At 43.9% G+C, this 72089-nt stretch overlaps 2 pseudogenes; one reads left to right on the forward strand and one right to left on the reverse strand.

Annotated features, from left to right (window-relative positions):
- Positions 1–33209: 33209 nt before the first annotated feature.
- On the forward strand, positions 33210–33610 carry LOC126933433 (60S ribosomal protein L22-like; annotated as a pseudogene).
- Positions 33611–37511: 3901 nt separating this feature from the next.
- On the reverse strand, positions 37512–40944 carry LOC126934384 (serine/arginine-rich splicing factor 3-like; annotated as a pseudogene).
- Positions 40945–72089: the final 31145 nt, after the last annotated feature.

Below are 72089 nucleotides of genomic sequence, written 5' to 3' on the forward strand. Positions count from 1 at the left end.
GTCAAGGCTACAATGAGAGCCGAGGTGGCACTGCAGGACAACAGCACGGGCAACCGAGCCAGACTCTTTCTCAAAAAAAGAAAAAAGAGAGAGAGAGAGATTTATTATGGGAATGGACTCCCATGATTATAGAGGCCAAGAAGTCCCACAGCCTACTGCCTGCAAGCTGGAGAACCAGGAACACCCGTGGTATAACACACAAGCCTGAAGACCAGATAGTCAAGTGGGGAGCCACTGGTGCAGTCTCAGAGCCCAAAGGCTTGAGAACCAGGAAGGACAGAAGACAAAAGTTGCAACTCAAAAAGAGAGAGACTGTATTGCTTTATTTGGGCCCCCAGTGGATCGGATGGCACTCACCCACACTGGTGAGCATGGCTCAGGCTACCCATTCAGTGCCCATCTCTTCCAGAAACACCCTCACAGCCACACAGCTACCTCACTGTTGTTGTAACTTGCAATCTCCTAATGACATATGCTATTGTGCTGCTTTTGGTAATACTTATTTGCCATCTTTATATATTCTTTGGTGAGGTGTCTGTTCAGATCATCACCCACTTTTATTAGATTGTTTGTTTCCTTCTGGTTGAGTTTTACTTTCTTGGTATACTTTGAATAATCGTCCTTTTTTAGATAGATGTTTTCCAAATATTTTATCCCAGTATGTGCCTTGCCTTTTCATTCTCCTAATGGGGTCTTTTATGGAGTAGACATTTTCGTTTTAATAAGGTCTACATTATCAAGTTTTCCTTTCATGGACTGGCTTTTGGTGTTGTGTATAAAACCTCATCACCAAATACAAGGTCAGGTAGATTTTCTTCTCTGTTCTATCCTAGAATTTTTACAGTTTTCTACTTTAAATTCTAAGTCTATGAATAATTTTGTATGTATTTTTGTGGGAGTTGTAAAGTTCATTTGTACATTCATTTGATCCCACAAGGTCATCTGGCTGTTTCATCACCATTTGTGGAAAAGACTCTTTTGCTCTTGTACAGAATCAGTTGGCTATATTTATGTTGGTCTACTTGTTCCGTTTGTCTGTGTGACCATTTCTTCCCCAATGTTACTCTCTCTTCATAAATTTATAAATCTTGGAATCTGGATGTGTAAATTCTTCAACTTTGTTCCTCCTCGGTCTTATATTGCCTATTTTAGGTTTAGAAACATTTTATTGGTGTCTTTGCCGGGATTTTGACTGGAATTACACTGGATCTATAGATCAAGTTTGGAGGAATTATGATTTAGCTTTTATCTAATTATTTTTCCAACTGTGTTTCAAAGTTTTCTGAATGAACATTTGTACGTATTTTGTTAGGTTTATATATGGGCTTCAGTTTTGGGGGTAGTATTGTAAATGATTTTTCTTTCATTTCAAATCAAATTCCAATTGTTCTTTACCGACGTGTAGGAAATCAATTAACTTGTACCATTGCCCTTTTTTACTTTGATTCTTATATCCATCCGTTCTAATCAAGACACAGAATAGCAGGCTCCATTTCAGTATGAATTTCCAAAATTACCGCTTGGCATAATCTGTACACTGAATTTCAGTGACGCATTGGCGCAGCCGCGAAGCGATGCATGCAACTCACTCCAAAATAGTGGGCTCAGGTGGTCCTGCACTGTGTGCTGACCACCGGCAGGGTGCGCCCGATCCCGCTATTTTCCACCCGCGCGCCGTGCATGCGTGCGCGGTGTGCAGCCGGTGCACGGCGTGCGCGGGAAGAACCGAGCTCCCTTCCCAGGAGTTCGGTCGCACGGAGCGCGGAGGGGAGCGACCCGGACCGAGGAGGGAGCTTTGCCGCGGCTTTCCCGACAGTTCCTTTTTTTTTTTTCCTTTGAGACGGAGTCTCACTCTGTCTTCCCAGCTGGAGTGCAGTGGCGCGATCTCGGCTCACTGCAACCTTTGCCTCCCCAGTTCAAGCAATTATCGTGCCTTAGCCTCCCGAGTAGTTGGGATTACAGGCCCGCGCCACCACGCCTGGCTAATGTTTTTTGCATTTTTTGGTGGAGATGGAGTTTCACCATGTTGGCCAGGCTGGTCTCGAACCTGACCTCAAGTGATCCTCCCTCCTCGGCCTCCGAAAGTGCTGGGATTACAGACATGAACCACCGCGCCCGGCCCTCGGACCGCTCTTAAAAACTGCCCACGGAAGCGGTCACTTTTCTGGGATTTTCCCACGTGGTTCTTTACTTTTTCAGAGAACATTTTTAAAACACTTACTTTTTAGCAGTTTCGCCTCCTCGAGGCTTTGCCGCTCCTGGTCATTGCCTATCGCGGTGTATTTGCGGATTCTGGCTTGTTTCTGGGAGAGTCCCCGATGCTGAGACGCTGGGGCCGGCGGGGTGGGCGCCCCGGTTGCCAAGGTTTTGCTGGTCTGTTTTCCCACAGGGCCAAAGCCCTGCACACGCGTGGAAAACAGCTGCGCGGAATCCACTACATTACGTTTAAATATATTATTTATAACAAAATCAGATCTCACTACAGTCTTCTTTTCCTGGCTATAATGGAAGTAACTGCATCAACAATACTTCTCATTCCTTTGTTAAGAAAGTCACCGTTTAATTGGCAGCAGATTTATAGGTGTGCATAGGTAATGCATGTTTTTCGTCATCGGAGTCGTGGATTAGAGGAAATGTTAGCTGTATCAAGTATTCATATTAAACCACAAGATGAATTCAGGAGAATCCCTTTTTTGTTTGTTTGTTTGTTTGTTTTTCTTGGTCTTGACCATTTGCAATACGGAATTAGCTGAAAGTCAGTTAACCTTTAGCTGTGAACCCATACGGTCTTGGGGTCATATGGCAGCTCTTTATGCAAATTGCAGTTTGTGTTTTCCTTATTTCAGGGTCCATTTTAGTAATTTACATTTTCCTATGAAATCACCCATTTCCTCTGGGTTTCCAGTTTGTTCAGTTAAAAGACTTGATTTATCCTCTATTTGTCGTTTTATACAGAATACTTTGTTATTATTATTATTATTATTATTAGAGTCAGGGGTCTCACTATGTTACCCAGGCTGGTCTCAAACTCCTGGGCTCAAGCAATCCGCCAGCCTCAGGCTTCAAAAGTGCTGAGATTACAGGTGTGAGCCACAATACCCAGCCCAGGATTCTTAATTTTATCTACTTTTTTATTCTTTTTTTTTCCATCAGTAAAACTATATTCTTAAAACATATTTCTTAGAGTATTTTGTTTTCAAGTGACATAATTGCTATGTTTGACAATTTCTTATGACTCAGTAATGTATTATGTGTGCATATATGTGTGTGTGTGTATGTGTGTGTGTGTGTGTGTGTGTATGTGTGTGTGTGTGTGTGTATATATATATATATATATATAGTTATATAGTTACTGGAACATTACCAGTACTGTAGCAATTACAATGCAATACAATACCAGTAACTGGTAAGATATGTTTATTAATTTATTAAGTATGCATAGCTAATAGAACACAGCTTGTGATATGATACATTTGGTCATGATTGGCTACTTCTGTTATACAGATTGAAAGGTCGGAAGAGTATTTTACTTCTGGTGTTCTTAATTATATCTCAGGTTTAACGTGACTTCCTAAGAGCATTAAAAATTCCTTTTGAACTTTATTATACAAATAAGGCACAGATTCCTTTTTATCGTTAGCTACATGACTAGCTATATGGATATCATAACGTCAGCTAAAATTGGGAACATTCCAGTGTTTGGGCTTCCAATAATTCCTTCCAATAATAGCTCTATGAGGTAATTTTCTATTTTACAAAACATAACAACACCTAAAATCACTCTTACAGTATCCTGTAATTTTTGTTTCTCTGATTTCATCACTTTCTGCAAAGCATCTAGAAAATTATGAGATTGAATATTCTTTTAACACTTCTTAAAAAAATAAACAATCACTTGTTTTAGAAAACATCACAGCGAAACATCAAATCATCATCATAAATTGTTAATATTCTTCCAATCCTTGAATATTGTTTTTCTAGTGGCAAGTATTTGTATCACTGCTAAAAGATGTTCATGAAACAGAACTAAGAGAAGTTTCTTTGGAATAAGAGAGCCACTCACAAGGAAAGAGCTCACCATTGAAGCATCATTTTATAAAGCTACTGTTTTGGAAATGTTGACTGTGAATTGAAATAGATTCTCTAAAGTCTGCATCTTTCCCTGGTGAAAGGTAATCAGCTGTTTACAGAGTGAACCCTTGGCCAGGCATAGTGGCTCATGCCTGTAATCCCAGCACTTTGGGAGGCCAGGGCAGGAGACTCACATGAGCCCACGAGTTGAAGACAAGCCTGGGCAACATACAGAGACCCATCTCTACGAAAATTTGATGGTGCACACCTATAGTCCTAGCTACTCCAGAGACTGATGGAGAGGATAGCTTGAGCCGGGGAGGTCAAGGCTACAGTGAGCTATGATCACACAACTGCACTCCAGCCTGGGTGACAGAATGAGACCTTGTCTCAAAAAAAAAAAAAAAAAAAGAGAGAGAGAGAATGAGCTCAGGACATAGCAACACAACAATGAAAGTAATAATAATGTAACAAATAATTATATGCATTATCATAAAATATGTTAAAGTGACGTTATTTGGAATTATGTTAGTCTGTATCATTTACTTTTCATTATAATAAATGTTTTTAATGTTCCTATTAAAAAACGGTAGGGACCAGGTGCAGTGGCTCACTCCTGTAATCCCAGCACTTCAAGAGGCCAAGGTGGGAGGATTGGCTTGAACCCAGAAGTTCAAGACCAGCCTGGACAACACAATGAGACCCTGTCTCTACAAAAAATTTAAAAATTAGCCAGGTGTGGTGGCATGCACCTGTAGTCCCAGTTACTTGGGAGGCTGAGGTGGGAGGCTGAGGCTGTGACCACACCACTGTACTCCAGCCTGGGCAACAGAGTGAGACCCTGTCTCAAAAAAAAAAATAAGTAAATAATAAAAATTAAAAACAGCCAAGCGTGGTGGTACGCTTGAGCCCAGCAGTTTCAGGCTGCAGTGAGCTATGACGGTGCCACTGCACTCCAGTCTGGGCAACAGAGGGAAACCCTGTTTCAAAAAAAAAGTACAGCCAGTTATCACTGTCAATTACTAGTGATTAATAGTACAACTAATTAAACAAATAGGTGTTTGAAAAAATAATGTTTTTTAACAGTTTTTGTTGTTGAATAGTTTCAGATTTACATAAAATTTGGGAAGATATCACAAAGACTTTTCACATTGTCCAGACCCATCCGTATATTTCCTCTCTTGCTAACATCTTACATCAGTATATACATTTATCACAATGAATGAACCAATATTAAGTCATTATTACAAACTAAAGTTCATACTTTATTCAGATTTTCTTAGTTTTCCTAATATAGTTTGGCTGTGTCCCCACCCAAATCTCATCTTGAATTGCAATCCCCACAATCCTCAGGTGTGTGGTGGGAGGGACTGAGTGGGCGGTAATGTAATCATGGGGGCGGTTTCCCCCATGCTGTTCTCCTGATAGCGAGTGAGTTCTTGGGAGAGCTGATGATTTTCTAAGCGTCTGGTATTTCCCCTGCTGGTACTCATTCTGTTTCCTGCCGTCCTGTGAAAAAGTGCCTTCTGCCGTGATTGTAACTTTCCTGAGGCCTCCCCAGCCATGGAGAACTGTGAGTCAATTAAAGCTCTTTGCTTCGTAAATTAAACTTCTTTGCTTCATACAGTCTGGGGCAGTTCTTCATAGCAGCGTGAGAAAGGACTGATATATTTCCCTTGTCTGTTTGAGTTCCATCAAGGATACCACTTAGTAATGATGTCTCCTTTGGCTTCTCTTGGCTGTGGCAGTTCATCAGACTTTCTTTGTTTTTGATAACCTTGAATGATATTGAGGAGTGCCGGTCAGGTGTATTGGAGAATGTCCTCCAGTTTAAATGATGTTTTTCTCATTGTTAGATTGGGGCTATTGGTTCTGAGAAAGATGATCTGAGGTAAAGTGCCATTCTTCTTACATCATAGCAAGGGCACATGCTCCCAAGACCCTGTTCACATTAATGCTGATCACCTGGCTGAGGTTATGTTTATCAGCTTTCTTCACTGGGAAGCTACTTTTCCCCTGTCTATACTGCATGTGGCCTTTGGAAGGAAATCACTATGCAAAGCCTTCACTTAAGAAGTGGGTAATTTGTGCTGCCTCCTTGTTGATTGGTTATCTGCATTAATCATTAGGAGTTCTTCTGCATAAGAGATTTCTATTCATTCATTTATTCATTTAATCATTTATATATGCCATCATGGACACCTGGATAGTTATTTTGAGCTTTCAATTATAATTTAATACTACATTATTTATTTTGATGCTCAAATTGTTCCTGCTTTGGTCACTGGGAGGGCTTTCCAAAAGCTCCTTCTTTGTTTGACATTAGATTTTTGTGGGTTTGTTTAGTTTTGTTTTTTGAGCACTTTCTTATTTTCAATCTTACTATCCAATCTTGTATTTTTGCTGCCCCAGTCCCATTGTTATCAATTTCTCCAAGAAGCTCTGGTTTCTTTTATTGGAAGATCGTATTAAAAACTTATATCTAGAATTCTTCCTAGATCCGTAAGAGAAGTGAGGTCACAGGACAAGCCTCAGCCCCCCAGAGTAGAGAGACCAACAGTTAGACACAAAGAACCACAACTGGCTGGGCACGGGGGCTCACACCTGTAATCTCAGCACTTTGGGAGGCTGAGGCAGGTGGATCACAGGTCAGGAGTTCAAGACCAGCCTGACCAACATGGTGAAGCCCTGTCTCTACTAAAAATACAAAAAAATAGTGGGGGGTGGTGGTGTGCACCTGTAATCCCAGCTACTCAGGAGGCTGAGGCAGGAGAATCACTTGAACCCGGGAGGAGGAGGTTGTAGTGAGCCGAGATTGCGCCACTGCACTCCAGCCTGGGCAACAGGGCAAGACTCTGTCTCAAAAAAAAAAAAAAAAAAAAAAAAAGAACCACAACTACAGCAGAACCAGAGTGCCAGGTGGGAGGGGAGCCTGCAAAGCTGGTGGCTCTGGGCTCAGTGAGGATGATTCTGATAGCTGCAGGGGAAGCCAGTCATGGGGGCACATTTGTAAGCCTTACCTCCTGGAGCTCCACCAGATTCTCACAGTGAATCCTGGAGAGAAATCTCAGAGGGCTTCAGGCAGGTGGAGGAGAACAGGCACCATTTTGAAATATGCCAGAGCATTCTCCTCTGAATAAGATTTGTCCTTGGGAGAAACTTTTATTCCAGCTTTATTGAGGTATAATTGAGAAATGAAAATTGTATATATTTAAGGTATGCAAGGTGATGATTTGATATACATATACATTGAGAAATGATTGCTACAATCAAGCTAATTAGCACATCCCCTGCATCACGTGTGCACGTGGGGTTAGAACATTCGCTATCTACTCTCTTAGCAAACTCAAGTATCCAACACAGCATTATTAACTAGAGTCACCATGTGTGCATTAGATCCCCAGAACTTGTTTGTTTTATACCTGGAAGTTTGTGTTCTTCGGCCAGCACCTCCCCATTTCCCCACCTCCCACACCCCCAGCACCTGGCAACCACCAATCTACTGTCTGCTTCTATGAGTTTGACTTTTTCAGATTCCACATATATATGAGATCACACAGTATTTGTCTTTCTGTCTGACTTATTTCACTTAGTATAATGTCCTCAAGGCTTACCCATGTTGTTGCTGCCAATGGCAAAATTTCCTGCTTTTAAATGCTGAATAACATTCTGCCTTATATTCTATATATACCTCACATTTGCTTTATCCACTCACCTGTTGACAGACACTTGGTCGTTTCCATATCTTGGTTCTTGTGAATAATGCTGCACTAAACATGTAATGCAGATATTCCTTCACGATACTGATTTCATTTCCTTTGGGTATCTTCCAAGAAGTGGGATTGCTGGATCATATGGTAGTTCTATTTTTACTTGTTTGAGAAACATTACATTCCCAAGAGCAGTGTACAAGGGTTCACTTTTCTCCACCATCGTTATCTCCTGTCCTTTTGATAATAGCCATCCTAACAAGGGAAGCCTTGCTTCTCAGTGCTGTCGGCTCACAGTACAAGGAAATGTGTGTATTCTCACGTGGACACAGACTCATGGAACGTGTGTCTAAATTAAGGTAAGCATGAGTCACACTGATGTCTTCAGCACTAACCCATTAGCGTGTGGCTCATTCTAGCTTCTCTTCTCATCTGTAACTTCTCACTCCAGCAGTGAGAAACCAGGCTCACGCCCATCTGCCAGGTATTTAATTCATTGTGCAATTCCACACTAGAGGTAGAGTGGCATCAGAACTGTTAACTGTTACCCTTGTGGGAAGGAACTTTCTAAAAGAGACAGCACCATTTAAGTCCAGTCCCTTTGCCTTTAGCTTTCTGGATCTCCGTCATTTCCAAAGCCACTTCGATCCGCACCTTTCCCCCACCATCGGTGGTATGTTTGTTTCATACATTTGTGACACGGTTAGGTTCTTTGTCACATTCTGCATTCCATCCTGACATCCTCTAACCTCCTCAGTGACTATGTTAATTTGCATACCTTACCACATATTCTTTGGGTTGTAACCTTCTATGGGTTTTAATTAATGCATAACAGCAGGTGTCCACCGTTAAAGCATCATAAAAAATGTTCCTCTTCAAGCTCCCTGCTCCTAAAACCCCTGGCAACCACAGATCTGTTTACCCTCTTTGCAGTTTTGCCTTTTCCAGAATGTCATGTAAATGGGATCATACAGCACATAGCCTCATCAGACCGACCCATTTACTTAGCAATATAGATAGAGTTGAGTTCATCCATATCTTTGCATGGGTTGATAACTGTTTTTTTTTTTTTTCTATTGCTTCATTGCATGGATATAGCCTGGTTTGCTTATCCATTCACCTATTGAAGTGCATCCTGATTTATTCCAGCCTTTGACCATTGTGAAGAGAGCTGCTGTACGTATTTATGTGCTGCTTTTTGTGTGCACATAAGCTTTTTTAAAAGTTGGCTGAATAAGCAGGAGTGTGATTTGCTGGATCATAGAATGAGATTATATTTAACTTTGGGGGGAAAGCGTCAGACTGTCTTCCATAGTGTCTGTAGCATTACACATTCCCACCAGTAATGAATGAGAGTTTAATTTCTTCCACATCCTGTATGACTATTGGTATTGTCTTTTTTTTTCTTTTTTAATTTTAAGATTTTAGCCTTTCTAATCGGTGTTTAGGACTGTCTCATATTGCTTTAATTTTTCTTCCCCTAATGAAAAATGATGTTGTATGTTTCCTATTTATTTCCTATGCTTACCTTGCTTACCTGTATATCTTCTTTGGTGAGGTGTTTAGATCTTTACCCATTTTTAATTGGGTTGTTTGTTTTCCTGTTGTTAATTTTTACAAAGTACTTTAGATACAAGTCCCTTTTTAGTTACGTCTTTTTCAAAGGTTTTCTCCCAGTCTGTGTCCTGTCTTTTCATTCTCTTAACAAGGTCTTCCACACTTCTGAAAATTTTAACTTTAATAAATTTCATTTTATCGGCCAGGCACGGTGGCTCACGCCTCTAATCTCAGCACTTTGGGAGGCCGAGGTGGGTGGATCACTTGAGGTAAGAGTTCGAGACCAGCCTGACCAACATGGTGAATCCTCGTCTCGGCTAAAAATACAAATATCAGCCAGGCATGGTTATGGGCACCTGTAAGCTCAGCTACTTGGGAGACTGAGTAACAAGAATCACTTGAACCGGGAGGTGGAAGTTGCAGTGAGCCAAGATCACGCCACTGTACTCCTGCCTCGACGACAAGAGTAACACTCCGTCTCCAAAAAAAAAAAAAAAAGTTCATTTTATCAGTTTTTGTCTTTTATGGATCATGCTTTTGGACTTGTGTATAAACACTCATACAAAACCCAAGACCACATAGATTTTCTCCTAACATTTCTTCTAAAAGATTTTTAGTTTTATATTTTACATTTAAGTCTGTGAATTATTCTTAGTAAATTTTTTTATGTGTAAAGTTTATGTCTATATTCGTTTTTCCCCATATGGTCACCAAAGTTTTCCTTTACTATTTGTTAAGAAGACTATAAGTCAAAAGGCTCCTTTTTCTCTGTGACAAAGATCGGTTGGCTGCATTACATGGGTCTAATTTTGGTCTCCCTCTTCTATTCCAATTATCCACATGTTCAGAGTGACTAGAATAGTTTGATAATAGACAGATATTGGAACTGTCAGAGCATACTAGGAAAAATAAAGTTCCCAAAAAGAGGTTATGTTTGAATTCTGCTTTAGTTCCAACCCAAAGGCTGAGGAACACTCCATGGAATTTAATGATAGGGCGGTAACTGTGATCTTACCGAGATTTATGAACAGGAAGATCCTTGGTGATTGTTGTCAGTCAAAGGGTGGCTTTGACATAGCACCTATCTGTGTTAGGGCAAATACAGCCAGGGAAAAGGTGATATTTGGAATCATCTGGGATTGGACTCTTGATCAATAGATATGAAATGTCAGATGGACGTGAGAATTGTTGGTCTTTGGTACGTGTGTGTTGCAATGAGTAAGGATGAGTAATGTGAAGGAAAAATAGAATTTGGGATCCCAAACTCACTATGCCAAAGGGAAAGTTAAGCATGGGAGACTGAGTCAGGCAAAAACTGCCTTCCTTTTGTTCCCAAACAGACGGCTGTAATTCCACATGCTTGTGTTATGTGAAATGTGAATTCATTGAGCGCTAATCAGAGCCCCACAAGAATGAAAGCACTTGCCTCGCTGCCTACCCTCCCTCCTCTTTTTTCCTCCCCTCCTGCTTGCTCTTTTCCTTTTAAATATTGAAGCTCTCAAAACTCTCATTTCTTTTTCCTGGGTATATTCTCAACCTGGGCAAAATAAACCTCTAATCAATGAAGATCTGTCTCAGGCACTTACTGGTTTACAGTAAAAATGAGGAGACGTGGGAGCTGATGTTTGGGGTATGGAGTAGAACCTGGGCATGGGGTAGGTAGTGACCGTGCATACAGACTGAAAAGACAAGGCTGTGATAACAAGGAAAAGCCTCTCCTCGCTGGTCAGACAGGAGACATATCCCGGTAAAACCTGGCTCTGGTGTCCACCTCTCTCAAGACAAACACATGTAGAAATTTGAGATAGAGATGGGCAGAGCTTGGTTTAAATTCTAGTTCTGTCATTTTGTAGCATGAGACTTGGTCACATTCATAAAGCTTTTAGAACTTACTTCACATCACTTGTTATATGGACAGCTGATCCATAAATAGCACAATTATTGTGAGGATTTTTTTTTTTTTTTTTTTTTTTTTTGAGATGGAGTCCTGTGCTGTCACCCAGGCTGGAGTGCAGTGGCACGATTTTGGCTCACTGCAACCTCCGCCTCCTGGGTTCAAGCCATTCTTCTGCCTCAGCCTTCCCAGTAGCTGGGATTACAGGCACGCACAACCACGCCCAGCTAGCTTTTGTATTTTTAGTAGAGACAGAGTTTCACCATGTTGGCCAGGCTGGTCTCAAACTCCTGACCTCATGATCCACCCACCTCAGCCTCCAAAAGTGCTGGGATTACAGGTGTGAGCCACCACACCCGGAGGATTAAATAAGCAATTGCAAGTAACTGATTCAGAGAGTCTCAGTTAATGCTATGGGAATTTTTTTCTCTTTTGGGGACCTCACTCAAGGAGTTGTCTTCCCACCCTGTTCATGACTCATTATCACTATCTGTCCATGCAATACATCCAATTATTAACGTTGTTCTGGAAAGTAGTCTGCTGTTGGCAAATGCTTCAAAAACATAAATTATGAAATGCTGAGATGTTCCTGCAATGATAATTACTAAGGCAGAACTCCAGCTACCATTTCACTCAGATTTCCAAAGGAATCAAATGTCCCCCAAAACTAAGCTCCTTCTTCCTGTATTCTATGAGCTCTACTGCCGTAGGGTGACTGTGAGACACAGCAGTAGCATTAGAAAGGGCTCAATCCCTCTTCCTTTTGGTAAAAGGGGTTTTGTTGCTAAACTGACATAGTGAGCCACTGAACCTCCCAGCAGGGGATGAGGCTTTGAACTGTTATGTCCACTGTTTAACAGATTCCAAAGGTGCTTGGCTGCGCATTCAGGCCCTGGGGCATGGAGCTAGGATTGAGTCTCTGGTGCTGCCTGAACCTACACGTTGCGGAATCAAGATGATTGAGGGCAAGTGCATTGGAGGGTGGGGGCAGGGGGAAGCATAGGGGGTGGGGAACAGGGCAGGGTGGAGAGGAAGGGGGTAGGGCGGGACAGGACAGGGAGGGTCAGGGCCGGGCACAGCAGGGAGGTTGTCGCTCTGCAGGGCTGGGTGAGTGTTAGGGAAAGAATGCTAATGCACCTAACCAAGAAGTATTAAGTCACAAAGTTTTGTTCTTGGTTGTGCAAACAAGAATCACCATGTGGCAATGAGTCAGGTCCTCCTAGGATTTGCCCTCAGGGAGGGAATTACATGACATCCCTGAATACCAGGTCTAAGCAAAGCATAAAACACTATAATTGTCCTCTTATTTTTCTATAAAATGAGGATTTTCATATGTTCTTTATGAGCTGCTGTAGCCAAAGCCTTCTTCCTTGTGACCTGGGAAAAAGGGCTCCTCCTGTTTGTCTTAGATCACCCTGCAGGTGCATGTGGGTTGGACCTGGTGGCACTCACTCCCAGATGAAGGCTTGGAGGTCCATGACGAGATGAATAAGACTGGGCTCTCATGGTTTCTTTATCCTTCTTCAGCTTTGTCTGCTTAGTTTTCAGACTATCCTGAGGGAGAATGTGAAGGAAGACAGGTGGCGGCCGAGTTCCTGGCAAGGAACCCACGGGTTCGTGGGGACTTGCTCTTTCTCCTGAGTTGATTACCCTTTGCCAGCAGATGAGCACATTTCTCCTCTTGGCCTGGATCTTCTATTAGTAAGTGTGTCTGAGAAGTATTCATGAACGTTCTGTTTCTCCAGAACCCTGGAATGCTCATGGCAGGTCAGGAACTGATCATGAGATCATGTCCTTCCCAACATGTGCACCAATTTTTTCATTCTCCATTGAGGATATCCTTTCAGGGAACATAAGTGAAGGGCTGTCCTTTTCTCATCCATCCAATGCCGTGTTGGGGAAATGACTCACTCAATCAACCATGTCAGAGGCTGCAGGGGTCTTAGGTGTGTGGTGACCACAGGTGACAGGGATGTGTGACGGCAGGTGCTGAAGGTCAGGCATGGAGGCAGGTGATTCATCAGGTGCTGAGTCCGTCAGGCCAGGCGGCTTCCACATACGCTACTTTGTCTCTATCCTCATCTGTTTTCTTTCACAGCACTTACAACTGCCTCAACATTGTTTGTTTGCTTAAATCTAGTTTATCAACCCCTAGAACATGTCTTTCTGACCACAGCTTTTTGTCTTTATTACAACTCCATCTCCAACATTAAGAACAATGCTGGGAACTCAATGACTATTTTTTTGAATAAATAAATGGATTAAATTTTTACTAAGTGACAATACTGTTTTAAGCACTAAGCTAGGGTTTGAGACCACAGTAATAAAAATAACAGCCATTTTTCTTTTCCAAATAGAACCTAGATTGTTTCAATGGATCTTAATTTTATTGGATTAATTATGAGAATAAATTCCACAACCCACGGTGGAAATATTTAAATCTTCACTGCTTCTGAGACTGTCTGGAGCTTGGTGTCAGGGGTTCTCCTTCCTACTCCAGGGAAGGGCCCTCAATGTCCTTGGTGTTCAAGGTGCTCTTCCCCGGGTGCCCTTCTATGCTCACCTTGCCTTGTTGGGAGCCTGCCCCAGATCTGAAGATCATGCACAGTTCTCACACAGAATTCAAAATCCATGCAACTTTCCCCACAGAACATCAGCTCTGCAAATCATTCGTGATTTCCCAGTTGAAGCAAGGAACAGTGCTGTGGAGGGAAGGAAGGATTTCCCCAGAGCCCAAATCCAGGTAGGCTGCAGATGTAATGCCCAGACCCTCTGTTCCTCAAAGAAGACCACCAGAGTCCAGAGTCAAAGCCAAGCGGCAAGGATCTTTATGACAAGTTCAAACTTGGTCCCTCCATTACACAGCATACAAGAGGGCCCCGAACAATGCGAGTGTTTGCTTTTTATAGCCCGAAAGTTACAGGGAAACAAAGGAATTCTTTTGGTTCCCGCGCTTTCTGTAAAACTTTGAACGGCTGTCTCCTTATCGGAGACTTTCTAGGTGGTGTTTGTACTGGGCCCAGGAAGTTTGAGAGATATGTGGCGATATATGTGGTGAGATGGGAGGTGGTGTTTGTACTGGGCTCAGGAAGTGTGGCGATGAGATGGGAGGATGGGATGTGTTTGTACTGGGCTCAGGAAGTTTGAGAGATATGTGGCGATATGTGGTGAGATGGGAGGATGGGATGTGTTTGTACTGGGCTCAGGAAGTTTGAGAGATATGTGGCGATATGTGGTGAGATGGGAGGATGGGGTGTGTTTGTACTGGGCTTGTTTGTTTTGAGCCCGGGGCTGAGGAATGTGCCCGGCTCCTCTCACAGACAGATATGCTCAGTGCAGGGAGTACCTGGTCGGTGAGGGACAGAACTTTGATAATGACAAATGCAGATGACCTTGAGTGAATGATATTTTTAGAAAACTGTGAGAAGCTGTTGGGCGCGGTGGCTCATGCCTGTAATCCCAGCACTTTGGGAGGCCAAGGCAGGCAGATCATGAGTTCAAGAGATCAAGACCATCCTGGCCAACACGGTGAAACCCTGTCTCTACTAAAAATACAAAAATTAGTTAGGCATGGTGGTGCGCACCTGTAGTCCCGGCTACTCAGGAAACTGAGGCAGGAGAATTGCTTGAACCAGGGAGGCGGAGGTTGCAGTGAGCCAAGATCATGCCACTGCACTCCAGCCTGGTGACATAGTAAGACTCTGTCCAAAAAAAAAAAAAAAACCTATGGGAAGCCGTTGGGAGAAAAATTCCACACATAATGTTATTATTTCTCATGTATAAACCAATTTTGTTCACATATATTCATGTCTTCATTAGAGTTAAAGCTTCACATTGTGGCCTTTGCCCTGGTCCCTTCCCTTTGATGATTTTCCTTTTCATGACATCTCCAATATCACCTCTTTATTTTTCTCTTCATTCTTGAAAATACTTCATAATTTTTAATTTCCCAAAATGTCTTGAGTTTGGTCAAATTTCTGGTTAGTAAACATGAGAGAATTTGCACTAAAGAAATAAAATGATTGTAACCAGGATTTTAGATCAGAGTGAAGTGGCCTCGTTGTCTGGGGGAGGTTCTTGGTCTCATGGCCACGGAGATTAAGGACCCGGACACAGACAAGGGTGAGGTCTAGAGCAGAACTGTAATAGGTGAAAGAAAGAGAAAGCTCTCTGCTACAGAGAGGGGTCCCAGGAAAATGGGTTGCCAATCTGTGGTGAGATGCAGGGGGTTTTTACAGGTGAGCCAGTGGGGAGATGGTGTCTGATCTACACAAGGCACGAGAAACCGGCCAGGACCAGTTGTGCCATTTACATAGGACATGAATCTCTGGCAGCCCCCACTCCAATCTTTTATTAGGCAGGTGGGTAGCTACTCCATGTTGCTTATTTCTTTCTTACTCTATACATGGTAACAAAAAAAGGGAAGGTGGAGCCCCGTGGTGGACATGCCTGGCCCCAGATAGCCCTTTTCTATGGGTGTAGCCGTAGGCCTCCCCCTGTGAAAGCTTGCAGCTTCCTTGTCAATGCTTGCAGCTCAATCTTTCAGGCTTCTCTTTGTTAGAAAAGCAATGATTTCTTGGGCTGCTTTTTGTTAGAAGGGAAGTTCTGTCGAGTACTCTTTGGCCCTCACTATCTGCCTAAATAATTTCTTTCTCTCTCCGGTATCAAGAGCTCTCACTGTATTTACACACACACACACACACAAAGAATTATAGAGAAGAAAAATCATATGAATGTCAGATATGTGGGAAAGCCTTCGGCCAATTCTCTGTCTATGGACAACCTGGGAGAACCCACATTATAAATGTAATAAGTGCGTAAGAGCCCTCAGCAGTAGCTCTAAACTTCATAAACACCAGAGAACTTACATGGGGGAGGAACTTTATGCCTGTCATCAATGTGGAAATGCCTTCATACCTAACTGATCCTTTAAACAACAGGAGTGAACTGTACTGGGGATAAGCCCTTGGTCTGTAATCACCTTTAACAAGCATTCAGTAGAGGTCCAGCCTCAGTGTGCACAAGAAAACCCAGAAGAGAAATAGTCTCTAACAAGAAATAGGATAGACATTCTGAATCAGGAAGAGGAAGCTTCCTGGGTGTTTTAGGGAAATACTGGAGGATGTGGTATAGTAGAGAATACATCTAACACTGTCTTTAGTTCCTATCACAGAGCTTCAAAAACCCTTGGAATTTTCAGAGTGATAGAAGTGTCTTAGACATGCTAGTGAGGTAACTGTGGTGAGCCCCTAGATAGCTTCAGGATGGGGACTGGTCATCAGAAAGATCAACTATGCAATTATAGGGTTGATACTTTGAGCCAGCTCAACCTGGGGGTGGGAGGAGCAGGAGATTGAGTTTGATTATGTGGTCAATGATTTAATCATCCTAGCCTACATAATGAAACCTCAGAAAGATCTCTAGACACTGAGGCTCAGGGGAGCTTCTAGGTTGGTGAACACTTTGCTGACCAGGAGGGTAACCAGCAGTGACTCCATGGGGAGAGGGCACACAGCTTTACATTCCCTCCAGACCTCGCCCTATACATCCCTTCATTTGTTGTTACCAAGTTGTATGTTTTATAATAAACCTGTAATCATAATTATTGCTTACTCTTGAGCTCTGTGAGTCATTTCAGTTAATTATTGAATCTGAGGAGAAATGAAAACCTCTGATTTTACAGCCAGTTGTGTAGAAGTACAAGTGGCTTGGGGCCCCCCAATGTGTGCCTGGCATCTGAAATCTTAAGAGCAGCTTGGTGGGAATGAGCCTTTAAATATGTGAAGTCTGATGCTAACTCTTGATAGTTAGTGTCAGAATTGGATTTCCATATACCCCTGGTGTGGTTAAAATGGAATAGAGGAACATCAGATAATTTATACTGGAGAAGGAAGTGAAATAAACATAAGAAACCCTTTACTCACAGAGAAACTCTTGTAGGCACACAAGGATTCACATGCTACAGAACAATTTCAGTGTAACCAATGAGGGACAGGGCCCAGTGATCACTCATTCCTCAGTCAGTACTACAGTTCTCACAGTGGGGCAATACCAATCCTAAAGTCAAAGTAGAAAAACTATCTGCTGGAATTCGTCAGAAAACTCAAACCAGGAAAAAACTCTAAGGAACCCTTTAGGAAGTCCTAGCTAGAGCAATCAGACAAGAGAAAGAAATAAAGGGCATCCAAATTGGAAAGGAAGAAGTCAAATTATTCTTATATTTGACATGATCTTAAATTTGGAAAAACCTAAAGACTCCACCAAAAAACTATTAGAACTGGTAAATTGAGTAAAGTTGCAGAATACAAAATCAACATACAAAAATCAGTAGCATTTCTATATGCCAACAGTAAACAATCTGAAAAAGAAATCAAGGAAAAATCCCATCTACAATAGCTACAAATAAAATAAAATATCTATAAATAAACTTAACCAAAGAAGCGAATGATCTCTACAATGAAAACTGCGAAACACTGATGAAAGAATTGAAGAGGACACAAAGAAATGGAAAGATATTCCATGTTTATGGATTGGAAGAATCAATATTGTTAAAATGTCCATACTACTCAAAGCAATCTACAGGTTCAATACAATCCCTATCAAAATACCAAAGACATTCTTCACAGAAATAGAAAAAACAAAAAAACCTAAAATTTACATGGAACCACAAAAGACCCAGAATAGCCAAATCTATCCTGAACAAAAGCAAAAAAACTGGAAGAATCACATCACCTGACTTCAAATTATACTACAGAGCTATAGTAATCAAAACAGCATTGCACTGGCATAAAAACAGACACATAGACCAATAGAACAGAATATAGAACTCGAAAACAAATCCATACATCTGCAGTGAACTCAACTTTAACAAAGTGCCAAGAACAGACATTGGAGAAAGGATAAATCGTGCTGGGAAAACTGGATATGCAAATGCAGAAGAATGAAACTAGACCTCTGTCTCTTGCCATACACAAAAGTCAAATCAAAATGGATTAAAGACTTACATCTAAGTCCTCAAGCTATGAAATTACCCCAAGAAAACACTGGGAAACTCTCCAGGATATTGGCCTAGATTAAGATTTTTTGAGTAATACCCTACAAGCATGGCAACCAAAGCAAAAATGGACAAATGGGTCACTTGTTAAAAAGCCTATACACAGCAAAGGAAACAATCAATAAAGTAAAGAGTCAATCCACAGAATGGGAGAAAATATTTGCAAACTACTCATCTGACAATGGATTAATAACTAGAATATATAGGGAGCTCAAACAACTCTATGGGGAAAAAAACTAATAATGTGATTAAAAAATGGGTCAAAAGTCTGAGTAGACATTTCTTCAAAGATGACGTATAAATGGCAAACAGGCATATAAAAAGGTGCTCAACATCATCGGTCATCAGAGAAATGCAAATCAAAACTACAATGAGATATCATCCCCCCTTAATTAAAATGGCTCTTTTCCAAAAGACAAGCAGTAACAAAGGCTGGCAATGACGTACGGAAAAGAGAACCCCTGTACACTGTTGGAGGGAATGTAAATTAGTTCAACCACTATGGAAAACAGTTTGGGGGGTTTCTCAAAAAATGAAAAATAGAACTGCCAAATGATCCAGCAATCCCATTGCTAGGTATATACCTAAAAGAAAGAAAATCAGTATATTGAAGAAATATCTGGACTCCGTGTTTACTGCAGCACTATTCACAATAGCCAAGATTTGGAAGCAACCCAAGTGTCCATCAACAGACAAATGCATCAAGAAACTGTGGTGCATATACCCCATGGAGTACTATTCAGCTGTAAAAACAGAATGGGATCCTGTCATTTGCAACAGCATGGATGGAACTGGAGGTCGTAGTGTTAAGTGAAATAAGCCAGGTACAGAAAAACAGATTTCCCATATTCTCACTTATTTGTGGGAGCTAAAAATCAAAACAATTGAATTCATGGAGACAGAGAGCAAAAGGATGGTGACCAGAGGTTGGGAAGGGAAGTAGGGGGTGAAGGGAAATAGGGGTGATTAATGGGTACAAAAATTTAGTTAGGTAGAAAGAATAATATCTAGTATTTGATAGCACAACAGGGTGACTACAGTCAACAATGATGTATTGCACATTTTAAAATAACTAAAAAAGTATAATTGGGTTGTTTGTAATGCAAAGAAAGTATAAATGCTTGAGGGGATGGATTCCCCGTTTATCCTGATGTGATTATTATGCATTGCATGCCTGAATCAAAACATCTCCCATACTCCATGAATATGTACCTACTACATACCCACAAAAATAAAAATGAAAAATTTCTGAAAAGAATCCTTTAGCCCACCATTCATTTAAGAACTCAGAATTTTGCCATGTAACTCCATTTTTAAAAGTAAGATAAAAATAGGATTGTGATATGATTTGGGTTGTTGAATGCAAAATTTTGTGACAAGTAATAAGTGATGAGGGTAAAGGTTAAATACTTTTCAACAGATTAATACTTTTCAATACACATGCAGCCAGCGTTGCTGAAAAATACCATATGTTGGTCAGTTTCTAGCTTTTTATGCAGCTCTAAACATAATTTTATTAGTAGAAATTTGGATCCATCAGAAAATAACTGAATATGAACTGAGAAACATAGGACACAAAATTATGCATCTTAACCATTATATTAGTATTACATGTTCATACACATGGCAAATATTTATATGAACGTGGATAAATAACACATAATTTATCTGAAGTCTGATGTTAATATAATTGTTCCTTTAAAATGTCAAACCTGTCCATATTTTCCCACCTACACTCCCATGATTATTCCTCACCTTGACAGGCAGGAGGAGAGGGCAGAGAGAGGAGGTTAGGAGGGAGGAAATAGGCAAGAGACTCCGAGGGAGCATGCAGTATGCGGGTGAGTGTCCCCAGCTATGGTTGGGGCAGGGATGGACTAGTGGCAGGGAATGAAGGGCAGTAGGAGCAGAAAGAAGGAAGAGGGTTGGACAGGCAAGGCACTGATGAGGCAAATGAGGCGTGTCAGGTTTAGTATCTAGAGCATCACAGCCAAAAAGGAGAGGAAGTGCAATGAAGATGTGGGTGTGCTGTCCTGGGAAACTCGCACCTCCTCATGAGGGTGCTACCAGTTCTTGTGAAAATCGGATCAGCTGAAGCACACAGATCACTCTCGCTGGTGAACAGCGGGTACTCAATTCCTGTTGTTTCACTCTCTCATCTCTCCCAGTTCTTTCTGATAAACCTTGAGCTGCTACTCTTTGTACATTAGAATCTCTGATTTTCCAAGTTGGAAGGGGACCGGAAGGCTATTTTGGTAGACACGATTCTAACACACCTCCCGAGTTTCTGTCTCCTGCAGTCCACCCCTGTAAAATCTCCTCCCATTGAGGGGGGCCTGGACTTCTGAAAAGAATCCTTTAGCCCGCAATTCATTTAAGAACTCAGAATTGGGTTCTTAAATTTCCCTAATTAGATAACCTTACATGGCAATGCTGGGGGGGCGGGGATTGCAGATGTATTTAAGGTGCATAGTATTCTGACTGTGATATAATCAAGAGATATTTGTTGTCTAATTAGAAGAGTCCTTTGGAAGAGAATCTGCGGGTCAGAAGTGAAGGAAGTCTGAGGGACATTCAACATAAATCGATTGGTAATTTGAGGTTTCCGGTAATTTGTTTCACATAAATAGAACTAACAGTGGTATCTAGACCCCTCTCCCTTGCTCCCTGAGTCCGAGTCCTAGTCCTAGTTCTAACCAGTTACTAAATCCTTGTCAACAAAGGATCATCCAGCCTGTTCCTAAACAGCCCTAGTGTAGGGACCTGACTGATGCCTAAGGTAGATTACTTTGGTTTTATAAATAGGGTGTTATAAATAGGTTTTATAATTATAGTAGTGGTGCCGGACGCAGTGGCTCACGCCTACAATCCCAGCACTTTGGGAGGCTGAGGTCAGGAGTATGAGGCAAGCCTGGCTAACATGGTGAAACCCCATCTTTACTAAAAGTGCCAAAATTAGCTGGGCATGGTGGTGCACGCCTGTAATCCCAGCTACTCAGTAAGCTGAGTCAGGAGGATCGCTTGAATCTGGGAGGCAGAGGTTGCAGTGAGACGAGATCACACCAGTGTACTACAGCCTGGGTGACAGAACAAGACTCTGAATCGAAATAATAATAATAATAATTATTATTATTATTATTGTAGTGATTCCTGTTACCTGTTCAGCACTAAGTAGAGGCCAGCTACCATGTAAAGTCTTTGATCTTATCAAATTTTTGCAACAGCCTCATGAGGACAGGTGAGAAGGGCAGTGTAGCTAGGTGAGAATCCACCAGTCATTTAGTTCAACCTCATTCAGTTGTGAGGAATCTCAGGTCCAGCTCTGTTAAGCTCAGGTGTTACAAAGTGCCCTGCTGCTGCTTTCAACCATTAGATAACCCAGAACACCTAGATGGTTCCTGTATTTTCTATGAACTCAGCGAAAGTATCATTTACCCACACAATCTCCTATGGGTTGTGCTTGTATGCACTACTCTTGTGCTATGACCAGAATTAGTTCACAGCAGCCATTCATGTTGTCACAATGTTAACTTAGCATGTCTTCCACACTGCCAGCCTGTGATGTACTTTAGAGAATTGCATATTTCTGGCCATACATGATTTAAACACACTCAAACTTCTAGCATACTGAAAATTCCAAAATTCATAAACAAATCTATAAAATGCTTTAGAGGCTCAGAAAAGAAGTGAGCTGGCATTGAGAAATCTCTTCATATATTTGAGTTTGTCGTTAATTTTAATTAAGTTTGAATGACTGTAATACTCACTATCATCCAAATAGATTTTAAAGGGACTCTTGTAGGACATCACAGTTTTTTCTGGAGATAAGCTAACAAATGGTGTAACTTGCTATGGAACAGGTTTTATTGTTGAGGGAAGAAATATATATTCAACAAAGCATATGTATTGTCCATAAAACATACCACATTATGTGACCTTGTCAGTAGCTAAAAATCAAGTCAAGTTCCAGACAACCCTAACATTCATTAGGCTAAATTTCTTAAAAACAACTGTATCATATTAAATAATAATTGTAATTATTTCTCAAAGTTTCTAATCTTGCACCTATTAGAAGTGTTTTGTTTTGTTTTGTTTTGTTTGAGATGGCATCTCACTCTGTCACCCAGGCTGGAGTGCAGTGGCATGATCTCAGCTAACTATAACCTCTGCCTTCTGGCTTCAAGCAATTCTCCTGCCTCAGCCTTTCAAGTAGCTGGGATTACAGGTGCCTGCCACCACGCCCAACTAATTTTTTGTATTTTTAGTAGAGACAGTGTTTTGCCATGTTTCACCACGCCTGACAAGGCCAGACTGGTCTCAAACTCCTGACCTCAGGTGATCCACCTGCCTCAGCCTCCCAAAGTGCTGGAATTACAGGTGTGAGCCACTGTGCCCGCCCCAGAACTGTTCTTAAAGGGTGCCTCCACTCATCTGTGTGTCCATAGGTTTATTACCTTATATATAAAGCATCTTAGAGACTTTTCAGGACAATATAGATGGCTTTTACCAGCACTGGAAAGTATTTCTTGCAAATACTTGTAAACTTTAACAAAGTGATCTTTCCTGTTTCAGCTGATACTAAAGACACACTCATCCTCTGATGAAGCCGCACACATCAGCTGGCAAGAGTATCAGTGTTACTCCCTGCTGTGGCGGTTCGATTCTGTTGCTCTGAACGCTGGTCATACCAAACATACCTCTCTCTGCTCTCCATTGAAAGAAACTCAGCTGAGTGTTCACTCCAAAGTTAGGTTTCTATACTTTGGAACAAATCATCTGAGTCGTATAATAAAGGGAAGTCATAATGCAATTCATAGACATGTGAATAAAACGCTAAAAGTTTCACAAATGCTAAATTGTAGGGATATTTCAGGCAGTATATGGTTTCCTCTCTAATTTATTACTAAGGGTAAATTCATTTTCTATGCATGTTTATTTTAAGCTAGTCGTATTTATTTATTTATTTATTTATTGAGATGGAGTCTCACTCTGTCACCCAGGCCAGAGTACAGTGGCACAATCTTGGCTCAATGCAACCTCCGCCTCCTGGGTTCAAGCAATTCTCCTGCCTCAGGCTCCCGAGTAGCTGGGATTACAGGCGTATGCCACCACGCCCAGCTAATTTTTGTGTTTTTAGTAGACAAGGGGTTTCACCATGTTGGCCAGGTTGGTTCTGAACTCCTGACCTCAGGTGATCCACCCCCTCAGCCTCCCAAGGCACGTGAGCCACGGTGCCTGGCCTAAGCCAGCTTTTCAAATGGGGAATACAGAATTCGAATTGTGTCTGATTCTCTGTTGTACAGAAAATTGAAGAGTTAGGCAATAGTACTGGGGGCTACAATATAAATACTCTTTTAGGGGTAATGCAGCCTAAGCAATTTTTACACCTAGAAAATGAAAAACCAAAATGTTTTATTTTCCACGGAACAGTAACTTGTAATTAGTCCATTGAAAGTATGTTGGTTAGTGTTGTTTATTTGGCTTAGACTGAGAGGATAAGAATCTGTGGCCGGGTGTGGTGGCTCACGCCTGTAATCCCAGCACTTTGGGAGGCCGAGGTGGGCGGATCACAAGGTCAGGAGATTGAGACCATCCTGCCTAACTTGGTGAAACTAAAAATACAAAAAAATTAGCCAGGCGTGGTGGTGGGCGCCTGTCGTCCCAGCTACTCTGGAGGCTGAGACAGGAGAATGGTGTGAACCCGGGAGGCGGAGGTTGCAGTGAGCCGAGATCGTGCCCCTGCACTCCAGCCTGAGCGACAGAGTGAGACTCTGTCTCAAAAAAAAAAAAAAAAAAAAAAAAAAGAATTTGTGAGACAGATCCTCTTAAAGAGGTATAAATGTTAGGCCAGGCTCGGTGGCTCATGCCTGTAATCCCAGCATTTTGGGAGGCTGACGCGGGCAGATCATGAGGTCAGGAGATCGAGACCAACCTGGCCAACATGGTGAAACCCCATCTCTATTAAAAATAGAAAAATTAGCTGGGTGTGATGGTGCACGCCTGTAGTCCCAGCTACTCAGGAGGCTGAGGCAGGAGAATTGCTTGAACCCAGGAGGCAGAGGTTGCAGTGAGCCGAGATTGCGCCACTGCACTCCAGTCTGGTGACAGAATGAGACTCCATCTCAAAAAAAAAAAAAAAAGGTATAAATGTTAAAAAATTTAAAATTCCTTTAGCCTAATATTTTTTAGGATCCTGTAAGAAGTAGTCTGATGGAAATGCCAGACCATGGCATTCTAACCTTGATCTTAAACAACTGGGTTGAGAATGACAGGAACAAAAGTTAGTTTACCTTAGACAGTAAATTGAAATTACTACTGAACCAAAAGTTTAGTGTGTAGGTATTATTAATGATTTTTTTTTTTTTTTTTTTGAGACAGAGTTTTGCTCTTTTTGCCCAGGCTGGAGTGCAATGGTGCAATCTTTTGGCTCACTGCAACCTCCGCCTCCTAGGTTCTCCTGCCTCAGCCTCTGGAGTAACTGGAATTACAGGCACCCACCATCATGCCCAGCTAAATTTGTCTTTTTAATAGAGATGGAGTTTCACCAGGTGGGCCAGGCTCAGACTCCTGACCTCAGGTGATCCGCCCGCCTCAGCCTCCCAAAGTGTTGGGATTACAGGCGTGAGCCTATTAATGATCTTATGGGGCAGAGTAGTCCTTGAACATCAGGCATATTTAAAAAAACATTTTTTAGAGTCGTTGATTTGAATCATTTTGAAAGGAAAACTAATTTTATACCTCAAAACTAATTTAGATTATGTCTAGTCATAATTATGTTATAGTCATAAATGTCTATTTTCCAAATTTGGGGCTCTTGCTCAGTGTAATTAAATATTCATTTTTGTACCTATTAGATTCACTTAACTACTAAAGCTGGTATTTTTTATTACCTCATATGCTGATAAGATAATGAGTATTTTCTTAATAAATTTTCAGTAATATTGAGAAGATCATGGTGCTGTATGAATCATGTTTCTATATATATAAAGAAATCAAGGATTAGAAAGGCATATAACTATATTATTTGTGCTATGTTACTAAGAATGGATATCATCTGTCTTAGCCCATCTGTGTTGCTATAAAGGAATACCTGAGACTGGATAGTTTATAAAGAAAAATGATTTATTTGGCTCACAATTCTGTTGGCTGAAAGATTGGGCATGTGGCCAGGGCCTCTGGCTGTCTCCACTCATGAAGAAAGACAAAGGGGAGTCGGTTTGCAGAGACTGCATGGTGGGAGAGGAAGCAAGAGAAAGAGGAGGTGGTGCCAGGTTCCTTTAACAACCAGTTCTCACAGGAACTAACAGAGCAAGAACTCACTCACCCCCCACCCCCCAGGGAGGGTATTAATCTACTCATGAGGGAGCCACCCCCATGATCCCAACACCTCCCATTAGACCCCACCTCCAACACTGGGTATTAAATTTTAACATGAAGTTCGGGGGCCAACATCTAAACCACAGCATAATCTGTTGTGTATAATTTTAAAAAAATGAAGAATATTTATGGAAACATCACTTAAGTCTATGCGAGATTTCACAAATACTTTGTCATTCCTAGAAATCGAAATGACATTTTTATAATTTTGGATTGGCACGTTTAAAAACATTTTCCACATACAGTGTCACCACCTAGAACAGTGGTTTGATTTAGTATCTCTTTAGATCCTTCTACATGTTTTGGAAAATTAGTTCATTTGTTCTAATTCTTTATACATTTATTGAAATGTATAGAAGCTAATTAGCTGGCATGTTTCATGTAGATTTCAGAGTTGACGATCAAATGTGCTGTGTTCATTACTCAACTGTTGAAGCCATGACTTTTTCTCAATATCTTTACCTTTTTTTCAAGCATTTCGTTACCTTTTTAGAAACTAATAGACTATGTTTAGAGCTTGGTTTTACAGAAAAACCAAGCAGAAAATACAATGTCTCCTATACTTCCTCCCCCACTTTCTCCTCATCGCCCCTCTTCCAGTTTCCTCTGTCATTAACTTCACTGTGGTACATTTGCTATAACTGATTAACCAATAATGATGCATTATTATTCACTGAATCCTTAATTTTAATTAGGTTTAATTAGGGCTTTTTTTTTTTTTTTTTTTTTTTTTTTTGTAGACGGAATCTCCCTCTGTTGCCCATGTTTGAGTGCAATGGTGTGATCTTGGGTGACCGCAACCTCTGCCTCCCAGATTCAAGCGATTCTCCTGCCTCAGCCTCCCGAATAGCTGGGATTACAGGCACACCCCACCATGCCTGGCTAATTTTTGTATTTTTGTAGAGACAGGGTTTCGCCATGTTGCCCAGGCTGGTCTTGAGGACTCCTGACCTCACGTGATCCGCCCTTCTAGGCCTCCCAAAGTGCTGGGATTAAAGGCGTGAGCCACCGTCCCCGGCTGGGCTATGCCTTTATGTTTTGTACTTCTAGGGCTTTTGACAAATGCACAATGGCATATGTCCATCATCATAGAATCGTACAAAATAGTTTTACTGCCCTAAAAATCCTCTGTGCTCCGCCTATTTATTCCTTCCTCCCATCCCCCACCAACTACAGATCATTTTACTGTCTCTATAGTTTTGCCTTTTCCAGAATGCCAAATGGTTGGAATCTTACGGTGTGTAGCCTTTTCCTACAGGCTTCCTTCACCTTGCAACACACATTTAAAGTTTCTCCATGATTTTGCATGACTTAATCGTTCATGTCCTGGACAATGTGGTGGCTCGTGACTGTAATCTCAGCACTTTGGGAGGCTGAGGTGAGCAGATCGCTTGAGCTCACAAGTCTAAGACCAGCCTAGGCAACATGGCAAAATCCTATCTCTACCAAAATTTTTTGAAAAATTAACTGGGCATAATAGTGCCTGCCTGTAGTCCCAGGTACTCAGGAGGCTGAGGTGGGAGGAGGACTTCAACCTGGGAGGCAGAGATTGCAGTGAGCCAAGATTGCACCACTGCACTCCAGCTTGGGCAACAGAACCAGAACTTGTTAAAAAAAATGTATATATATATATATATAGTTCATATCCTTTTATTGCTGAATAATATTCCATGATATAGATATACCACAGTTTGTTTATCCAATCACCTATTGCTTCCAGTTTGGGACAATTGTGAATAAAGTTGCCATAAGCACTCATGTGCATTTTTGGTGGGGACATAAATTTACAACTTCTTTGGATAAATATCAAGGAGGTTGATTACCGGATTGTGTAGTAAGAGTATGTTTAGTTTTGTAAGAAACTGCCCAACTCTTCCAATGTAGTGGTGCCGTTTTGCTTTCCCACCAGCATTGAGGGAGAATTCCTGTTGCTCCACATTCTCACCAGCATTCGATGTCGTCAGTGTTCTGGATTTTAGCCATTCTGATCGGTGTTTAGTGATATGTAATTGCTGTTTTAATTTCCAGTTCCCTGGTGACATATGATGTTGAGCATCTTTTCAGTTATTTGCCATTTGTGTATCTTCTTTGGTGAGATATCTATTCAGATCTCTTACTTACTTATTAATTAGATCATTAATTTTATCATTATTGGCTGTTAAGAATTCTTTGTATAATTTGGAGTAAACAGATAGCCTACAGAATGGGAGAAACTATTCACAACTACATGTCTGACAAAGGTCTACCATCTAGAATCTATAAGGAATGGAAACAAATCAACAAGCAAAAAAAAATTTCTCAAAAGAAGACATATAAGTGCTTAAGAAATATATGAAAAGATGCTCAATATCACTAATTCATCAGAGAAATGCAAATCAAAACCACAGTGAAAAAACATCTCACACTAGTAAGAATGGCTATTCTTACAAAATCAAAAAACAATAGATGCTGGCAAGACTGTGGAGAAAAGAGAATTCTTATATACTTTTGGTGGGAATGTAAATTAGCTCAGCCACTGTGGAAAGCAGTTTGGAGATTTCTCAAAGAACTTAAAACAGAACTAGCATTCAACCCAGAAATCCCGTTGTTGGGCATATATCTAAAAGAAAAATCGTTCTACCAAAAAGACAAGTGCTCTCACATGTGCATCACAGCACTATTCACAATAGCAAAGACATAGAATTAACTTAGGTGCCCATCAATGATGGATTTGATAAAGAAAATATGATACATACATACCATGTATACTATGCAACCATAAAAAGGAAAAAAATTCCTATGCTCTGCAACAGCATGGATGCAGCTGCAGTCCATCATCCTAAGTGAATAAACCCAGGAACAGAAAATCAAATGCCACATGTTCTCACTTATAAGTGGGAGCTAAACATTGGGTACTCATGGATGTAAAGAGGGCAATAGACACTGGGTACTAATAAAGGGGGGAGAATGGGAGGTGCTAAGGGTTGAAAAACTAACTATTGGGTACTGATCCTGAATGACAGGATCATTCACACCCCAAACATCAGCATCGCACAATATACCCAGGTAGCAAATCTGCACGAATATCCACTGAATCAAAACTAAAAGTTGCAAAAAAAAAAAAAGAAAAAAAGAAAAAAAAGAGTTCTTTGTATATTTTGGATAACAGTCCTTTATCAGATATATCTTTGCAAATATTTTCTTTCAGCCTGTGGCTTGTCTTCTCATTCTCTTAATAGTGTCTTTCACAGAACAGAAATTGTTATTTTTATACCAGCATTACCCTGACACCAAAACCAGAAAAAGACACAGCAAAAAAAGAAAAGTACAGGCCAAGGACGGGTGCGGTGGCTTGCGCCTATAATCCCAGAGCTTTGGGAGGCCAAGGTGGGTGGATCACAAGGTCAGGAGATCGAGACCATCCTGGCTAACACAGTGAGACCCCATCTCTACTAAAAATACAAAAAAAAAAAAAAAATTAGCCAGGTATGTTGGCAGGCACCAGCTACTCCAGAGGCTGAGGCAGGAGAATGGCATGACCCTGGGAGGCGGAGCTTGCAGTGAACCGAGATCTCGCCACTGCACTCCAGCCTGGATGACGACAGAGTGAGACTCCGTCTCAAAAAAAAGAAAAGTACAGGCCAATATCCCTGAGTACAGGCCAATATCCCTGATAAACATAGACAGAAAAATCTTCAACAAAATACTAGCATATCAAATCCAACAGAACATCAAAAAGATTATATGCTATGGCCTTGGAATAAACAAGGATGCAAAAGTAGTTCAAGACACATCACTCAATAAATGTGACATATCACATCAATAGAAACTATAACATAGCAAAAACGATAACTCTGCCGGGCACGGTGGCTCATGCCTATAATCCCAGCACTTTGGGAGGCCAAGGCAGGTGGATTGCTTGAACTCAAGAGTTGGAGACAGCCTGGGCAATATGGTAAAAACTTGTTTCTACAAAAGATACAAGAATTGGCCAGGTGTGGTGGCGACTGCCTGTAGTCCCAGCTCTTCGGGAGGCTGAGGTGGGAGGATCGCTTAAGCCTGGAGGCAGAGGTTGCAGTGAGCCGAGATGGCACCACTGCACTCCAGCCTGGATGATGGAGCCAGACCCTGACTCAAAAAAAAAAAGATAACTTAATATTAAATATATGCAGAAAAAGCATGTGATAAAATTCAATATCCCTTCATGACAAAAACTCTCAACAAATTAGGTATAAAAGGAACATCCCTCAACATAATAAAAGCCATAGATGACAAACCCACAGCCAATGTCATACAGGACAGGCAAATGCTAGGAACCTTTCCTCCAAGAATTGGAGCAGGACAAGGATGCCCACTTTTACCACTCTTACTCAGATAGCACCGTAAGTCTTAGCCAGAGCAATTAGACAAGAGAAGGAAATCAATGCATCCAAGTTGGAAAAGAGGAAATCAAATTGTCCCTGTTTCGTTTTCATCCACAGTTTCTGGATCATAATTCCCATAGCCCTTGATGCAGTTTTTTTGTTATAATGTTGGGGGCGTTAGGCCTCAGGGACAGGCCTCTGACATTGTCCTGCCCTCCTTTCACTCTAATGTTCCCCTGCCTTTCTGATTGTGAGTCTTGAGAGGGTCTCACCGTATACCTCTGGGGGAAGAATGCCGCTGCCATGAAGCTTCCATAAAAATCCAAGAGGACAGGGTTCAGTGAGCTTCCTGTTAGCCGAACACGTGGAGGCCGACAGGAAGGTGAAGAAAAACTCGCCCACATGCTGGGAGGGTGGCGCACTCCCACTCCACAGGATCAGAAGCTCCTGCGTTTGGGACCCTTGCAGACCTCATCCTATATATCTCTTCATCTGGTTATCTGCATCCTTTAAAATACACTTCTTAGTACACCAGTAAATGTAAGTGTTTCTCCGAGTTCTGGGAGCCACTCTAACAAATTAATTGAACCCAAAGAGGGTGTTGTGGGAACCCCAACTTGAAGGCAATCAGAAGTTCCAGAGGCCTGGACTTGGGACCAGTGGGTGAGGAGTAGGAGAGAATAGGCTTGGGGACTGAGTCCTTAACCTGTGGGATCTGGCACTATCTCCACGTAAGTAGTGTTAGAACGGAATTGGAGGACATTCAGCTGGTGTCTGCTGCTTGGTTGGCGGGGAAAATCCCCACACATCTGGTCACAGAAGTTCTCTTCTGTGTAGGTGATTGTTGAGATAGGAAAGTAGAGGAAAACATGGTTTGAGGAGAGAATTTTCCCCATGTGTATAAAGAAAAACTTTCACTGCTAAATTCTACCGAACTTTTAAAGAACTCACTCCAACTCTTCTCAAACTCTTCCGAAAAATTGAAAGGGAGGGAATTCCAAATTCATTTCAAAAAGCAAGTGTAAAGGCCAGGCACGGTGAGTCATGCCTGTAATCCCAGCACTGTGGGAGGCCGAGGAGGGTGGATCACGAGGTCAGGAGTTCAAGATCAGCCTGGCCAACAAAGTGAAACCCCGTCTCTACTAAAAATACAAAAATTAGCCGGACATGGTGGCAAGTGCCTGTAATCCCAGCTACTCGGGAGGCTGAGGCAGGAGAATCACTTGAATCCGGGAGGCAGAGGTTGCAGTGAACCGAGATTGCACCATTGACTCCATCTTAAAAAAAGAAAAAAAAAAAAAAGCGAGTATAAACCAAAACAGTGTCTGAGACAGGTCTCAATCACTTTAGAAGTTTATTTTGCCAAGGTTGAAGATGTACCTAGGAAAAGAGACACAAGTCATGGTAGGATTTGGGGTCTACAGTTGTAAGACTATCAAAAAGTCTTAGAACTGATCAACAAATTCAGTAAAGTTGAGAATACAAAATCAACATACAAATATCAGTAACATTTCTATACACCAATAACAAATTTTCTGAAAAAGAAATCAAGAAAGCAATTTTATTTTAAAAGGCTACCAAAAAAAAAAAAAAAAGCGTAGGAGTAAATTTAACCAAGGAGGTAAAAGACCTCTACAATGAAAACAATAAAAGACTGATGAAAAGAATTGAAGAGGACCTAAAAATGTAAAGACATGCAATGTTCATTGGTTGGGAGAATTAATATTGTTAAAATGACCACACTATTCCAAATGATCTACAGACTAATTGCAATCCCTATCAAAATATCAATTATATTCTTTGCAAAAATTAAAAAAAAAAAATCCTAAAATTCATATGGAACCACAAAAGACTCTGACTAGCCAAAGCAAACCTGAGAAAAAGAACAAAGCTGGAGTCATCACACTACCTGACCTCAAAATATACCATAAAATTGTAACCAGAAAAGCACAGTACTGACATAAAAGCAGATACACAGACTACTGAAACAGAATAGAGAAACCAGAAATAAATACACGTATCTACAGCCAACTGATTTTCAACCAAGACATCATGGATATACATTGGCAAAAGGACAGCCTCTTCAATAAATGGTACTGAGAAGGCCAGGCATGGTGGCTCACGCCTGTAATCCCAGCACTTTGGGAGGCCGAGGCAGGTGGATCACCTGAGGTCGGGAGTTCGAGACCAGCCTGACAAACAGGGAGAGACCCTGTCTCTACTAAAAATACAAAATTAGCCGGGTGTGGTGGTGCATGCCTGTAGTCCCAGCTACTCAGGAGGCTGAGGCAGGAGAATGGCTTGAACCCAGGAGGCAGAGGTTGCGGTGAGCTGAGATTGCACCGTTGCACTACAGCTTGGGCAACAAGAGCAAAACTCCATCTCAAAATAAATAAATAAATAATAAATAAATGGTACTGAGAAAACTGGATATCCATATGCAGAAGAATAAAACTAGACTCCTATCTCTCACCATATACAAAAATAAAATGGATTACAGACTTAAATGCAAGATCCAAAACTACAAAACTACTAGAAGAAAGCCTAAGGAAAATGCTTAGGTCATTGAGCTGGACAAAGATTTCATGAATGAGACCACAAAAGCACAGGCAACAAAACAAAAATAGACAAATGGGATTATATCACACCAAAAAGCCTCTGCACAGCAAAGGAAACAATCAACAGAGTCAAGAGTCAACTTGCAGAATGGGAGGGACTATTTACAAACTACTCATTTGACAAGGGATTAATGTCCAGAATAAACAAAGAACTCAAACAGCAGCAAATAAAACACAACAAATAACCCATTTTTTTTTTAATGGGCAAAAGATCTAAGTAGACATTTCTCAAAAGATCTACAAATGGCCAACAAGTATAAGAAAAAATGCTTAATATCACTAACCATCAGGGAAATGCAAATCTAAACTGCAATGAGATTTCATTTCACCCCAATCAGAATAGCTATTACCAAAAAGGCAAAAAATAACAAATACTGGAGAGGATGCAGATTAAAGGGAATGTTTTTACACTGTTGGTGGATATGTAAATTAGTACAGCCACTGTGGAACGCAGTATGGAGGTCCCTCAAAAAACTAAAAATTAAGCTACCATATGATCTAGCAATCCCATCACTGGATATACATCCAAAGGAGAGAAAATCAGTATGTTAAAGAGATATCTGGCTTTCTGCCTCTGCTGATGCCATGATGCCTGTGAGAAAGCTTGTGGTGAACGGGGGCAAAAAAAAAAAAAAAAAAAAAAAAAGCAGGTTCTGAAGTTCACTCTTGGTTGTACCCACCCCGTAGAAGATGGAATCGTGGATGCTGCCAATTTTGAGCAGTTTTTGCAAGGAAGGATCAAAGTGAACTGAAAAGCTGGGAACCTTGATGGAGGGGTGGTGACCGTCGAAACGAGCAAGAGCAAGATCACCGTGATATCCGAGGTGCCTTTTTCCAAAAGATATTTGAAATATCTCACCAAAACATATTTGAAGAAGAATAATCTTCATGATTGGTTGTGCACAGTTGCTAACAGCAAAAAGAGTTACAAATTACGTTGCTTCCAAATTAACCAGGACGAAGAAGAGGAGAAAGACGAGGATTGAATTTCATTTATCTGGAATATTTTGTGTGAGTTCTTGAATAAAACTTGGGAACCAAAATGGTGGTTTATCCTTGTATCTCTGCAGTGTTGACTGAACAGAAAATTGGAAATCATAGTCAAAGGGCTTCCTTGGGCCACCACTCGCTTATTTGTAACATGACTTCTTTTTTTTCTGCTTGAAAATTTCAATTCTTGTGGTAATACTAGAGTAGAAGGAGAGGGTGACTTGACGGAACTGATAGCCATTGGGCAGGCAGATGAAGGTGTGGAGGTGTGGGCTGAAGGGAGTGACCGTTTTATTTTTAAAAATATAACTGTCAATCGTTTCTGTTGCTTTTCCCAAAGAATGATTCAGGGATACAAGCGGGCTCCTCTCATTCATTAAAAGAAAACGTGACATCTTTCTAAGATTCTCTGTCTGGGAAAATGACAGTGTCAATAAAACGCGGGTTTCTGGGCCATTCGTCTTGCTTTGATTTTTTAGTACAAATTTCTCTTGACGCACACAATTACGTCTACTAATCTTCTTCCTAGAGAGAGAAACAGTGCTCCTTCAGCGTTGCTGCGTAGTCTGTCACTCTCCATAAAGGGGTTTGGGGAATCGATTGTAAAAGTCCCAGGTTCTCAATTAACTAAATGTGTACAAAAATGAATGTGTAAGCTGTTTCTGCAAGTCTTTGCAACAATCTGTCACTTTGGTCTCCAGCAGAGGGCGCTAGAGGACTAGTGCTTCCAGATGTGGCCTCTTGTGTGGGGCCTGAAGAAGTGGCTGGGAAGCCTCCCCCGCCAAGGAGTTGGGAGGTGCCTGGGAAACAGCTGACTCATGCCACTTAGGCCATGACTGCATTTAATGTCAGAAGTTACTCTGCAAACAGTGGTGTGCTGCAGTGCGTGCAGAGGCTAGAGAACCGCAGAAGGGGGCTACCAAGGCTGGGAAAAAAAGATGCAATTGCTGCCGTGAGTGACTTTGAAAGACCCCGATGCCTTGTGGTGCCCTTCTGAAATTCGAACAATAATGCAGAAGTGTGTGTTTTAGAATTTACAGTGTATGAAATTCATGTTTTTAAAAGAACTTGCCTACAGATGGTTTCCACACCTGAAATTGTGCTCTGCGAGTGGCATAGCTGGAAATTCAATGTTTAATCCTACCTTGGCTCCAATTCAACATTTGGTGCTCTGTGGACTGAGTTGAACATGTTAAGGCTTTGCAATTTCACTTGTGTTAAAGGTTCTAGCATTTTCCATTTCTATGCAAATTTCTTTGAAGCAGAATTGCTTGCATATTTTTTCTCTGCCTTCACCGAAGGCAGAGTTTCTTTCAAACTTCACTGAGGCATCAGTTGCTCTTGGGCAATGTCCCTTATCGTGATTATTAACTATAAGTTCGTAGCTTGAGTTCACAAATTTTACTTGTTTGTTGCATTGATTTTTCCATGTAGTAAGTAATTTTTAGTTTGATTGTGAAAAACCCCTGGGCTGAAGTTAGCATTTAAGTTTAAAAAAAAATTTTTTTTAAACTAGTCCCAGATTTAAATACTAGTAATAAAATTGAAATTCACTGGTTTTTCTCTGCCTTTTTGAACTCTTGTAATCAAGTTTTGATAACATTTTCTATTAAAGTGGCTAACACATGGTTACTAAAAAAGAAAAAGAGGGAGAGAGAGATCTGCATTCCTGTGTTTATTGCCGCCCTATGCATAACAGCCAAGATATGATATCAACCTAAGTGCTCACCAACACATTAATGGATAAATAAAATGTGGTCTATAACCAAAATAGAATACTATTCAGCCATAAAAAATAAAATTCTGTCATTTACAGCAACATGAATGAACCTAGAGGATTTTATGGTAACTGAAATAAGGCAGGCACAGAAAGATAAATACCACATGTTCTCACTTATATGTGGAAGATTTAAAAATTGAGCTCATAGAAGAGTACAATAGTGGTTATTAAAGGCTAGGAAAGGCAGGGAGGTGGGACGAATAGGGGGAGTTAGTTAATGGACAAAAATATAATAGCTGGATAGGAGGAAAATGTTCTAATGCTCTATAACATTGTAGGGTGACTATAGTCAACAATAATTTATTGCATATTTTTAATAGCTAGAACAGAAGATTTTGCATGTTCCTACAACAAAGGAATCATAAATGTTTGAGGTGATGGATATGATTATTACCCTGATTTGAGCATCACACTTTGTATACATGTATCGAAATATCACACAATACCCCATAAACATGTGCAATTATTATGTGTCAATTAAAAATAAAAAAGAAAGAAAGAATCCATTGACCATATATATGAGACCTTTTTCTGACTCTCTATTCTATTTTATTGGATATGCCTGTCCTTATGCCAGTGCTGTTCTGTTTTAATTAATGTAGCTTTGAAGTAAGTTTTGAAATCAGAAAGTGTGAGTCTTCCAACCCTATTCTTCCTTATAAATATTGTTTTGGCAATTCAGGGTCACTTTCAATTCTACGTAAATTTGAGGATCAGCTTCCCCATTTGTGGGGGAAAAAAAGTCTGTGGAATTTTAGAAGATATTTTATTGAATTTGCTGATTACTTTCAGTAGTATTGACATCTTAACAGTGGTAAATCTTCCTATCCACGAACACAGAATATATTTTCAATTACTTTGATCTTTTAAATTTTTTTGTAGTTTTTATCTTTTATAGTTTTCAGAGTATCAATCTTTGACCTCTTCAGTTAGATTTATCTCTAAGTATTTAACTATTTCACATGCTATTGTAAATGGAATTTCTTAATTTCCTTCTGGTGTATAGAAAACAATTTGTTTTTGTGTGTTCATTTTGTACACTGCCACTTTGCTGAATTCATTTATTAGCTCTGAGCTTTCTTGTGGATTCTCTGGGGTTTTGTATACAAAGGATTATGTCATCTATAAATAGAAATAGTTTCACCTATTCCTTTACATTTGGATGACTTTTTTTTTGAGATGGAGTCTCACTCTGTCACCCTGGCTGGAGTGCAATGGCACGATCTCAGCTTACTGGAAACTCCACCTCCCAGATTCAAGCAATTCTCCCGCCTCAGCCTCCTGAGTAGCTGGGATTACAGGCACCTGACATCATGCCAGGCTAATTTTTGCATTTTTTGTGGAGACAGAGTTTCGCCATATTGGTCAGGCTAGTCTTGAACTCCCGACCTCAGGTGATCCACCCACCTCGGCCTCCCAAAGTGCTGGGATTACCGGCATGAGACACTGCGCCCAGCTGACATTTTCTTTTTTTTTTTTTAAGTCAGGATCTGGCTCTATTGTCCAGGCTGGAGTGCAGTGGTGCTGTCTTGGCTCACTGCAACCTTGGTCTCTCGGGTTCAAGCAATCCTCCCACCTCAGCCTCCTGGGTAACTGGGACTACAGGTTCATGCCACCATGCTCAGTTTTGTTTTTTATTTTGTGTGTGTGTGTGTATTTTTTGTAGAGACAAGGCGTCACTATGTTGCTCAGGCTGGTCTCAAACTCCTGAGTTCAAAGGATTCACCCACCTTGGCCTCCCAAAGCGCTGGGGTTACAGGCGGGAGCCACCACACCTTTTCTTGTCTGGCTAGAACTTTCAATTCAGTGTCAAATAGCAGTGGGAATCTTTTTGTTGTCCCCTGTCGTAAGGGGAACTCATTCAGTTTTTTTACCATTGAATATAATGTTAGCTGTAAGTTTTCCAGAAACACACTCTATCATGTTGAGAAATTTTTCCTCTGTTCCTAATTTGCTGAGAGTATTTATTATGAAAGGGTGTTATTTCCTCAAATGCTTTTGCCATGTCAATTGATATGATAATGTGATTTTTTTTCTTTTGTTCAAATAATGTGATGTATTATGTTGATTGATTTTCTTCTGTTGAAACATCTTTGCATTCCATGGTAAAATTCCATTCAATTGTGAATAATCCTTATAGTAGCTGATGGAGTCAGCTTTTTTTTGTTTGTTTGTTTCTCATTTGACCTAGATGGCCTACGAAACCTAGAGAAGGATCATGGCTTGTGATTTCTCTCCGGAGACAGCGATCTCTCTCTTCTCCTAACTCTAGAAAGGGACCTGCTCCTGCAGCGAGAGAGGCTTCTCCTTGGAGATCTGCGACGAGGTGGAGGACTCCTCCTGCGATAATCATCTTGAGGGCGACGACCCCGAGAGGGAGGTGGGCCACGATTTCTACTTCTTTTTTCACCATTCGACAGTTCCACTCCTACACAGCGACCATATGGTGTTCTTCCATCTAGCTCTCGGATCGCATCAGCTGCACCTCGGGGATCTTCAAATTCAACAAAAGCAAAGCCGGGAGGATTTCTAGCAACCCACACACTTCAGAGTGGTCTATAGTAGCTGAAAGTCCGTTCCAATTCAGTCTTGTTGCCATTGTTTCCAAGATTGCCTGCATAAACCTACATAACCAAGGCGGGCAGATCATGAGGCCAGGAGTTCAAGACCAGCCTGGCCAACATGACAAAACCCCATTCTCTAATAAAAACATAAAAATTAGCCAGGTGCAGTGGCACGTGCCTATAGTTCCAGCTACTTGGGAGGCTGAGGCAGGAGTTGCTTGAACCCAGGAGGCGGAGGTTGCAGTGAGCCAAGACCACACCATTGCACTCTAGCCTGGGTGACAGAGCAAGACTCTGTCTCAATTAAAAAAAAAGAGAGATGAAGGTGTATGTGGTTCATGTTGACAGACGGAAGTCCCTGCCTTGGTTTCCCATGAATCTTTTATATTCTCCTTGTGATGAAGGCTCCAGGCTTGTGCACATTCCCAGGGTAGGAATAGTCCCACAGACCAAGGGCTTCACAGTAAACAAAGCAGGTGACCAGTTCCCAACATACATTATTCCACATTGAACTTGATACATTTTCAAGGAAACAGTGTTGTGAGAAAGCGGCCTAGGTCTGTCCAGGATCGAGGCCTGCAATCAATTAATACTTTACTCACAGCATTCAAAAGGGAATAAAGAATAATATATACACTTATGGCCAGGCATGCTGGTTCACACCTGTAATCCCAACACTTTGGGAGGCTGAGGCTGGTGAATCTCTAGAGCCCAGGAGATTGAGACCAGCCTGGGCAACGTGGCAAAACTGTCTCTACAAAAAATAAATACATAAATAAAATTAGTTGGGCATGGTGGTGTGAGCCTGTAGTCCCAGCTACTCGGGAAGCCAAGGTGGGAGGATCACCTGAGCCCTGGGAGGTAGAGGCTGTGGTAAGTCATGATGGTGCCACCGCACTTCAGCCTGGGTGACAGAGTGAGACCCTGTCCTCCCTGCCAAAAAAAAGAAAGAAGAAAAATACTTAAGTATCAAATTCTCCAGCTTAAGAAGTGAAACAGGCCAGATGCAGTAGCTCATGACTGTAATCCCAGCCCTTTGGGAGGCTGAGGCTGGGGGATCACTTGAGGTCAGGAGTTCAAGACCAGCCTGGTGGCCATGCACAGTGGCTCACGACTATAATTCCAGCACTTTGGGAGGCCAAGGGGGATGGATCACAAGGTCAGGAGTTTGAGATCAGACTGGCCAATATGGCAAAACCCTGTCTCTACTAAAAATACAAAAATTAGCTGGGTGTGGTGGTACACATCTGTAGTCCTAGCTACTCAGGAGGCTGAGGCAGGATAATTGCTTGAACCTGGGAGGCGAAGGTTGTAGTGAGCCAAGATCAGGCCACTGTACTCTAGCCTGGGCAACAGAGCAAGACTCTGTTTCAAAAAAAAAAAAAGTAAGAAATTAAAAATTGAGCTATTTGAATTGGACACATGGAATGCATTGGAAGATGTTTCAAACATTGGGTCATCTTCCAATATTTACTCCAACTAATTCTCCTATTATTGGACCAACCCCGATACACAAAATTTAAAATTTTACACTTATTATTATTTTTATTTTTTGAGATGGAGTCTCGCTCTGTTGCCCAGGCCCCAGGCTGGAGTGCAGTGGCCAGATCTCAGCTCACTGCAAGCTCCGCCTCCCGGATTCTCGCCATTCTCCTGCCTCAGCCTCCCGAGTAGCTGGGACTACAGGCGCCCGCCACCTCGCCCGGCTAGTTTTTTGTATTTTTTAGTAGAGACGGGATTTCACCGTGTTAGCCAGGATAGTCTTGATCTCCTGACCTCGTGATCCGCCCATCTCGGCCTCCCAAAGTGCTGGGATTACAGGCTTGAGCCACCGCACCCGGCCTTTACACTTATTTTTAATGTATCCTTTGGTTGCTGCAAATAAAGTGAATGTGTCCCCCAAAACTCATATGTTGAAATCCTAAACCCCAGGTGATGATATTAGAAGGTGGGGCATTTAGAGAGGTAATAAAGTGGTAAGAATTAGTGCCCTTACAAAAGAGGCCCCTTGGCCGGGCGTGGTGGCTCATGCCTGTAATCCCAGCACTTTGGGAGGCTGAGGTGGACAGATCACCTGAGGTCGGGAGTTTGAGACCAGCCTGACCAACATGGAGAAACCCCGTCTCTACTAAAAATACAAAATTAGTCCGGCGTGGTGGTGCGTGCCTGTAATCCCAGTTACTTGGGAGGCTGAGGCAGGAGAATCACTTGAACCTGGGAGGCAGAGGTTGTGGTGAGCTGAGATTGTGCCATTGCACTCCAGCCTGGGCAACAAGAGTGAAACTCTGTCTCAAAAAAAAAACAAAAAAAAAAAAAAGGCCCCTGGCTAGGCGCGGTGGCTCATGCCTGTAATTCCAGCGCTTTGGGAGTCCGAGGTGGGCAGATCACAAGGTCAGGAGTTCAAGACCAGCCTCATGGTGAAACCCCTGTCTCTACTAAAAATACAAAAATTAGCTGGGCGTGGTGGAACATGCCTGCAGTCTCAGCTACTTGGGAGGCTGAGGCAGGAGAATCGCTTGAACCCACAAGGCGGAGTGAGCCGAGATTGTGCCACTGCACTCCAGCCTGGCAACAAAGTGAGACTCTGTCTCAAAAAAAAAAAGAGAGAGAGAGAGAGAGAGAGAGAGAGCGAGATCCCAGAGAGATCCCTCACCTTTTCCACTACATGAAAACACACAAAGTCAGTGTCTGCAACCCAGAAGAGGACCGTCACCAGAACTAGACCATGCTAGCACCTTGATCTCAGACTTCTAGCCTCTAGAAATGTGAGAAATATATGTTGTTTATAAGTCACCCAATTTATGGTACTTCATTATAGCAGCCTGAACTAAGGCGGTCCCCAAACTGAATACCTCACGAATGCATTTTACCTCTCTCTGTCTCTGCTTCACTTCTATTAACTTTTACAAGTCATCCAGTTGTCCGTCTTACACATCCCTTCCTCTGTGGTCATGGAGACACTGGGGGAAGGGCTGAAGCTAGTCATTCTTCTTTCTGAAGTAGCCTCAAAGGGGACCAAGTCAACTGGATGCTCTTTGGAGTAAACTCACTTTTTATTCTTACATCTTTCGAGGAACATCTCTTAGAAAACACAAGCAGATCAGCAAGAGGTTTATTCAACCCATCCAAAGAAACAGCTTTTCAAAGTCCACGTGATGGACAATAAGGTGCCTCTTTCTCTGAACCTTTCCTCAAAATGATATAACATGTTCCTGGCCAGGACTTCGGTGTCAACCTCACAATCTACCTGATACGGTTTGGCTCAGTGTCCCCACCCAAATCTCTTCTCAAATTGTAATCCCCACGTGTTGACAGAGGGACCTGTAATCCCCATGTGTTGAGGGAGAAAGGTGATTAGATCATGGGGGTGGTTTCCCTGATGCTGTTCTCCTGAAACTGAGTGAGTTCTCACAAGATCTGATGGTTTTATATGTTTGGCAGTTCCTCCTTCACATGCTCTCTCCTGCCGCCTTGTGCGGCAGAAGGTGCCTGCCTGTGTGAAGAAGGTGCCTGCTTTCCCTTCCGCCATGATTGTCAGTTTCCTGAGGCATCCCCTGCCTTGTGAAACTATGAGTCAATTAAACCTCTTTCCTTTATAAATTACCCAGTCTCAGGGAAGTTCTTTAGAGCAGTGTGAAAACAGACTAACACACCACTGCACTGCACTTGCCTCTCTCCTTTAGCCAGGACACCTGGGAGTTTTCCTTTCTGGTCTTTAGTTACATTTACCACATCTCCAATAGTGTTTTTTTGTTTTTGTTTTTGTTTTTTTTAATTGAGACGGAGTCTCGCTCTGTCATCCAGGATGGAGTGTAGTGGCGTGATCTTGGCTCACTGCAACCTCCACTTCCCAGGATCAAGCAATTTTTCTGCCTCATCCTCCCATGTAGCTGGGATTACAGCTGGGATTAGTGACCACACCCAGCTAATTTTTGTATCTTTAGTAGAGATGGAGTTTCACCATGTTGGCCAGGTTGGGCTGGAATTCCTGACCTCAAGTTATCCGCCCACCTCACCCTCCCAAAATGCTGGAGTTACAGGCATGGACCACTGCGCCCAGCCAGTTTTGTATTTTTTAAATAAGAAAAATACAAATAGAATTAGAGAAATTGTTTTGTCATGAAAGCATGTTGGGTGTGTGCCATTTGGAACCAGAAGTAAATATCTTTTATATTGATGTTTTCAACCCATCTACAAAATGGAGTACCCTTCTCCTATGTGAAGGAGCGTCTGCTGGTCAGAGACGAAAAAATAAGTTGGAAAGTCATGGCCTTCCAGCACTGGCTTTGCTGGACTGGGAGTCCCAGGGCAGTGTGCTGCTCCCTCTTGCAAAGTCAGCAGCCATCTTCACATGGCAGAGCTGTGAAATCTGTGCTGTTTCCAAAAAGGCTAGTAACAGCTGAATGCTCTCCAGCCTTTTGGGGATTTTGTCTGCCCTGCATTTTTTAATCCTTTTACTACACATACAGTGGTGTGCTTGAACCAGATGGAACCAAATGTTCAATTTTCAGGAATTTAGCAAGCTGACTGTTAAACCACTGAGAGCTTGAAATCAGCTATGGTGGGAGCATTTACACCATAGAAATCAGTAATCGGGGCTTTTTCCTTTTCAATCTAGAGAACCAAACCTTTACTAGCACACCACTGTATATATATTCTTTAAAATATAGTATTGCTGGGTGCAGTGGCTCATGCCTATAATCCCAGCACTTTAGGAGGCCGAGGCAGGTGGATCTTGAGGTAGGAGTTCGAGACCAGCCTGGCCAAGATGGTGAAACCCCCTCTCTACTAATACAAAAATTAGCCAGGCACAGTGGTGGGCACATGTAATCCCTGCTACTCGGGAGGCTAAGGCAGGAGAATCACTTCAACCTGGGAGGCGGAGGTTGCTGTGAGCCAAGATCATGCCACTGCACTCTAGTCTGGGCAACAGAGCGAATCCATCTCAAATATATATATATAATAATAAATTTTAAAAAATAAGAAAAAGTATTGTTTTTGCATTATTTACTGTATTTAGTAGTATCCATATCAGTTACCTACTGCTGATTAACAAGCTACCCCACAACATACCAACTTAGAATGGCAACAATCATCTATTTTGCTAGTGAATCTTCAGTTTGGGCAAGGCTTAGTGAGAACAGCTCATCTCTGCCACTTGCTGTGTCATCTGGGGGACACAGCAAGTGTGACTGGGGCTGAAGGAGCCACTTTAGAGATACCTTACATACATAGCTAACAAGTTGCTGCTGGCTTCTGAGGCAAGGCAGAGGTTATGAAACAAGGGCCTTATTTCTTCTCCATGTGAGCCTCCCTACAGGCTGTTGGGCTTCCTCACAGCATGGTGGCTGGGTTCCAAGAGCAAGCATCCCTAAAGAACAAGACATAAATGCATGGTAGGTTCATGGCTTGGCCTTGGAAGTCAGTGTCAGTTCCTCAGTAACCTCTTGGTCTACAAAGCACAAAAGTTTGCCTTCTTTCAAGGGGAAGGAGCATAGACTTTGCCTCTCGATAGGGAGCGGCAAGGTTCTAAGGAGCACGTGGGCTGGGACATACTGTTGTAGACACTGTAGACATCTTGGAAGTTAATATTTCTCATAATGACGTACTGTAGGTATTTTTAAGAGGTCATGCTTAGTGCCATGGCCAAGGGGAAGCCCTGGGTAAACAGGCATCTGGATTAATTATTCTGCCTTGGAGAGTCCAGGGATGTTAAAAACTAAGCCCTCAGCATGAGGCCACTCTGAGCATTGGACTCCCTCTGTGCCCCAGGGCATCATCAGATGTGCTCTCTGAGGAGGGGTAGCCATCACCGCCTCGCTGGACCTGAGCCTCTGGTTGCGTTGGGAGTTTGTGAGAGGACAAATCAGTCATCCCACCCCAAGTGCAGGTATGCTATGTGAAATAGGGTTTCAGGAATAAAGGATTCATTGAGCAGGTACATGTAGTGAAAAGGACACAGACTCGGCTTGGAGTCCCAGCTCCACCCACTACTTGCTAGGTGACCTTAAGTAAGACCTCAAATCTTGGCCTTCATTTTCCCATCTAAAATATGGGAAAGATGAAACCAATCTCATGGAACTGCGGTGAGCATCCCTTCAAAAAGTTCACTGCTTCCCACAGGTTATTTGTATCCCTGGTGTTTATCAAGTAAGATATGGGGTAGACTACCCCATAGGTAAACAATTTGTTGTTGTTTTAATATTTAAGTGTTTTCTTAACGTAGTAGAACATTGCTTGTTTTCTTTTCGTAGAAAAAGGTGTGAGTTGATTTAGAGGGAGGTATTAGAAACTACCAGTTTAGGTATCAGAGCAGAAACGGTGAAGGTGGTGCACAGTGCTTGTAGTTTAGGAAGCGCCAGGGCAGTACATGGTGCCTGACCCCCACGAGCCCCCAACTGTAGCCCCCTGAAGTGAGGGCTTCCATCTAGCCAGTTCTCATTCAGTCCTAGCATATATCCCTGAGGTTGGCAGGAGCCAAGCACCATCTCCTGAGGTAACTGATTAACAGGGCATGCCATGTAGTGGCACTCAGCCAATATGAGAGCACCTCCCTGCCTCTGTCCACTGGGATCTCCTGGATGGCCCAAGGTTCTCCAAGCCTATCCCCGACCACATTCCCTCTCAGCGGGTGGACTTCCTGCGGTGGGCCAGAGGGTCTGGCTCCCCACTCTCCAGAGCACTGGCACATTGAGCCCTATTTCAGCCCCTTCCTAGCCACAGGCCTTTGGGAAAATGTAAAACACAAAAACTAAAAAACTCGAAGACTCCTTGGTTAGCAGGATTGGTGAGATTAGGAAGCTGACCAGGATCATGAGACTTGTTAGTAGCCTAGTAACAAAAGTGGTTAATAATCACACAGCCTCCTTGGAAACGATCTCCTCTGAGACATGGACCCTGCCTGTATAATCTTCACCCTTCACAAAGGGATCCTGGAGCGGGCATCATCACCTCTAGTTTTTGTTTTGTTTTGTTTTGTTTTTTGTGGGGGTTTTTTGTTTGTTTGTTTTTTGTTTTGGGGAGGGGTTGTTTATTGAGACAGGGTCTGGCTCTGTCGCCAGGCTGGAGTGCAGTGGCGCAATCTTGGCTCACTGCAACCTCCACCTCCGGAGTTCAAGCGATTCTCTTGCCTCAGTTTCCCGAGTAGCTGGGACTACTGGCGTGCAAGCCACCATGCCCTGCTACTCTTGTATTTTTAGTAGAGACAGGGTTTTGCCATCTTGGCTGGACTGGTCTCAAACTCCTGACCTCAAGTGATCCGCCTGCGTCGGCCTCCCAAAGTTCTGGAATTACAGACATGAGCCACTGCACCAGGCCACTTCCATTCTGCAGATGGAAAACACACACACACACACACGCACGCACACCAGAAACAAAAAAACCAACCTCAGCTGGGAGTGGTGGCTCACACCTGTAATACCAGCACTTTGGGAGGCCAAGGCACGTGGATCACCTGAGGTCAGGAGTTCGAGACCAGCCTGACCAATATGGTGAAACTCTGTCTCTACTGAAAATACAAAAATTAGCCGGGTGTGGTGGCACATGCCTGGAATCCCAGCTACTCAGGAGGCTGAGGCAGGAGAGTCGCTTGAACCTGGAATCCCAGCTACTCAGGAGGGGAGGCAGAGATGTTGCAGTGAGACAAGATCATGCCACTGCACTCCAGCCTGGCCAACAAAGCAAGACTCCATCTAAAAAAAAAAAAAAAAAAAAAGAAAAGAAAGAAAAAAGATAAGACCTCAGTTTTGTTACTTGCAGTATAAAAATATGAAACTCAAAGCAGCACTCAGAAAAAGTTCCATTTCTGGCACCATAAGCAGTGACTTTTCTCCCGAGAGTCCTCAGCAAGAAGACTGACAGAATGAGGTGATAGAGGTCCTCAGCCTGGTCCCAGCTAAAAATACCACTGCTTTCCACAGAGCCCCAGGATGGCAGGACAGCGGGAGGAAATGCCGGCCCACAGGGAGGGAGTTCGTCTCCCCACTAATGAAAGTCCAGGGCACTATGCCAAAATGCAATTTGGATAAGGTGGTTATTGATACCCAAGCACCATGGGTTTCTCCCCTGTCTAGACCATCATGACCAGGCACTAGCTCCTTCTCTTCCACCCCCTCCACTTTCTGGCATTGAGACCCTCACCCTGTGGAGTGGATGTGGAGCTCACGGGCATCCAGGAGTACACTTGGGCCCCAAGAGGTATCTGAGCTCAGGTGAGAGGACCTCCTCCTGCAAGTGAGGAACAACCAAGAGGGTGGTTCACTGTGTTCACTGAACCCCTGTGTTCACTGTCGTCCCCCTACCAGGGATGTGCTCTGAGGGGAGCAGGGGCTTTGGTCTGTTTTGTCACTGCAGAATCCCCAGTACCTAGAGCAGCCTGGCACATGGTGGCCACTCAGCAACTATTTATAAAGGGAGGCTATGAGTGAGTAAGCACTGCCACCAAGGTGCCAGCAGCCTCTGATCACCCTGTTCTCCCACCTCACTCGACTCAGGTTTGCCTAACCTCCCAAAAGGGGAGGCCTAACACTGCTTTCCCTTACCCCAGTCCAAGAACCCCTTTGGGGGTGGGGTGCCCAGACCTGACTGCCTTTGGCCTGGGATACCTCCGCGCCCTCTCTCCTTTTGGAGTCTCAGAAGTAAAGACCATACATTCTCTCTTCTGTTATCTTTGTAGTCCTGCCACAAAGTCCTGACTTTCCTAGAGGCAGGCTGGCTTCCTGAAGCTTTTGGGAGGAGGGGTGCAAAAGCTGGCAAGAAAACCGGCAATTTGAGTTTCAAGGTCTTATCTCACTGCAGGTGCCTTGACAGCTCACTGCAGGGCCCAGGTTAAGCTCAGTGGTGGGGTACAAGGTGCACCCCTGAGGTTTGGCTTTTAAAACTCACCTAAGACCCACCCAACTCCAACAGTGTTCCGAGGAATGTGCCCACCACCTGTCCCCCTTCCATGTTGAGAATAACTGTGTCCAATAAGAGAAGGATTGATGGAAGTGAAGGACCTCTTCAAGACCCATGGCTCAAGGAAGTCAGAGAGGATACAAACAAATGGAAAAACATGCCACGCTCATGGGTAGGAAGAATCAATATCGTGAAAATGGCCATACTGCCCAAAGTAATTTATAGATGCAATGCTATTCCCATTAAACTACTGTTGACATTCTTCACAGAATTAGAAAAATACATTTTAAGATTCATATAGAACCAAAAAGGAGACTGAAAAGCCAAGACAATCCTAAGCAAAAAGAACAAAGCTGGAGGCATCACACTACCTGACTTCAAACTATACTACAAGGCTATAGTAACCAAAACAGCATGGTGCTGGTACAAAAAGACACATAGACCAATGGAACAAAATAGAGAACTCAGAAATAAGACTGCACACCTACAACCATCTGATCTGTGACACACCTGACAAAAACAAGCAATGGGGAAAGGATTCCCTAGTTAATAAATGGTGCTGGGAGAACCGGCTAGCCATATGCAGAAAATTGGAACTGGGCCCCTTTGTTACACCTTACACAAAAATTAACACAAGATGGATTAAAGACTTAAATGTAAAACCCAAAACTATAAAAACACTGGTAGAAAATCTAGGCAATACCATTCAGGGCATAGGCATGGGCAAAGATTTCTTGATGAAAACACCAAAAGCAATTGCAACAAAAGCAAAAATTGACAAATGGGATCTAACTAAACCAAAGAGCTTCTGCACAGTAAAAGAAACTATCAGCAGAGTGAACAGACAACCTACAGAATGGGAGAAAACTTTCGCAGTCTATCCATCTGACAAAGATCTAACGTCCAGAGTCTACAGGGAACTTAAACAAATTTATAGGAAAAAAAATAACCCCATTAAAAAGTAGGCAAAGGACATAAACAGATACTTCTCAATAGAAGACATTCATGCAGCCAACAAATATACGATAAAAGTTCAACATCACTGATCATTCTAGAAATGTAGATCGAAACCACAATGAGATACCATCTCATTCCAGTCAGAATGCCGATTATTGGCCAGGTGCAGTAGCTCATACCTGTCATCCCAGCCTGGGTGACAGAGTGAGATTCTTCTGTCTCAAAAAAGTAGGAAAAAAAAATGACAATAATGACAACATATGCTGGTGAGGTTATGGAGAAAAAGAACACTTTTACAGTGTTAGTGGGAGCGTAAATTAATTCAAACATTGGAGAAGACAGTGTGGTGATTCCTCAAAGATGTAGAAGCAGAAATATCATATGAACCAGCAATCCCATTACTGGGTATAGATGCAATGGAATATAAACCATTCCATTATAAAGATACATGACTGTATGTTCACTGCAGCACTATTCATAATAGCAAAGATGTGGAATCAATCCAAATGCCCATCAGTGATAGAAAATGTGGTACATATACACCATGGAGTACTATGCGCCATAAAAAGGAACAAGATCATGTCCTTTGCAGGGACATAGATGGAGTTGGAAGCCATTATCTTCAGCAAACTAATGCAGGAACAGAAAACCAAATACATGTTCTCACTTATAAGTGGGAGCTGAACAATGAGAACACAAGGACACCTGGTGGGGAACAACACACACTGAGGGGGAGGGGAGGGAGAGCATCAGAAGAATAGCTAATGCATGCTGGGCTTAACACCTAGGTAATGGGTTGATCTGTGCAGCAAACCACCATGGCACACGTTTATCTATGTAATAAACCTGTACATCCTGCACATGTAACCTGGATCTTAAAATAAAAATTGAAAAACAGAAAAGAGAAGGACCAATGGGGAATGTGCTGTCCCTGGGAACAGTAGAGATGGGAGAGGGTTTACAAACATTAGAGAGCTGTGGGCTATGAACCCTCCCTTCCAGCTAGGAGCATGTTCACCCTGAGCCGGAGCAGTGCCAGGCTCTGCCTCCTTCTGTGGCCAGTGACCAGCAGGTCTTAGTGTAGACCTCCTCTATGAAAGGGGAGGCGTCCTGTAAGCAGGATCAAGATGCTCTTCAACAAGTTCTCTGGGCCATGCTCCAGGATGCTGATAAACAAGTCTGCAGGGCCCCAGGACCCTGGCTGCAACCTTCTCAGCTCAGCCAACTCTAAAATCAATTTTAACCTGGATGGCCTCTTAGCCTGCCATCCTCCTCTCCACCCCACTCCACACACACACACGCGCCTCACTAAAACACTGTAGACCGTTTGACTTTGAGCAATGGGACTTCCTTGTGTTCCCACTGAAGCAAATGTGTTCCCTAAATCTCTAAATGTTGCTCATCTCTAAATGAGCCAACTGGCTGCACAGGATTCTTGAGGCCAAGTGGGCTCTGTGGAGACCACCTAGAGAGAAGTGGCCCACAGACAGGCTGGTGGGAATTGAGGCGAGGTGGCTGCTCACTCAGGAGACCTCTAGTTGTACAGCCAGCTTGCCAGCTGCACCCATGGGGCTATAATGTTCCCTCTGACTGGCAGACACTAGCGGGCATCCAGCACCTAGGGCTGAGGGTGACATATTCATATATAAAATTAAATACTGAAAGAAATGGAAACGTTAAAAAGCGGTGGATTGATATTTGTGACAGCCACCACCTCTTCCGATGGCCTCATTCTGGTTCTGCCTCTAGCTGTGTGGCCTTGGAGATCAATGCTGTTTTTTATCTCTGGGCCTTAAATGGACGAGTAAAAGGCACCCTCTGAGCAAATTCCAGCACAGCGATTCTGACTCTGTCTCTGCTCTGATACCTGCCTGCTGAGGCACCCCCTGATCTCATTATTTTTTATGCATGCCCAGTGTGTTCCTGCACAGGCTTGGCTTTTACGAGTCCGCCACTTTGGAAACAAATCACACGCCCCGTGTTCCGTCGGACTGTGGCGCAGTGTGGAATTTCTGGTATAACAGCATTTAGCTGCCGAGGAAACATGTCTGGCTTTGCTTCCTTGGGAGAGGGTACAAAGGAAGAAAGCCGCAGCATGTACAAAACAGAAAGTTCGTGTTTCCGAGGGAGGTTTTTAATGTCCTTTTAAATACCAACCAGTGCCTACTCAGAAGTCTTCAGGAAGGAACTTGTAGGGATTATATGAATTAAGATTTCTGGCAGTTCCAGAAATGCAGTTGCCCTATCTTGTTTTGCGGCAGCTCACATCCTGATCACAGCGGCCCATTCTGTGTGATCTTAGTGATGCTGCCCCAGCCCTCTTGGGGGCATCTGGGACTTGATAGGTGTTCATCTCCGGTGAGCAAGGCTGCTGAGCTGGGTGAGGGGAGGCCTAGCTAGAAAGGTGCCCACATCTGGCATTGTGCTAGAAGGGCTGCCCCGCCCCGCCCCGGGAGCTGTGCCAGTCACAATCAGGAGAGGGAGGGCTTTTGCCAGAAAGCAGTGCCCTGCTGTGAGGTCCCAGCCTGAGGGGGACTCCCAGATCTTCTGGGGACAAGAGCAAATCAGGTAACCTTGGCAACTCACATCTTTGGAGTTATTCACACATGTGAAAACTAAGGAGATCGGATGAAATGACGGATTGGGTCCCATCAGAACTGTAAACAATGATGGCATTATTTTGTGCCTGGGTCCCTGCCTCGAGAATTTACATTTGGCATGCCAAGTTCTTACAGACCTGCACTTCAGGAGGGGGACTGCGTTATCTCACTGCCTGCCTAGTTACAGTGATTCTCAGCCCTGCGTGGTGCATGAGAATCACCTCTAGGGCTTTTAAAAGACTCAGATACCCAGGTCTTACCTGTGAAACAGATTTGGTTTCAATTTGTCTGGAATGGAGCCCACGCATTGCCATTTTTTTTTAAAGCTTCTCAGGTAATTCTAAGATGTAGCCAGAATTAAGAACCATCGACAGGTTGCAAGTGCTGCTGTAGTGGCTGTCACAGTGATGCTGTGTCACTGAAGGGACTGTGTGTGTGTGTGTGTGTGCACGCGTGTGTGTATAAAGATTGATGTATATCTGTGTGTATATATATAATGATCAGAATGTCACACATGGGCTTGGAGGCTTGTGGGAGGAGGTTCAGTATTTCATACTGGTCTCCCCATCACATGTTCTATTGGCAAACGTTTCTGAAGTCAGTAGAAATGTCAAATGAAATTTATGTTAACCACAAAGAGCAGCTGGCTTTAGCCGGCCGAAGCTGGCTGGTAAGGGCAGTGATGGTCCAGAATCCAGCCAGGTGCAGCCAATCACAAGTCCTCAGTAGAACAGCAGTTTCCAGAGGCTCACTTCCTCCTGTTACTCCCAGCTTGAGGCTTGACATCAAATTTTGATCTACATAAATGTTGGTCAAGGAAGATAAATAAATGAATTTTTGCTTAAAGAATAATCATCACTGTGGCCGAGCCTTGAAATTCATGATGTCCAGTGGAATTGCCTTAGTCGATGCTTCTGAAAATGTCTTCCAAGCAGACCCCTTGTGGATCTCAGGTATCTATGGACCCCCCCAAGTCCCTCCAATTTTCTTAACGGCTTTATTAAGATAGAATTCTTGGGTCGGGGACGGTGGCTCATGCCTGTAATCCCAGCACTTTGGGAGGCCGAGGTAGGCGCATAATGAGGTCAGGAGATCGAGACCATCCTGGCTAACACAATGAAACCCTGTCTCTACTAAAAGTACAAAAAATTAGCCAGGCATGGTGGCGGGCGCCTGTAGTCCCAACTACTTGGGAGGCTGAGCCAGGAGAATGGCGTGAACCCAGGAGGTGGAGCTTATAGTGAGCAGAGATCACGCCACTGCACTCCAGCCTGGGCGACAGAGTGAGACTCTGTCTCAAAAAAAAAAAGATACAATTAATGGGCCAGGCATGGTGTCTCGTGCCTGTAATCCCAGCACTTTGGGAGGCCAAGGCTGGCGGATCACAAGGTCAGGAGATTGAGACCATCCTGGCCAACATGGTGAAACCCCATCTGTACTAAAAATACAAAAATAAGCTGGGAGTAGTGGTGCACACCTGTAGTCCCAGTTGCTCAGGAGGCTGAGTCAGGAGAATTGCTTGAACCAGGGAGCCAGCGGTTGCAGTGAGCAGAGATCGCACCATTGTATTCCAGCCAGGCGACAGAGCAACATTCCATCTCAAAAAAAAAAAAAAAAAGTAATTCACAGCTGGGTGCAGTGGCTCACACCTGTAATCCCAGCACTTTGGGAGGCCGAGGTGGGATGACCATCTGAGGTCGGGAGTTTGAGATCAGCCTGATCAACATGGAGAAAACCCATCTCCACTAAATATTCAAAAAAAATTAGCTAGACATGGTGGTGCATGCCTGTAATCCCAGCTACTCAGGAGGCTGAGGCAGGAGAATTGCTTGAACCTGGGAGGCAGAGGTTGCGGTAAGCCCAGATCATGCCATTGCACTTCAGCCTGGGCAACAACAGGAAAACTCCATCTCAAAAAAAAAAAAAAAGATATAATTCACATACAACACAATTTACCCACTCAGGCATGTAATTAAATTGCTTTTTGTTTCTGTTTCTGTTATTATTATTATTATTATTTTTAGATGGAATCTCACTCTTGTTGCCAGGCTGGAGTGCAGTGGCACGATCTCAGCTCACTGCAACCTCTGACTCCCTGGTTCAAGCGATTCTCCTGCCTCAGCCCCCTGAGTAGCTGGGTTTACAGGCATGTGCCACCATGCCAAGCTAATTTTTGTACTTTTAGTAGAGATGGAGTTTCACCATATTGGCCAGGATGGTCTCGATCTCCTCACCATGTTAGCCAGGATGGTCTTGATCTCCTGACCTCATGATCTGCCTGCCTGTTGAAAGATTACAGGTGTGAGCCACTGCGCCTGGCCGTAATTAAATTGTTTTTAAGTCACAGGGTTGAGGTGGCAATAGTCATCACATTCAATGTTGGAATGGTTTCACCACCTCAAAAAGAAACCTGGTACTTGTTAGCTGTCACCCCCCTGTACCTTGATCCCTCTCTCCACCTCCCATCCCCAACCCTGAGCAACTACAAATCTACTCTATAGATTTGCCTATTCTGGACTTTTGTATAAATGTAATCCTATAATATACGGTCTTTTGTGACTGGCTTCTTTCACTTCACATAATGTTTCTAAGTTCATCCATGTTGTAGCATGTATTAGTACTTCATTCATTTTCTTGGCTGAGTAATACGCCATTGTATGGATGTACCACATTTTCTTTATCCATTCATCAGTTGATGGACATGTAGGTTATTTCCACTTATTGGTTATTATGAAAAATGCTATTATAAACATTTGTGTACAAATTTTTATGTGGTCATATGCTTTTATGTCTCTTGGGTTCATACCTTCAGCGTAGAAGTGCTGGGCCAGATGGTAACTCTGTTTAATTATTTGAGGAACCACCAGACTGTCTTCTAAAGTGGCTGCATCATTTTACATTTCCACCAGCAATATGAGAGGGTTCCAGTTTCTCTGCATTCCTGCCAACACCTATTATTTTCCACTTTTTAAAATTACAGCCATCCTAGCAGATACACCAGTAGTATGTCACTGTGGTTTTGATTTGCATGTTCCCAATGACTAATGATGTCAATAATCTTTGTATGTGTTTCTTGGCCATTTGTATATCTTAGAAAAATGTCAGTTCAAATCCTTTACTCATTTTTAGTTAGATTATTTGTCTTTTGATGGTTGGTTTGAAGAAAGTTTTTTGTTTGTTTGTTTGTTTGAGACAGAGTCTCGCTCTGTCACCAGGCTGGAGTGCAGTGGTACAATCTTGGCTCCCTGCAATCTCTGCCTCCTGGGTTCAAACGATTCTTCCACCTCAGTCTCCCGAGTAGCTGGGACTACAGGTGTGCACCACCAAGCCCAGCTAATTTTTTATATTTTAGTAAAGACAGGGTTTCACCATGTTGGCCAGGATGGTCTCCATCTCCTGACCTCATGATCCACCCGCCTCGGCCTCCCAAAGTGCTGGGATTACAGGTGTGAGCCACTGCGCCCGGCCTGAAAATCTTTTATCAGATATATTATTTGACATATTTTCTCACATTTTGTGAGTTGTCTTTTCGCTTTCTTGATGGTATCCTTAGAAGCACAATTGTTTTTTTAAATTCAATTTGTGTATTTGGAGGGAGGAAGGGTAGTGCTTTTGGTATCATACCTAAGAATCTTTTGCCAAATCCAAGGTTGTAAAATCATACTTAAGGATAGGTCATATCTAAGAGTTCTTTGCCAAATCCAAGGTAATTTTTTTTTTTTTTTCAGACAGGGTCTTACCGTTGCCCAGGCTGGAGAGCAGTGGCATGATCCTGGCTCACTGCAACCTCTGCTTCCGGGGCTCAAGAGGTTTTCCAGCCTTAGTCTCCTGAGTACCTGGTACTACAGGCACAAGCCACCAAAAACGCCCAGCTAGATTTTGGATTTTATGTAGAAACAAGGTTTCACCATGTTGCCCAGGCTGGTCTCGAACTCCTGAGCTAAAAACCATCTGCCTGCCTCAGCCTCCCAAAGTGCTGAGATTTCAGTCGTAAGCCACCATGCCCAGATCCAAGGTAATTTCTTTTAAGAGTTTTCCTGTTTCACTTCTAACATTTAGGTCTTTGATGCCTTTTGAATGGATTTTTGTTTCTGGCATGAGCTAAGTGTCCAACTTTAGTGCTGAAAAGACTACCCTTGTCTTAATGAATGGTCTCGGCACCCTTCTTGAAAATCAATTGATCAGAGATGCATGGATTTATTTCTAGACTCTTGATTCTATTTCATGGGTTTATAGGTCTATTTTTGTGCAAGTACCACACTGTCTTGATTATTGTTACTTTCTGGTGAATTTTGAAATCAAGAAGTATGAGTCCTCCAACATTAGTCTTCACTTTTAAGATTGTTTGGGTTTTCTAGATCCCTTTAAATTCCACGTGAAATTTAGGATCAGCATGTCAGTTTCTACAAAGAAGCCAGCTGAAATTCTGACAAAGATTGCATTAACTCTGTAGAGAGATATGGGAAGTACAGCTGTCTTAACAATGGTAAGTCTTCTGATCTATGAACATGAGATGTTTTTCCATTTCTTTTGATCTTTTTAAATTTCTTTCAGTTTTGCATTTCTCAAAGTATAAGTGTTGCTTATTTTGTTAAATTTATGTTTAGGTAATTTATTTTTTTTAATGTTATCGTAAATGGAACTGGTTTTGTGTTTATGTTTTTGTTTTCTTGAGACACAGTTTCGCTCTGTCGTCCAGACTGGAGTGCAATGGTGTGATCTCGGCTCACTGCAACCTCTGCCTCCCAGGTTCATGCCATTCTCCTGCCTCAGCCTCCTGAGAAGCTGGGACTATGGGCACCTGCTACCACGCCCAGCTAATTTTTGTATTTTAAGTAGAGATGGGGTTTCACCATGTTGGCCAAGCTGGTCTTGAACTCCTGACCTCAACTGATCTACCTGCCTTGGACTCCCAAAATGCTGAGATTACAGGCGTGAGCCACCATGCCTGGCCTAGGAAGGTTTTTGTTGTTGTTGTTTTGTTGTTTTTGTTTTTTGCGATGGAGTTTCGCTCTTGTCGCCCAGGCTGGAATACAATGGTGAGATCTCAGCTCACTGCCACCTCTGCCTCCCAGGTTCAAGCGATTCTCCTGCCTTAGCCTCCTGAGTAGCTGGGATTACAGGCGTCCCCTGCCATGCCCAGCAAATTTTTGTATTTTTAGTAGAGACGGGGTTTCACAGTGTTGGCCAGACTGGTCTCGAACTCCTGACCTCAAGTGATCCACCTGCCTCATTCTCCCAAAGTGCTGGGATTACAGGTGTGAGCCACCGCACTCAGTGGAACTGTTTTTTGCTTTTTTGTTTGTTTTGTTTTGTTTTGCTTTAATTTTAATTTTTGGATTGTTGTTTGCAAGCACATTGAAATACATTTGACTTTTATATATCGATCTTTTATCCTGCAGACTTGCTGAACTCATTTATTTGTCCAAATAATTTTTTAGTGAATTTCTTAGGATTTTCTGTATATAAGATCATGTCATCTGTGAATAGAGACACATTTTATTTCTTACTTTTTTTTTTTTTTTACTGGGATGCCTTTTACTTCTTTTTCTTGTCTAGTGTGAAAGGAAAATAAAATTTGGGACCTCAATTCACTCTGCCAAAAGAAAAAAAAATTAAGCTGAAAGCTGAGTCCTGCAAGAAGCTGCCTTTCCTTTTGTTCCTAAGCAGATAGCTGCAGATAAAAGGTTAAGTATCACTACAGGTAGCTACTGTATATTCACCTTATCTTATGTAAAGTGCTGATTAGGCTGGGCACGGTGGCTCATGCCTATAATTCCAACACTTTGGGAGGCAGAGGTGGGCAGATTGCTTGAGTCCAGGAGTTTGATATCAGCCTAGGCAACATAGCAAAACTCTGTCTCTACTAAAAGTGCAAAAAATTAGCCAGGCATGGTGGTGCGTGCCTGTAGTCCCAGCTACTCAGGAAGCTGAGGTAGGAGAATCACCTGCACCCGGAAGGTGGAGGCTGCAGTGAGCAGAGATTGTACCACTGCACTTCGACCTGGGCAACTAGGGTGAGACTGTGTCTCAAAAAATAAAATAAGGCCGGGTACGGTTGCTCACACCTATAATTGCAGCACTTTGGGAGGCCAAGGCAGGTAGATCACGAGGTCAGGAGTTTGAAACCAGCCTGGCCAAGATGGTGAAACCCTGTCTCTACTAAAACTACAAAAATTAGCTGGGCTCGGTGACAGGTGCCTGTAATCCCAGCTACTTGGAAGGCTGAGGCAGGATAATTGCTTGAACCCAGGAGGCAGAGGTTGCAGTGAGCTGAGATTGCACCACTGCACTCTAGCCTGGGCAACAGAGCAAGATCCATCTCAATAAATAAATAAATAACCCAGCTACTCGGGAGGCTGAGGAAGGAGAATGGCGTAAACCCGGGAGGCAGAGCTTGCAGTGAGCTGAGATCCGGCCACTGCACTCCAGCCCGGGTGACAGAGCGAGACTCCGTCTCAAAAATAAAATAAAAATAAAAATAAATAAATAAATAAATAACATTTTTAAAAAATAATAAGTAAATGAAATTTTAAAAAATAAAGTGCTGATTTACTGAGTGCCAGATAAATACATAATTGACTATTCCCCTACCTACTGCCTTTCTCTTGTAACATGTGGATTCAGTCATGTGACCCTCTCCTTCCTCCAGCCCACTTTTCCTCAAAATCATCTTTGAAATATTGAAGACCTCAAAATCATCTTTAGGGAAAGGTGTACCTTTCTCCTGGGCGCCTCCTTAACTTTGGCAAAATGAACTTCTAAATTGATTGAGACCCGTCTCAGACACATTTTAGTTTACACTACTTGCCCTAGTTAGAAACTCCAGGACAATGTTGAATACAAGTGGCAAGAAGGGATATATTTATCTTGTCTGTGATTATGATGTTGTGATTTATAATAAATATATATATTTCATCTTCCTCCCTGCTTCCTGGCACATAGCTCAAATGGCTGGGGCCCCTAGGCAGCCTCAGGATGGGGGCTGGCTGCCAGGTGAGCCAACCAGGTGATTAGAGGGTTGGAACTTTCATTTCTGAAACTGATCCTCCAGGGAAGGAGGAAGAGCTGAAGGTTGAGCTGACCCCCAATGGCCAGTGATCTAATCAATCATGCCTGGGTAATGAAGCCTACATAAAAACCCAAAAGAACAGAATTCAGAGAGTTTCTGAGTTGCTGACCATGTGGAAGTGCTGGGAGAGTGGCTCCCAGGAGAGGGCAGGGAAGCTCCGCGCCCGTTCCCCTCACCTTGCCTGGTGCACCTCTTCATCTGGCTGTTCTTGTATCCTTTGTAATGTCCTTTACAATAAACCAGGGAGCCTAAGTGTCTCCCTGAGCTCTGTGAGCCACTCTAGCAAATTAATTGAACCTGAAAAGAAGGCCAGGCATGGTGGGAGCACTTTGGGAGCTTGAGGCAGGCAGATTGCTTGAGGCCAGGAGTTTGAGACCAGCCTGGGCAACATGATGAAATCCAGTCTCTACAAAAAATACAAAAAGTACTATGGGCCAGGCACGGTGGCTCATGCCTGTTATCCCAGCACTTTGGGAGGCAAGGTGGGTGGATCACCTCAGGTCAGGAGTTTAAGACTAGCTTGACAAACCTGGTGAAACCCCGTCTCTACTAAAAATACATAACTAGCTGGGCGTAGTAGCATAAGCCTGTAATCCCAGCTACCTGGGAGGCTGAAGCAGGAGAATCGCTTGAACCCAGAAGGCAGAGGTTGCAATGAGCCGAGATCACACCATGACACTCCAGGCTGGGCAACAAGAGTGAAGCTCTATACCCAGACACCCCCATCCCCACTCTGGCCCCCCCACAATGCACACAAAACTACTATGGGATTTATAATAAAATAAAGTTTTTAAAAATAGCACAAGCCCAGGAGTGGTGGCTCACACCTGTAATCCCAGCACTTTGGGAGGCCAAGGCAGGCAGATCACCTGAGGTCAGGAGTTCGAGACCAGCCTGGTCAACATGGTGAAAACCTGTCTCTATTAAAACTATGATAATTAGCCAGGTGGTGGTGGCACACACCTGTAACTCCAACTACTCAAAGGATGAGGCAGGAGACTCACTTGAACCTGGGAGGTGGAGTTTGCAGTGAGCCAAGATGGCACCACTGCACTCCAGCCTGGGCAATACAGACAGACTCTGTCTCATAAAAAATAAAAATAAAATAAAGGCTGGGCACGATGGCTCACATATGTAATTCTAGCACTTTGGGAGGCCAAGGTAGGCAGATCACGAGGTCAAGAGATCAAGACCATCCTGGCCAACATGGTGAAACCCCATCTCTACTAAAAATACAAAAATTAGCCAGGCGTGGTGGCGTGTGCCTGTAGTCCTAGCTACTCAGGAGGCTGAGGCAGGAGAATCACTAGAACCTGGGAGGCGGAGGTTGCAGTGAGCCGATATTGCGCCACTGCACTTCAGCCTGGTGACAGAGCAAGACTCCGTCTCAAAAAATAAAATAAAATAGAAACTTTTAAAACAGAGAAAAAGAAAACACACACATGCAAATTAGCCAGGTGTAATGGCACATGCCTATTGTTCCAGCTGTTCAAGAGGCTGAGGTGGAAGCATCACTTCAGTCCCAGAGGTCAAGGCTGCAGTTAGCTGAGATCACGCCACTGTACTCTAGCCTGGGTGACAGAGCAAAACCCTATCTCAAAAAGAAAAAAGAAAAAAGAACCTCCATGTAGTTGTGGGTAACCTACTACTTGTGATAGGCGTCTGAAGTTGGAGCGATCCTGTGGGCCTGAGCCCTTAACCTGTGGCATCTGACTCCAACTCCGGGTAGATAGTGTCAGAACTGAGTTAAATTGTCGGACATCCAGCTGCTGTCCCCTGGAGAATTGCCTTATGGGGAAAACCCACACATCTGGTGTTGGAAGTATCGTGTTGAGTGTGAGAGTAGCAAAAGCAGAGTGATCTTAGGAGGAAAGCTTTCAATCATTCGATCAACCATTCATTGAAAGCTTTCAGTCAGGCCGGGCGCGGTGGCTCACGCCTGTAATCCCAGCACTTTGGGAGGCCGAGGCGGGTGGATCACAAGGTCAGGAGATCCAGACCATGGTGAAACACTGTCTCTACTAAAAAAAAAAAAATGCAAAAAATTAGCCGGGCGCGGTGGCGGGCGCCTGTGGTCCCAGCTACTGGGGAGGCTGAGGCAGGAGAATGGCATGAACCCGGGAGGCGGAGCTTGCAGTGAGCCGAGATCACGCCACTGCACTCCAGCCTGGGCGACAGAGCGAGACTCCGTCTCAAAAAAAAAAAAAAAAAAAAAGAAGAAAGCTTTCAGTCATGATGTTAGCTGTGGGCTTTTTGCAGATGCCCTTTATTGGCCTGAGAAAGTTTTCTTTCATTCCTAGCTGCTGAGTGTTTTATGCTGATCTCATGGACTCTCTGGGCACAAGGATCAAGGACCCCAGCAGGCCAAGAACCCCAAGACCACGACCACTGCTGCAGAACTGTCCCTAACATTCTCCTCACAGCTTACCGAACGCAAATTCATGGTCTCCATTGATTTCCAGCGCAGTGAAGTGGGTGCTGTCATTCCCAATGTCCAGCTGTAGAAGCTGGAGCGCTGAGAGGCCACGTGGGTTTCCTTGTCACTCAGCTCAGAGGCGCTTTCTGGAGCTGAAACTCAGCCCTTGTGGGCCCCTCTGACCCACCTGCTCCTGCTTGGTTTCTACCTCCTAATCAAGGTCCTTTGCCGGGGATGAAGTGATGTTTGTATTTAGACTTCAGGGAGCTTTTCTCAAACTTCAGTGGCCCTAAGCCTTACCTGGAGGACTTATTAATGATGCAGAACCCTGAGCCCTGTAGATTCCCAACTGGGTGGGACTCAGAATTTGCAATTCACCATCTCGCCTCCCCCAGTGGGTCTGCACCATGCTTCCAGAAACCCTGCTCTGAAGGAAAGGCGGTCTGAATGTGAAACGTCAGGCGGCCAGTGCGAGGGGAGGGAGGCTTTCAAGAGACCCAGGTGGAGGAAAGCTGCTGAAGTTTAAAGCAGGGCTGGGCTGGCCCTCCCCTAGGTGTACCCTCAAGTTGGATTTTTTTCATATGCCGTCAAACACAAGTTTTCTCCTTGTCTCAGGTACCGTCCCCCCAGGGCAGGGCCATGCAGGGGAGCGAAGCAGAGCCCACTCTCCCTCTGGCGCACAGCACAGGACCCGTGAGACTTGCTTTAGGGGCCCATGAAAATGATTTTCATTTTCATTTCTTTTAAAATCAGAAGAAAAATGAGTAGATATAATAATAATGAGTATATAATCATGCATCGGCCTAGATTATATTTGCCTTTATGCCAATATCAATGTAAAATATTATTTTTTAGGCCAGGCTTGGTGGCTCACACTTGTAATCCCAGCACTTTGAGAGGCCGAGGTGGGCAGATCACGAGGTCAGGAGTTCGAGACCAGCCTGGCCAACATGGTGAAGCCCCGTCTCTACTTAAAATACAAAAAATTAGCAGGGCGTGGTGATGCATGCCTGTAATCCCAGCAGCTTGGGAGGTAGAGGCAGGAGAATCACTTGAACCCAGGAGGCAGAAGTTGCCATGAGAGGAGATTGTGCCATTGCACTCCAGCCTGGGTGACAAAGCATGACTCAGTCAAAATCAAATAAAATAAATTAAATAAAATAAAAATGTTTTATAGTGGAAAAGGCCCAGGAAGGCAAAAATGCCCGGGACCCATGAAAGTTCTCCATAGCCCTGAGAGTGAGGGCAGAGGATGCACAGGCCCTGGAGAGGACAAGGCTCTGGTGTCAGCCTGGGAACGAGTGGCCAGAGTCAGGCAGGGCCAGCAAGATCCACTGACCACTGAGCCTAGTTTTCTCCATTCCAGGTCTGTCACTTGACACGGCTGGCCAGGGCAGCCCTGAGCCCACTGGGGAAGAGTTTTCTAGGAGGCCTGTTTTAACAGCCTACCCGGGCATGGAATCTTTCATTTGCGGAGGAAAGAAAAATCCAGCAGTCAATAGCAATTTGTTCAAAACCAAAATGGAGCGTGGTGTCGCGAATCATCCTCTGCCCGAGCTCTGGACCAGCTGGTTGCATCAGCCCCGATGACAGGGAAGGAGCCAGGCAGGACGCACTGCAGTGTAGACTCTGGCCCTGAGGAACCTGGCCTAGTGGTGAGTGGGAGGGCAGGGAGAAGCGAGCAGCAGCCAAGACTGCAGGCAGCCATTAAGGGCTTGCGCTGAAGTGGGCTCAACAGATGGTAAACACACAACGGACACTTTCAGGTGTTAAGTGCCATGCAGAAGAGAAAACAGACCAAGACAAAGGGGGTTGCTTCACTCTGAGTGTGGAAAGGCCCCTCATAGTTGTGTGATTTGAGCAAGGAGGAGGCAGGCTGGGGGGTCTCCAGGACAGCATTTCAGGCAGAGGCCAGGACAGGCTGGCACACAGCTTATTGGAGGGCAGGCCAGGCCACCGAGGCTTCCTCAGGCTTCTGCATAGCCAGTGGGCATCAGAGCGTAGAAGCAGGGGGCACAGAGATGATGGTAAGCTGGTCCTGCAAGCCTCAGAACTGTGTAGGCAAGGATTTGGGGGTTTATAAAGAGTGACAGCCACTGGAGGCTTGTAAAACAAGAGAGTGGCTTATTTGACTTTGTAAGACTCTCCTGGATGCTGTGCAGCAAAGCTATGGGGGCAAGGGCAGGTGTGGGACGCTAGTGAGGAGCCACCGCAGGGTCCCAGGGAAGGGACAGGGTGGTCTGCTGCGTCCCACCCTTGGCAATGGTAGGAATGGCTGCATGTGAGGGGTTTGGAAATGGTGATGTTACAGGGTGTGAGGAGAAGTGGGCTCAAGAAGGACAGAGAGAATGCCGGCCTGTTACTGGGCGTATGGACAGTGCTGCTGAAGGCAGTTGCAGGGGACTTGTCGGGGTGGCTGAAGTTCTCACATGGCCGTGTCAAGGTTGCGCTGCCTTTCAGATGTCCCTGAGGAGATATCAGGTCCCCAGGGGCAGATAGGAAGCTGAAACTCAAAAGACCTCTCCAAATATGCCACCAACTTACAGACAGCATTTGAAGCCCTGGGACTGGACATGGGCAGGCAGAGGGGGGCACAGGGAGGAGGCCTCAGTGCAGGGCACAGGCATCTCCACCTGAGAGAATGTCCCATAAGCTGGCTACCTTGCCACCTTAGCAGAGCTGAATCCCCTTCCTATTATGAACACATGTTGCTGTCTCGGGAATCATCAACCATCCCACTTTCCATGCCAAGGCTGCTGCCTTGACACAGCTAAAGTGCCCGGGGGGTTCAGCCCATCGTTCCCCGGGTCTTCTCTCACCCTTCCCTCTCTCCCTACTTCCCATGCTCTGCTCGCTTCTCCCTGACTCTGCTTTCTGCTGATGGTGGTTGAAGGTAGAACTCACTAGATGCACCTGGAAGGCTCTCCAAAGCCATGGCTTCCCCCCAGGACCTCGCAGGCCAGAGCCTTGGTGGTGGGGTCTGGACACTTGACTACTGCTCTGGCTTCCTTGAGGCTTTGGCACCTCGCAGAGGTGAGCCTTCAGCCCCACCTCGTGCTGACACCAGGCTTGGCCCAGAAATACTTTCGAGTGTCTCCAAATTTCATTTTAAAGCCACAATTTCATACAAATTCACGTTAGAAACAGGCAATGGGGGCCAGAATCCACATATAACTCACAGAGTAAATCACTTTATTTATTTATTTATTTATTTTGAGACAAAGTCTCGCTCTGTTGCCCAGGCTGGAGTGTAATGGCATGATCTTGGCTCACTGCAACCTCCGTCTCCCGGGTTGAAGCAATTCTCCCACCTTAGCCTCCCAAGTAGCTGGGACTACAGGTGTGTGCCACCACCCCTGACTAATTTTTGTATTTTTAGTAGAGACAGGGTTCACCACATTGGCCAGACTGCTCTCAAACTCCTGGCCTCAAGTGATCTGCCTGTCTCGACCTCCCAAAGTGCTGGGATTACAGGCATGAGCCACCACGCCTGGCCTTTTTTTTAATTCTTTATTTTTTTAAAAAAATTTATTTATTTATTTATTTATTTTTTGAGACAGAGTCTTGCTCTGTCACCCAGGCTGGAGTGCAGTGGTGCGATCCTGGCTCACTGCAACTGCAACCTCTGCCTCCTGGGTTTAAGCAATTCTCCTGGCTCAGCCTCCAGAGTAGCTGGGATTATAGGCGTGCACCACCATGCCTGGGTAATTTTGGTACTTTTAGTAGAGATGGGGTTTCACCATGTTAGCCAGGCTTGTCTCAAACTCCTGACCTCATGATCTGCCCTCCTCAGCCTCCCAAAGTGCTAGGGTTACAAGTGTGAGCTGCCGTGCCCAGCGAGTAAATCACTTTAAAAATCATTTTGTTTCTCTAATTCGCCCACTAGTATTATACAAGTATTTGTTTTAAATATGATCAAAGACCTTCCCTTCATATGTAAATGATATTGTGCTAGAGCCGAGGGCTTTTATGAGCCCTTCCCTTGTTCCAGGCACAGTGCCAAGGGCGTCGCATGCATTATCTTGTTTCATCTTTACAACCCTACAGGGTAGGTGCTATGATGGTTTCCACCTCTAGATAAGGAATTGCAGCTCCGCCAGGCTCAGTCGTCCATCTAGGGTGACAGAGTGAGGGACAGCAGGATTGCAAAGCCCCGGCACTGGCTCTCAGAGTGGGGCATCGGACTCCAAACCCCACACTGCATGGTGGCAGCAGCTGCTTGCTTCCCAGGAGCAGGCAGCAAAGCTAAAGTTTTGTTTTGTTTTGTTTTGTTTTGTTTTGTTTTGTTATTTTTATTATTTTAATTTAATTTTATTTTATTTTTGAGACAGAGTTTCGCTCTTGTTGCCCAGGCTGGAGTGCAATGGTGCAATCTTGGCCCACTGCAACCTCTGCCTCCCGGGTTCAAGCAATTCTCCTGCCTCAGTCTCCCAAGTAGCTGGAATTACAGGCACACACCACCATGCCTGGCTAATTTTTTGTGTGTTTTTAGTAGAGACGGGGTTTCTCCATGTTGGTCAGGCTGGTCTTGAACTCCCAACCTCAGGTGATCCGCCCACCTTGGCTTCCCACAGTATTAGGATTATAGGCATGAGCTACTGCACCTGGCCCCATTTTTACTTTTTATTATTTATTTATTTAATTTTGAGAGGGAGTCTTGCCCTGTTGTCCAGGCTGGAGTGCAGTGGCACGATCTTAGTTCACTGCAACCCCTGCCTCCTGGGTTCAAGTGATTCTCCCTGCCTCAGCCTCCCAAGTAGCTGGGATTACAGGTGCCCACCACCATACCCAGCTTATTTTTGTATTTTTAGTACAGATGGTTTCATCATGTTGGCCAGGCTGGACTCAAACCCCTGACCTCAGGTGATCCGCCCACCTCAGCCTCCCAAAGTGCTGGGATCACAGGATTGAGCCACCATGCCCTGCCTTGTTTTGTTATTTTTAAATTTTATTTATTTATTTATTTATTTATTTATTTATTTTGAGACAGGGTCTCACTCTGTTGCTCAGGCTGGAGTATAGTGGCACAGTCTTGTCTCACTGCAACCTTTGCCTCCCAGACTCACTGCAACCTTCAGCCTCCCAAGTAGATGGGACTACAGGCATGCACCACCACACTTGGCTAATTTTTTTACTTTTTGTAGAGATGGGGTTTTGCCATGTTGCCCAGGTTGGTCTCGAACTCCTGGGCTCAAGTAATACTCCCGTCTCAGCCTCCCACAGTGTTTGGATTATAGGTGTGAGCTACTGTGCCTGGCCTGGAGTCTTGCTTTAGAGGTACAAAGGAAAACCTTCTCAGAACTGATGCCAAGTAGGTTTCTCTAAGCCCAGACCAATGTTCCCTCAGTACAGGATGGCACTTGCACTGCTGAGGTGCTGGCACCTGTGGTCCAGGCCACACCCTCTATGCCACTTTCCACAGGGCAGGCTTTGGGCCTTGCAATGCAGCCAAAGAGAGCTTATCTGAGAGGTTCAAACAAGAGGTTCTGCATTTTTTAAATTTACATCTAAACATTTAGGTACTTATTCAACACTTTAAAGTGGTGTGGTTGACAGAGAAAAAAGGTATGAGACTAAAGAGCTCTGAACATTAGAAGAAAAGGGGGGTTAAATGGGCAGAGGGCTATTCAAAAATATTGAACAACCAGCCCGGCATGGGCGCTGACCAGTCAGAACAGGCGGATGCTGGCCTAAAAGCCATCCCTGCTGGGCCCTGTTCTCCTTTCAGTGGCTGGGTCATAGGAGGATAGGGAGGGCAGGGCGGGTGCTGGAGGAATCTGGAGGGCTTAGAAGCTGCAGCAAGGTACCTATGAATACAGAATTGTAGCGGTATTTTATAATCCATTTGGCCACGTGGGTATTTACAGCTGAATGTCAGCCTGGCTAAAGGTATAATCAGGGTAGATTGCTTTCCAATAGGCCCATAATCTTAGCACTGCTTCCCCTGAGTTTCTTTAGGATGAGTTGGGGAAGGAATGGTGCTGTGTCAAATCTAAGTGGAAGCAGATGCCAGTCACAGAGGATAGAAGGCAAGAAAAGAACCAGTTGGGTTCTTTTTGTCAGCAGTTGTGCTACAGCCTCTAAAGGGTTTGAAATATGAATTTAACCTTAAGAAAGCACTGCAAAATATGTCACTGGTTACAGTAAACATCAATTTCTTGCAAGGGGGTTACTAGGCAGAAGATCTAAAGTTAAAATGTGTTTATATAAATAAATTGTGAATTATTTTATCAAAAAAGTAATATTTGTTAAATGCTAAAATCCCAGCAATTCAGAATAAAGTAGAGTAAGATGTAATAACTCCTTTTGTCCCTCCAGCCCTCTCTCTCCTGGCAGTTGTCCTGTGAGCAGCTGGTGGGTCTTCCCTCTCCAACTCAATGTCTGTGACAGCGTTACATGGCCCTGGTGGCACACCTCCCACGGTGGAGCTGAAACTGGGCACCTCTAGGGGACTTGCATCAGTGCAGGGCCAGGCTTCCTGCTGTGGAAAGTGAGGGGCAGCCCCCTGGGCACCCTATCTTTGTGAAGAACCCCTGGGTGCTCCATCTTCATATCTGAAGTAAGCTGACGCCATTGCTCATTCACTCATTCATTCATTCACTCATCAGACAAATACTTATTGGGTGCCTGCTGTGCGCCAAGCATCATTTGTAGTGCTCAGAACTCCTCAGTGGACAAAAGAATGACCTTTGCCTTCATAAGTCAAATAAGTGGGGGACAGACAATGCCCATAAATAGCAGAATTTTATGGGCTATCAGAGCGAATTGGTGCCATGGCGGAAGGCAGAGCAGGTTGCAGGGGACTGGAGGCCTTGGGGAGGGCAGCAGTGAGGGCAGGCCTCAGTGGGAAGACTTGAACAAAGTCTTAAAGGAGGGAAGGACGTAGCCACATGGACTTCCGAGCAAAGGGCATCTTGGGCAGAGGGAATGACCAATGCAGAGGCCCTAGGGCAGGGCTGAGCCTGGCCTCTCCAAGGACTGGCAGGGCCAGTGGGCTGAAGTGGAAGTGACACTGGAGAAGTCACGTGGCCTTTCTTCACTTCTTTCCTGATAAGATTTTGGCTCCGAATCTGCGTGAAATGGGCAGTAATGCTGGTGTGAGCAGGGGGTGGCACGGCCTAATTTACATCACACAAGGAGCTCCTGGTCTGCTGCTCTGAGAATAAATTGGGGACAGGGGCAAAAGAACAGACAGGAGGCCCTGGCCCAGCCCAGGTGAGAGGTGGTAGCAGCTCCCACCAGGTGTCGGTCATGAGAAGAGTTTGGATTTTGAATGCATTTGGAAGAATATTCTAATAGGTGGGACATTAATCTAAGAAAGAGGAACCCAGATGACACCAAGCTTCTGGTCACTGGTTTGTCTCTTGAGCAACTAGGGGTATCTTTACCTGCCCCATCTCTGGTAAAGGTGCAGGTAGAAACTCTTATTTTTTGCTGGGGGCTGAGATCAAGATTTCCACTTCAGAAGTTTGAATTTGAGATGTCCATTAGATAACCATTTCCTAAAACCCGGGTTGGCAGAGTTGTGGAGGCAGTGGCTCCATTCTTGCAAGAATCCAAGACCTCCTTGGGGACTGAGACCTGAACTCCCACCCCCAAGTTTATATTTGGGAGTTGGCTGCACCGAACCAGAATGGCTCTGCCTGAGGCCCAGGGATGGCTCTGCCTGAGTCCTGACTCTGGAACGGCTCCACACAACGCCCTGGGGCTCAGGCCCGGCCGAAGAGCTTGAGCTGGATGGAACCTCATGGAACTATGACCTCATGAACGTACACAGGGACTGAGCTGGAGCAAGCTTCAACGCCACTCCAGAAGATGGCAAGAAAGCCACTAGGAAGACCCATGCTATTTGCGTCTAACTAAGCATCTTCCTGCCTACCCGCCCACCCTCGCTGCATGTATTCCACTTTTGTTTTTGTTTTTGTTTGTGTTGTTTTGAGACAAAGTTTCACTCTTGTTGCCCAAGCTGGAGTGCAATGGCGCGATCTCGGCTCACCGTAATCTCCGCCTCCCGGGTTCAAACAATTCTTCTGCCTCAGCCTTCCCGGGTAGCTGGGAATTACAGGCAGGCACCACCACGCCCAGCTAATTTATATATTTTTAGTAGAGACGGGGTTTCTCCATATTGGTCAGGCTGGTCTAGAACTCCCGAACTCAGGGGATCCACCCGCCTCAGCCTCCCAAAGTGGTGGGATTACAGGCTTGAGCCACCGCGCTCGGCCCCATTATTTATTTATTTATTTATTTATTTATTTATTTATTTATTTTGAGAGGGAGTCTTGCCCTGTTGCCCAGGCTAGAGTGCAATGCCCTCCATTTTGTTTTTAATTTGCCAATATCATTGGCCAAAAAATGATTTCTCATTGCTTCATTTTGTAATTCCTAAAGGGGTTTGAGCATCTTGTACGATTCTTACACTGAATTGCTGCTGTTTCTCTTTTTTTTTTTTTTTTTTTTTTTTTGAGACGGAGTCTTGCTCTGTCACCCAGGCTGGAGTGCTGTGGCCGGATCTCAGCTCACTGCAAGCTCCGCCTCCCGGGTTCCCGCCATTCTCCTGCCTCAGCCTCCCGAGTAGCTGGGACTACAGGCGCCCGCCACCTCGCCCAGCTAGTTTTTTGTATTTTTTAGTAGAGACGGGGTTTCACCGTGTTAGCCAGGATGGTCTCGATCTCCTGACCTTGTGATCCGCCCGTCTCGGCCTCCCAAAGTGCTGGGATTACAGGCTTGAGCCACCGCGCCCGGCCTCTGCTGTTTCTCTTATTGAGTCTCTGATGCTCTTTATACCTGTCTGCGTTGATTTCTTTTTGAGACGATGTTTTGTTCTTGTCACCCAGGCTGGAGTGCAATGGCACAATCTTGGCCCACTGCAACCTCGCCTCCTGGGTTCAAGTGATTCTTCTGCCTCAGCCTCCCAAGTAGCTGGGATTACAGGCGCTTGCCACCACGCCCAGCTAATTTTTCTGTTTTTTAGTAGAGACGAGGTTTTGCCATGTTAGTCAGGCTGCTCTCGAACTCCTGACCTCAGGTGATCCACCTGCCTCGGCCTCCCAGAGTGCTGGGATTACAGGCCTGAGCACCCCACCTGTCTTACTTTAATTTTTTAATTTTTATTTGTTATTTTTTTGAGACAGGGTCTCTCTCTATTGCACAGGCCGGAGTGCAGTGGTGTGATCACAGCTCACTGCAGCCTCAACCTCCCACCTCAGCCTTCCCAAGAAGCTGGGACCATAGGCACGTGCCACCACACCCAGCTAAGGTTTTTTAATTTTTTGTAGAGATGGGGTTTTGCCGTGTTGCCCTGGCTGGTCTCAAACTCCTTGGCTCAAGTGATCCTTCCGCCTCGGCCTCCCAGTGTTAGGATTACAGGCGTGAGCCACCATGCTTGGCCCATGCTTTATTCTTTCCTTTCTAGAGCAGTTCTCTGTGCTGTGCAAAGCTCAGCGGGGAACGGGAAACAGGTAAAGCTACTGAGTAGCTCTGTTCAAGGCTCACTGAAAAGGGGTTTCTCAGCCCACTTCCAGATGTGGGGGAGGGATCACCTGACTGACCTGACAGTTTCAAGTTTCAACCCCAGGGCCAATAAACTCTGGCCAGAGGGGTCATTTAATTTGACCCACCACCCTCAGCCTAGGTAGTCTCCTTCGGTGGGAGAAGTGATTGACAGTGGGAGAAGTGATTGGCAGCTCCAGTCCATTTTATAGCATTGCTATTCATGGTGTCCACCGGTTCTCCACGACAAGAGCCGATTTAGGCGGTGTGGACCTCATCAACAGGTAATTGGCAACCTCCACTTTCGGGCAGAGGGAGGACATTTGCAAGGTGGTGTTTTAGGAATATAATTCTGACAGTGTGTGTTAGATAAAAGGAGGAAGGCTTAGCTGGAAAAACAAACTGCAAGGTGAAGTACAATTAAAATACAGAAAATAGGCTGGGCGTGGTGGCTCACGCCTGTAATCCCAGCACTTTTGGAGGCGGAGGCGGGCGGATCACCTGAGGTCAGGAGTTTGAGACCAGCCTGGCCAACATGGTGAAACCTCATCTCTACTAAAAATACAAAAATTATTTGGGCATGGTGGCACTTGCCTATAATCCCAGCTACTCGGAAGGATGAGGCAGGAGAACTGCTTGAACCCAGGAGGCAGAGGTTGCAGTGAGCCGAGATCGTGCCACTGCACTCCAGCCTGGGTGACAGAGCGAGACTGCATCTCAAAAATAAATAAATAAATAAAATACAGAAAATAAAAACGTGGTTTTTAAATTTATGCAGTGACTGAGTGAATGTGAACATACCATATTAGGCAATAGACATGGCTCCAAAGACACAGTGCTATTCAATTAGAGTTGCACACCACAGTTCAGTGGCAGAATGCGACACAAAATGCTTACAACTCAAAGCTCAGTGATTAATAACAACAGCTGGCGAATCTCAGCGCTTGGTAAATGCCTGCTAGCTCAGCAGTTTCCCATCTGGCCAAGTATTTTAAACATTTGGACCTTAATTAGTGCTAATGTTTGGTTAACATGTATTTATTTTTCCTACTACTTTAGCTCTCAAGTGGATATTTTTTGTTAATCCGGAAACCCTGTAACTCAGAATGACAAATGTTTCTGAACATTCCTCTCCTAGCCCCCACCCCCAAATTTGATCGTCCTTGTTTGCTATTTTTGTGATATACAAATTATCATGCTATTCTGAGGTTAGGATGTAGGGTGTGGGTCGGGCTTCAGTGAGACATACTCATACCGGAGCTGAGGTCTGGGAATAAACAGGTCATCATCACCTGAGCAGCCCCACCTCTGTTTCCAGGAAAAACCAATATACCTATGACACAGTTGCAATTAAAAAAAAAAAAAAGACTGATTCAGAACCCAAAGAATGCAGCTGAGAGAAGGAAAGATGTGGAGAAATAAACTGGCTGTGGCCCTCAGCCTGGCACTTTCAAAACTCCTGGCAATACAAACCCTCCGATGTTGCAGAGGACAGAAAGCTAAGGTCAGAATAGAAGGAAGGAACGCTCCAAAATAAATTCTCTCTGAGTACAAGGGTACATCGTACTGTGTGGCTGGTGGTTTGTTAGCCCTTTGTGGAGGACAGAAGGTAGACAGGGAGGTGCCCAGACCATGTCTGCACAGTCAGGTGACATGGGGCACACTCTGGCTTGCTGCAGGCCGCCTCTGGACCAGAGTTCAGGTGGTGGGTGGCGGGTCAGCCATGGAGCATAGGTTGGACAGAAGACATATGAATGCAAAGCAGTGACCAAGCATGAGCCACTGATCCCAGCCTGACATAAGGAATGTTCGTATGGGCAGAGTTTAGTTTCACAGTCTCTTCACCTCCTCTTTCTGATCTCCTGCTTTTATGCCCTCTGCCATTGGGGTTTTTTAACCCTCCAAGTTTGTTCTCTCTAGAGAGTTTTCCACATCCCAAGTTCCACTCTTTTCCCATTCCTCCATGGCCTGGTCTCTGTCACTGTCAGGAGGACTGGAAGCTAACACACCAAGTCACACTCACATGGGGCTGCTGTTCCCTGCCACTGCCTGGGGGCATCACACAGAGGGACTCCTGGCATTGAGGCAAACACATGGCAGCAGCATTTCAGAGAGGCCACTCTTCTGGGGATCCCTCCGGTCAAACCAGGTACGTAGGTGATTGTTTACCGTATCTCAGCAGAATTTCAAGGGATTCAAAGGTGTGTGGTGAAACAGCACACAGGTGTAGTCATTAAGGAGACAAAAGAATCAGAAGCTCAGGGACTGACTGGCCTTTGTGCTTCCTAAAGGAGAAACTTTCACTCAACTAAAGGTTATGAAAAGAAAATAAATCTCAGGACCCCAAAGTCACTCAGCCAAGAGAAAAGTCAAGCTGGGAACGATGTCAGGCAAACCTGCCTCCTATTTTATTCCTAAATAAGATAGCTACAAAGATACCTCCCTCACAATTTGCCTACAGGAAATTCCTTGTGGACAAAGGGCAGACAGAACTCTAGAAGTCATCCCTCTAAGGCTCACCCAAGACACGTGAGTATCTGATCGCTTCTTCTGCCCTATTGTTCATGTAAAAATGCAGATTCACTGAGCCAGATTAAATTGTGTATTCAGTGGAAGGCTGATCAGGGACTCAAAGGAATGCAACCTTTTGTCTCTTATCTACTTCTGACCTGGAGGCCCCCCACTTCCCACCTTACCAGGCC

This window comes from Macaca thibetana, chromosome 13, assembly GCF_024542745.1.
Source record: "Macaca thibetana thibetana isolate TM-01 chromosome 13, ASM2454274v1, whole genome shotgun sequence".
In the NCBI taxonomy this organism is placed as follows: Eukaryota; Metazoa; Chordata; class Mammalia; order Primates; family Cercopithecidae; genus Macaca; species Macaca thibetana.